Below are 72,089 nucleotides of genomic sequence, written 5' to 3' on the forward strand. Positions count from 1 at the left end.
TATTATTAAAAATTAATAGGCATGTAAGCATAATTACAATTTAAAATATTACAAATGTAAAAAAATATTACAAATGTTTTTACTATGCATTTATCATATTATAGTGTTATTGTTGCAATGAATAAAATGTTTCTTTTATTTATGATATTGTTCCCTTCAATTTGTTTTTGTCCTCCGTTTCATTGTAAAAAAAGTTGCTTACCTTAATATCATCCACAAAATTTTCTTTTTCTTTTCATGTTTTCCAAGCCAGTGTTCATTAGACTCCGAACCTCAGGTTCTCTGGTGTTTTAGGGTCTAATGTGGTTGTCCTATGATAATATGAACACCACATACGAATAGCAGCCAAGCAGCAAACATATTAGACTCTTGACAATTTTGAGTTTTTCCCACTTTTCTTTAAAAAAGAAGCAGGCTACCTTACTTCTGCTGAGCCATGGTTTTGATCTAGTCACATAGAACATGTGTGTTATTTATGTCACCAACTTACTTTTGCGTCAGGTCCAAGTTCAGAGACAAGGGATGGAAGGCTGCGATGGGCTGGGAGCTTGAAAAGACGTGTGGAGCTTTAGGCAGATAGGACATGCTTTACTGGCAGCCGCCGCCAGATGCAGGACGGTGGCGGTCACAGCAGCAGCAGCAGCAACCTGACAAAGTGCACCGGCGTTTTGTAGTAAAATCACACACAAAAAAGTGGCACCAAGCCATGATTACAAAAAGTGGGGGAACATTATCAGTTATATAAGGTGGACGCACATGCGTACCATCCCTGGCCTGTTTCCCTTAGTCATGCATGGCCAAATCTGATACACAGGACCTGTCCACACTGACTCCATCTTGTGCAGACTGTTGACCAAGTCTGGGGAGACCAGCTTCCCCACACTCTGGAACTCCACTTATTTTGGGGTTCTGCTGATGGATTTCTCCTTGGTGTCTCCCCACCTGTGGCCTTGCCTTCTGTTGCTGAGTGTCCTTGTATATCTCACATTCAAAGGCCCAGAGGAACAAAGAATCTATGTGGTCAGCAAGGGGAATGTTGTCCTGGTTAGGCAGGGCATTATCCAGCTGCTCCTTAGTACTTAGTGTAGATGGGATACATTTATAAAAAGGGGGCTGACTCTCATGGCTTGACTTAGAAAATTCCCTGAAAACTATTTACCCAGAAATCAGGAGACTGCATCTGCCCCTCATTAGATTATGAGTTCTCATGGACAAATATTGTTCCATGCTGTAAATTATTAGGCTTCTGTGGTCTGTTGTACTAAGTCTTTTTTGAAACCTTTCTCTCTCATCGTGGTGTCCAGTCAGTCAAATCCAGCTGAGTTTATCTCCCAAACACTATCCAATATGTTCACTCCTTTCTCTCCCAGCTTCTGCTTCTTTAGTCAGAGCCATAGCTACTTTTGCCGGGACCATTGATGTGGGCGGGCTCCTTGCTTCCAATCTCATACTCCTCTAGGGTCTTCATGCACAGCGGTGCAGTTTGTATGCTGCACACAGCTGGCTGGCCAAGGAGCTTAGCGGGCCTGAAGTATACCCTGCATTCCTGTGCCCTGGTGTGGACCTCTGTTTATCTGGAGAGAGTACCTTATAATTTGCATAAAGGTACTACACAACCCCGGCGTGGTAGACCTGAACTATTCTAGACAGTAGCCAGTAGCCACATGTGGCTATTTAAATTTTAATTAATTAAAATATGTAAAACTCAAAGTTCAGTTCCTCAGTCATACTAGCCACATTGCAAATGCATGTACTAGTGGCTACTGAATTGGACAGTGCAGATAAAGAAAATTTCCTCCATTGCAGGAAGTCTGTTAGAACTGGAGAGACTCTGCTTCTAAACCATTCACTGTACAATTTGCTAGTGTGAGCAATCTTTAATGAAAATCTAAACATGTCCCTCTCTTGCTAAAAAAGCCTTCAATGATTTCCACTTTTGTCAGCAGAGATCACTTAGCAGGTGGTGAATCAATTTTGTGAGTCACAATCAGTACTAAAAACAAAAGCACTTTAGTATTGTTTTGTGAAGTTTTTGTTTCAGCTATGTCTATATTTCCTTGTCTCTATATCCAGTTGTTCATCTCTCTATAATTCAATGTTTATATGATGTTCATGGAGAAAGTCTAATTGTGCATGGTGAGCAAAAACAGTTTAAAAAACATGGGCTTGGAGATATGAAGTCTCAACTCCTTAAGCAAACACGTAAGACCCTCTATGATGTGAACCCCTCCTTAACCGCTTTCTCACTCTCAACACTGTCTTGCCCTGTGTTCCACTAATTTAGAACTGCTTGTGATTTCACCTAAGTAAGACACCAAGCCTTTTTGTTTCTTTCATCTCTATGCATTTAAATCCTCTTGGACTGTTGATTCCACCGTGTTCTCTTTACCTTGGCAACTTCTACTCATCATGTAAGCCTCAGCTTAAGAAACAGGAATCCTGTCTTGTACGCTCCAGGGTGGGCTGCGTGCCCTTTCATAACATGCCAGCGGACTTTGGTTAACAAGTCTGTAATATTGTAATGATTTATTTACGTGTTCGTTGCCGGCACTATACTAAGTTCTTTCAGTGCAAGTTTATCTTAGTCATTTTTTCTTTTAGTCATTTTTTAATTTCAAAGAAGAGGCACACTACCTGGAACGTACTAGGCTCTCGTGCAATAAATATTTGTTCAAAGAATTAACAAGGTAAGGAAGAAAAAATCAATCAGGATGCGGACAACGTAAGTGCGACGCAGACTCCCACCATCAGAGGGCGCCGACGCACCTGGACCAGTGCGCAGGAGCACTAGGCGGGCGGGCGGACGGGCGCCGCAGCGGTAGCGGCGGCGGCGGCAGTCTTGGCTGTGGCCGGGGGAAGTGAATGGTTTTACCCAGAGGGCCTCGCGCCGCCTTTCTCTGCTGGTACCGGCGCTGCTCCCTGCTCCTCCTCCCTGGCCATGGCGTTTACGTTCGCGGCCTTCTGCTACATGCTGGCGCTGCTGCTTACTGCCGCACTCATCTTCTTCGCCATCTGGCACGTGAGTAGTCGGCGCCTGCGGGGGGGGGGGGAGAACCGAGGGAGGGCGAGGCGGCGGCGCAGCCTCTTATCGCCGGGCCCGCGGTCGGCGTGGCAACGGCCCCCCAAATCTGTGCGCCGGGGAGCGGGGCGGGGCGGGGTGGGGCAGGCTTCGCTGCCCGGGCTCTGCTTACCTGGGCTCTGCGCCCTCGCTCCCTAGGCCCGGGGCTGCCGGTCCTGGAAGAGGCGTCGGTGGTTTGATGGATGCGCCCGCCGGGTCCTGGCACAGGCCGCGCGCCGCTGCGCCTCCCTTGCTGGGGGGCGGGCCGCGGTCCTGCGGGGCCCCGCGGGACCCCGCTTCGCTGGTGCGGACCCTCGGCCGCCCCCGCCCTGCACCCCCGCATTCCCAGAGGGGCGTGCGCCTTACTTAGCGGAAATCAAACTTTTCCGAATTATTAAGCAGGCTGACTTTCTTTTCGGGTTTCCGCAGGAGTATGGCCCGAAGGAGAGTTGTAACCTACTTTAAATGAATTTCCAACTCTCCTTTCCAGTAGTTGTTGGGTGCTCTTTAAGTAGAATCATTGTTTCCTTGTGAACTTTGATGCAGACTGCATTGATTACTTTGTTGACCTTATCTCGGAACTTTTCCCCTAAATCATACTTTGACCGCCAGACTTTCTCAAGAGACAGTCTTCCCAGCCACCTCTGTATTCTGGGTAGCTTGATTTAATAGAAGTACAGGTAGTTTTAATTTGATTTTGAAAATGCTTAGAAACCTTAAGCTTCCCTAGGGGAGTTTTTTTCCTTTTTTTTTTTTTCTTTTCTTTTTACTGACATGCTGCAGGATAGAAGCCCATCCCTATGGCCCCGGGAAGGAACAAGTAAGTTCCCTGAGACATAGTGCTACAAAGGATTTTAAAGGAAACCTGTCCCTCCATTGCAAAATTAGAAACAGCCTTCTGGAAATGAGCATTCATTAAAAATTTATCTTCTATTTGCTTCGCCCCCTCCCCTTTATATTCTGGTATCCTCTGGACTGTTCTTAATTTGAATGATTGAGCATGTTCACTGTCATGTAAATTTTAAGTCAGGTTTATGCCCATAACAAGGATTTGTTCATGGAACATAAAGGGGCAGAGTCATTTAAATGGCAGCAGCGTCTTCTGCAAAAATAATCTGAAAAGTAGAGTTATTGCACAAATCCATTTCCTTTTGCTACAGAGTGCAATTATGTTTATAATTGTTAAAAAACTCAACTGTTTGTGTAGTGGGGAATGCTTATGTGGGCTGTTAAGTAACTGCTCCCTCAAAATGCTTGTCACTGGGAACCAGTAAATTGAAGGGCATTTTAGGCTCTTTGGTGAACAATAAATAAAGATAATTTGGGATGCATACCAGCTCCATCTTAGTAAGCCTCCGATGAAACTGAAATGTGTAGTTCCCTTCCATCTCTGGATGTGGATTTAAGTCACTTCCTGCCAGATGGTTGTTGCTTTTTGTTTTCTGAGTGATGAGGATTCTTAGAAGAGAGCTGTGGATGGCCTTTTTTACATTTTGAATCGGGTTGTGTTTGGCTTAAGGAAAACCTGAACTGCACTTTTTAAAAATGGGTAATTTAGCCCAGGCTGGTTAGCTCGGTTGGTTGGAGCGTCCTGAAGTGCAGAGGTTGCTGGTTCGATCCCCAGTCAGGGCACATACAGGAACAGATAGATGTTTCTGTCTCTCTCTCCTTCCCTCTCTCACTAAAATCAGTAAGTTAAAAAAAAATTTTTTTTAATGGGTAGTTTAGTCTTAGCTTTGAAATGAATCTGTGTCCAGGTGAAGTAGATCATTTTAAGTCCTATTTTAGAATGGAAAATAGATTGTACTCTACATATCAGTGGAGACCTTTTACCCTTAGGGATTTCTTAGTTCAGAGGAGTATGCATCCTTTGGGAACAAATTGAAAATTCTAAATAAATGTGTAGCTTTAATTTTTCTATGTACTATATAAGCTTTGGTTTATTTTCTTAACGTAGTTTAAGTATCTGTCAGAAGACTCATTTGGAAATTTCAAGTATAAATTTACAAAATCCTGTTTACATTAATCGTTGTATGGAGAATGTTTTTTATGCTGATGGTAATGTCTGTCAGTTCTGTCTTAAGTCATGTGATTGATGCTCTGTGGAGACCAGAGTTGAGAGCACAGATTTGTTTGAAAGCTAAAAATACAGAAGTCATTCCCTAAAGACCGACTTAGTCAGATTTGAAGGTATCCTGAATTGGAGTTTGGTATTTTTATGGATTTATTTGTTTTGTGCTTGCAGTTCTGTGAGAAATTCTGTGAACATCTTTGTCTTGATGCAGTCACAGGTGATTTGAAAACCACTAGTTTAAGAATCTTTTCAGCCTGACCAGGTGGCGGTGCAGTGGATAGAGTGTTGACCTGGGATGCTAAGGACCCAGTTTTGAAACCCCAAGGTCGTTGGCTTGAGCGCCGGCCCACCAGCTTGAGTGCAGGGTGGCTGGCTTCAATGTGGGGTCATAGACATGACCCCAAGGTCACTGGCTTGAACCCCAAGGTCGCTGGCTTGAGCAAGGAGGTCCACTGGCTTGACTGGAGCTCGCTGATAAAGGCACGTATGAGAAAGCAATCAATGAACAACTTAAGTACTGCAACAATGAATTGATGCTTCTCATCTCTCCCCCTTCCTGTCTGTCCATCCCTGCCTGTCCCCCCCTTCTCCCCTTCCTTGTCTCTCTCTCTCTCTTAAAAAAAAAAAAAGAATGGCCCTGGCCGGTTGGCTCAGTGGTGGAGTGTCGGCCTGGCGTGCAGGAGTCCGAGGTTCGATTCCCGGCCAGGGCACACAGGAGAAGCGCCCATTTGCTTCTCCACCCCTCCCCCTCTCCTTCCTCTCTGTCTCTTTCTTCCCCTCCCGCAGCCAAGGCTCCATTGGAGCAAAGATGGCCCGGGCACTGGGGATGGCTCCTTGGCCTCTGCCTCAGGCACTAGGATGGCTCTGGACGCAACAGAGCTGGTCAGAGCATCGCCCCCTGGTGGGCGTGCCGGGTGGATCCCGGTCGGGCGCATGCGGGAGTCTGTCTGACTGCCTCCCAGTTTCCAGCTTTGGAAAAATGCAAAAAAAAAAAAAAAGAATCTTTTCAGAAGAGTTTTGTATATAGCACTTACACAAAACCCAATCAGCAACCTACTCATTAAAAGATCCCTTGAAATCACCTGCAGAAAATGTTCAGTCAAAATAGGTTAGTTTTATTTTTTCAATTTTTTAAAATTTTATTTATTGATTTTAGAGAGAGGGGAGAGAGAAGGGGAGGAGCAGGAAGCATCAACCTGTAGTAGTTGCTTCTCTCCTCTGTGCCTTGACGGGCCAAGCCCAGGACCTCGAACTGCCCACCCACTGCTCCATGATAGGTCAGGCAAAAAACAAAAAAGGTTGGTTTTAGAATGCAAGTTTTGTGCTCTGCTATCAGATTGAATCTTGTTATAGGCAAGTACTTGTGTTTGTGATAATGGTCCCTGTCTCGAACTTTATTATTACTAAATGCCTTGGGGGTATGTCACAGCTACTGTCAGGTAATTGTCTAATAATGTCCCTAAATAATTAGAAATTAGTATCTTCTAATTGTACATTTAATTTTCAATGTTTATATATTGTATATTAGGGATCATTGGCAGAAGAAAATGACCTTTGCTTTGGGTGAGTGCCCTGAATGGGTAGCTCATTTGGTTAGAACGTCCTCCCCCTACGTCAAGGTTGCTGGTTCGATTCCCTGGTGATGCACACACAAGAGTCAACCAGTGAATAAATAAGTGGAACAACAAAGTTGATGGTTTTCTCTTCCTGTTTCTCTCTTCCTCTCTCTTTCTCTCTCTCTCTTGCTCCCCCCTTATTCTCTCTCTAAAAAGATTTAAATTAAAAAAAAAGGAAAGAAAGAAAATGCCCTTTGGTGCGTCATATATATATATATATATATATATATATATATATATATTTGTGTGTGTGGCATAGGGCTATCTCTCTCTTTTCTTTTTTTGCTCCTTACATGCAATAAATATTGATTGAACACTTAAGTATGTGTCAGGCACTATTTTAGGCTCTGGGGCATAGCAGTGAAAAATCTTTGCTTCATTAAGTTTACACTTTATTATTTAGTTATTTTCCTTTTATTCCTATTTTAGTTAGAATTTTCATTAGGTCAGGTTGATGAGTTTTGCAAAATTCTAGAAATTAAAGAAAAAACTATCTTTTTATGAAACTAAGAACTAAGCCAGCATATTAAAAATCTAGAAATATATGACTCCCATTGGTTACTGATAGTATTGAGTAACCCTGTCACACATACCAAGATGGTCTTCATAACCCTCAGAGGAAGGGCGGAGTTCTTCTGTCCTGAGGGGACCAGTGGCAGCAACTAAAATATCTCCTCCATAAATTTGGTGCCTTTTGCTTCTTATTTTGATGCCTGACTTAACATCACAAAGTGGTACATTTCCCATTTTGACTTTTTAGTACATTTTGATTTGAAGTTGTGTTTAGTGATCTTACATGTTTAAGCCCCATTTCTCCAGAGTCTGGACAAAGGCATTTTACCAGATGTTTTAGGTGGATGCAATGTTTGTTCACCTTATCACGTTTTCAGCTTTCACTAATCATACTCTTAGAAACTGGCCTTACCTGGGCCAACCCTTATTCAGTCTTTAGTTTAGTGACCAGATGAAATGACCTGCATGCAGTAGGAATGTGCATAGAACATGAAAGGTGGTCAGATTGATCACTTTTATAGTGGGCCTGAACAGGGTTCTGCTCCTGCTCCGAAGAATCCTCCCTCTGGGGCAGACACAGCGTCTGGGTGCAGAGCTGGTGCAGACGAGCCCTGGCGCTTGGTTGCAGGGGTACGGGCTGGCGAGGAGCACCCACCTGGCCTTTTGTGCTGTGCAGAAACTGCACTCCTGTATGTGGTGGTCCTGGCCATGAAGTTGAATAATCCCTAGTGTTTCTCTATTCTGAGACCATTTCTTTCATTTCCAGATTGAAATAGGACTTTGAAATGTATGTATTTGGGTACAAATGGGGACAAATTGAAGCATGTGAGAACATCTCTTGTGTTTCACTGAACACTGTGATAGCGGAGGAGCATGCAAAGATGATTAAAAACATTTCTCCCTGAGGGGCACAGTCTGGTGGGGGACACATCTGTGTGTACTGTCCTCCAGTGCAAGAAATCGCATCCTGGCAGCATTATAGAGCCCTGTGCTATGGGGAGATTAGACACAAAGGCACTTAGGTCTGTCAGAGAAGTCAGGGAAACCCATGGAGAGGAGTTGACATAGAAAGAAGGTTTTTGGGATAGAAATTTTGATACATAATTATGGGTGAGGCGAAGATCACTTCAAGTCTAACTTGAGAGGCAGAGAAAAAAATTGAAAAGTGAAGATACTTATCACAGTAGTATCAGATCATTTTAGTGGTGATTACTATACAAGCGTTTTCAGTTCTTTAAGTCTGATTCTAGTTTAGTAGTACATACTGAGTGTACTGTAAATGAGTACATGTAATGTTGGTACACTTTTGCTTTTGTTTTATTAACTTTATTCAATTATTGTTTGATGATGGGGCAGGTTTGTTGCTTTTTATTCAAGTGAGAGATCCTAATTGTTTTAATTTTCTTTTAGATTATAGCATTTGATGAGCTGAAGACTGATTACAAGAATCCTATAGACCAGTGTAATACCCTGAATCCTGTAAGTTATAATATCGGATTTTTCTTTAGATTTTAAAACTGTTTTTGCTTTTAACTTGAAATAATTTGAAAATGGCCAATATTCTCAGTAGCATGATATATTTGTACTTTTTGAAACAGGCACTTTTAAAAAATATTCTTTTTTTCTGTCCTGCTTGACTGTTCTGACTATTATTAATCTGCTGGTGATCTTGTCAGCTGTCATACTAACATTCTTCCAATCTGCTTTTTACATTTTCGGCCAGACAGTTGAAAAGGTCAAAAAGATTAAAAGAGTCAAAATTGCATTGAAGGTGTGTACTGCTTTTTTAGTTTAATATTTTAATGCTACATTCATTTCACGGGGAGGGTTAAGGCATTTGTATTTGTAAAATGTTCTGTTCAGTGTGCTCGTTCATACGCCTGTTAAGGTTTATGATTTCATGAAATTTCATACTTTATGCAAATGCTTGCTGGCCCAGTCAAGTAGGGAAAGCTGTTAAATGCTAATGCATTTTTTAAAAAAAAATGTTATAGCCATAGGCACTTCTATATTAAATTGTTGGGTGCAGTGTTGACAGTTGGTTAACATAAGATGACTTTAATACACTGTGGGATTATTCACCTGTTGTTACTGGGAGGGAGTGTTCAGTACCCTATCGTTTTATCTTTGGTTATGTCTATTCTATTCTGGAATTAATTCACTGTTTCAGCTGAGGTTTATTCAGAGCCTTTTCTTTAAGGTAGATAGCTCTTTTCTTAGGCTCTAGATTTTTTTTTTGTTTGTTTTGTTTTTACTTTTTCCGAAGCTGGAAACGGGGAGAGACAGTCAGACAGACTCCCGCATGTGCCCAACCGGGATCCACCCGGCACGCCCACCAGGGGCAATGCTCTGCCCACCAGGGGGCGATGCTCTGCCCCTCCGGGGCCTCGCTCTGCCACAACCAGAGCCACTCTAGCGCCTGGGGCAGAGGCCAAGGAGCCATCCCCAATGCCCGGGCCATCTTTGCTCCAATGGAGCCTTGGCTGTGGGAGGGGAAGAGAGAGACAGAGAGGAAGGAGGGGGTGGGGGTAGAGAAGCAAATGGGCACTTCTCCTATGTGCCCTGGCCGGGAATCGAACCCGGGTCCCCCGCACGCCAGGCCGACGCTCTACCGCTGAGCCAGCCGGCCAGGGCCTAGGCTCTAGAATTTTACAGTAAAGCTGACCTCTGGACTGTTGGTACCAGAATTTTGTAGATAACAATTTGTATAAATATCTATATAGTTATTTGTAATATGATATATATCCACTCTAAATTACACAGATCTGCCTTATACTATGTTCTGAACTCCGGTGGGTTTAATTATAATGTGACTCCATTGTGCTTGGGGTTCTCTATATATTTTTGACTTTGTTTACTTACCTCACTTAGAAAGATTCCCCTTTAGCCTGTATGTTTGATTTCACCTAGCTGGTTAGAAACTGAAAGGTTTTTGTTAGAAAGTAGTGGATATGTCTTCAAGAAATAGAATACAATAATTCATCTTTAAAAATTACTTCATGAAGATGAGAATTTGTGTAGACTTCAGTTGTGTAAAAACATACTTCAATAGCTTGCTAGAAGGATTTTATTTGGAAATGAGTATATAACACAATTTTTAACCAGTGTGCTGCAAGAATTTTTAAAACATGCAGTGTCTGGCCCTGACCAGTTGGCTCAGTGGTAGAGCATCAGCTTGGCGTGTGGATGTCCCAAGTTTGATTCCTGGTCAGGGCACACAGGGGAAGTGCCCATAGGTTTCTCCACCCCTTCCCCTCTGGCATTTCCCTCTCTTTCTCTTTCTCTCTTCCCCTTCTGCAGCCATGCCTCGATTGTTGCAAGCTGGCCCTGGGCGCTGAGGATGGCTCCTTGGCCTCTGCCTTAGGTGCTAAGCAAAAGCTCAGCAATAGGGCAACACATCAGATGGGCAGAGCATCACCCCTAGTGAGCTTGCCAGGTGGATCCCGGTTGGGACCCCAGTGGGAGTCTGTCTCTGCCTCCCCTCCTCTCACTGAATTAAAAAAAAAATGCAGTACCTATCTAGTCAGGGCATTAATCTCTTTTCTCTTAGATTGTCAAATTAAAAAAATGACAACAGCCAGCACAACAATAGCCATCCTGTGTGAATGAATCAAAACTGTATGTCTTTTATTTTTTTTGTCAGATCGACAAAAATATTTTTTGGTGTGCCACAGAATTAGTTTCTGTGTGCCCTGAGATGAAGAAGGTTGAACATTGCTGGTCTATAAAGTTAGTTTGCTACTTTTATCATTCTTTTAGGTAAATATGATTGATGGAATAGATTTCTAGTTTGTCTTTAAAGAACTGTTTCGGTATGACTTGATGTAGGTACATTTAAAATTATTAACTTACTAGCTTGTTTCTCTGTTCTTATGAAACAAAATATGAGATGACTGCCTTCCCTCTAGAAAGTATCTTAGTTTACTGTTGAAGCTAATGATGACACAGAATTTAGAAACAGATTTCACCTTTTGACAGCTGTTTGATAATATTCCGTCTTTTGGCTTTTCATTACTTCAAAAAAGCACACGATGAGGAGGAGAATAGCTGAAATCAGATGAGTGCTTTCCTGGGTCCCAGGCTCTGAGCTAAGCATCTCTACCTGGGTTTTGTCATCCAGTTCTCCTGACAGTCTTGAGATAGGTCTGCTGTTGTTTTCTTGATAGAGTAAACCTAGGCTTAGCAAGATTAGAGCGCTTAGCCCGAGGTCACACAGTGAAGCTACAGCTAGAATTTAACCCAGACAGCCTGATTTTACAGCTCAAGCTCTTCTTGTATTTTCCTAAAAACTATAAACTTAAGAGGGGATAATTTCATTTTAATCTATAATAGGTGATTTTTGGCTTTTCTTAATGGAAAGAAATTTTCACTTAGAAAAGACATGTGCTTGGGACATCCTAATGCTGCAGTAGGTTGGAAGGAAGTTTTATACAAGCACAAGTTGTGTTATGGATAGGGTGCTGATAATTGGCTTAATAGCAGTGCATCTGACAGTTTTCCCTATTAAAAATTTGTCTTGACAATTCTGCCAAAGTATGAGGGAAGACAAGAACCATTATTTTTAAAAATGTGAACCTTAACTAGAAAATACTATGATTTGCATGTTGAATTGCTATCACTTCAGTCATATTTGCATGAGGTGTATTTTTCTGGATACTAGTTTTGTGTAAACGTTGGTATAAATGTTGGTTTCTAAATGGAATAACTTTTGTGCCACGTATGGGAAAATTTCATCATTAAAGAATGATTGGAGAGGATTGGTTTTTATGAGAAGTACATAGTAAAAGTTTCTGGACTTTTTTTTTTTTAAGAAGGGGGACTGCAGCATTTGTTTCTTATTAGAACTGGTAGAGTTGCAGATTATATTCACTTACTAAAGTACAGGGGGTTCTTGGGTTACGATACAGTTTCGTTCCTACGATAGTGATGTAACCCGAATTTTGGTGTAAGTCAAAACACACCCTAGTCTAAGTCATGTACCTATCCTAACACAGTTGTAAAATCATAAGCTAGGACATAAAAACAACTAAACCACAGAAAATGGAAAAGCACATAAATATACTGTACTGTAGTAACAGAAAAAAATGACAAAAATGAGTGTAGAAAAGAATTTCTTACCTTTATTCCTGTGGTTGGCTTGCACACTGGAAGGGGCATTGCAAGGTGGGAGAGAGTGACCTATTGGGAGGAGGAAGCTGGAGAGACAGGAGAACCTGCAGAAGGTCCTGGAGATACTGGGTCAGGGGAATCAGGATTGCCTAAGGAACATGCAGGAGACGCTGGAGATGATTCTACCTATACTACAGGTGTTTCAGCTCGAGAAGCCGCTGATGTAGAGGGTACAGGATCTGTCGCAGGCCTCTCTACCGTAAAGAATTGTTCCAGGTTAGTTTGGAAGGTTGATAACCAATTCTCTTCCAAAATCTGCCTATAGCACTGCAAGGCATCCATAACAGCTCTGTAGACCTTACTGAATCTGTCATCGCTGGGGCCCTCAGCCTGAAATTTTGCCAACCCATGCTCTCCATAGAAAAATCTTCTGCCAGACCCTTGGTAGTAAATCTCTTGGGTTCTGGGGTCTCTCTGTGTCTTCCTCTTCACTCTGCTGCTTCTCCAGCTGAATGAGATCCTCAGCAGACAGCTCCTCTCCATGTGATGTCAGTAGCTCTTTTGTTTAGAAGCCATGATAAGGGCCAAAAAGTCACCAAACAAAGCAACACAAATGGAACTCTTGCGCTTTTAACAGTCCAAAAGGGCGCAGGTAAGCGTACTCGGGGACGCCAACTCCCTCACTCATATGCCACATTACTGCATATTCTTCCGCCGTGTGCAGCCAAACTAGTTTGCTCACATAGTCTATAAGTATGATGCCAATGGCATAAGCTGAAACACTCATGTCCCAGCTTTTTAAAGTTTTTATGGGAGTGAGCATCATGAACTTGAAACGTATGTCAAGACTGTCGTAACCCGAGGACACCCGTATATTATTTAAGATCAGCAGGGATCATCCTTTCAGAGTCATTCTGTCTCCATACCTCAGCCAGTAAGTGTAGGGCGAAAACTTGGATAATTTATATTGTAGGTATCAGTTGGCTTTTAGAAAGCCAATTTTAATTTTCTTTATTAAAAAGAAAATTCTATTATTTAAGTTAGGATTGTGAACAACAGCTGCAGTGGAACTGTTAATAAAATGTCCTTTTATATTGTTTGGTTCTAGTAGTAGTCATTGAGTTTTAAAGATTTCCTATGGGCATTTTCTTGTTTAGAGACGGTAGATTTTTAACTCTGATGTTAAATAAATGCCGGCTTTAAGATTTTTGCTATTTACAAGTTTATATTAAGTTTGTAGAAAATATCTGGTTGGTGGTGTGTGTTAGTTGATTTTATTGGGATATCATTTAAAATAGTATTTATCAAAAACTTCTCTCTGTACCTTTAATTGGAAAAGTAATTTGGGAGTATTAGAAAATGGGCTCGAGTATGGAATCTAATGATATTATTTCTTCAACTATGGTTTCCCATCAGGAATGATATGATAATGTTGAAGATTTATATAATTTTAATTTGGTATGATGCAGACATTTGAGAAACTAGCTTTGTAGCTGTGACTTATAGGAAGTCCTTTAGCTGCAAATTGCAGTGAAAGGTGTTGGTATTTTTATTTAACAATGCCATTAGGCTGAAATCCTTAGGATGAGAAAGATAAAGCGTTAACTGCTGGTCATTTTATAAAATGCATTTTGCTTGAATTAATTTTTTCCTCATTTAATACTTCCTGTTATCAAAAGGTTTATTTCGTCTTTGAGTTCTGAGCTTCTTTTGGTCTGCCCTGCCTGTAGCATTTCATTGAAAAGCAGGATTAAAGAAACCGGAAGGCCGTGTAAAAACGGAAGCTCAGGATTTGGGGAAATTGTGATTTTGTGGGTCAGAACTCAGTCTTTTCCCTCCTACATTGCAGAAAGCACCTCGTTTGCATTTGTGCATATTGGCGTTCTTTCCACCCTGACTGTGCTGAGATTATTGGCTGTTGGCTTTCCATTAAAAAATTTCTTTGTGGTAATGTGATGTGGTTTGTTAAATAATGTATATGTAATATTCTGGGTTTCTGTTAAAGGCTTTAATGCTATGTGTAAACTTCTAACAGGGAGTTTTGTTTTTGTGGATTTTTTTCATATCATGTTGCATGTGATCAAATACATCATTTTTGTATTTTTATCATTGTTGAATAGTGGAAAGAAAAAATATTACAGTGGGTTTGCAAACAACTGAACAGTCTGGGTGGTAACTTTGTATAATATAATCTACTGCTTTAAGAATTTGAGGTTTAAATATTAGGCTAAGAAAAAATGTTATTCTTTTAGTGCAAAGCTATATCTTTGATTTGTTTGTAATCCTGCTTTTGGTAAAAAGTTAAATATGGGAAACTCAGTACCATTTTTCATCTTTGATTTTAAGAAAACAGTAACTTTTCATTATGGAAATTGGGTTGCCACCCGCTTTCCAAATTAGCAATTGATCTACTGCCCAGGCATTTCGATAACTGGTTTGTGTTTTTCTTCCAGCTTGTACTGCCAGAGTACCTCATCCATGCTTTCTTCTGTGTCATGTTTCTTTGTGCAGCAGAGTGGCTCACACTTGGTCTCAATATGCCCCTCTTGGCATATCATATTTGGAGGTAATATTTAGATATACTTCTAATACTTTTCCTAATTTTAATTATACTATATATAATTAATATGGTTATCTTACATGTTAGTCACCTAAATGAAAAACTGAAAATTAGTTTGCATTTATTTTAAAAATTAAGTGGATGAGCAAATAACTGATTTCATACCTCTTAAGGAGCTTATTTTATTACTCTTTAAAGGTTTTTTTTTTAATGAGGTATAACTTACAATAGTGTGCCTAAGTCTGAAGCATAGAGCTCAATGAGTTTGTACATACATACACACCTGTGAAACCCACCCAGATTGAGACATACAACAGATCTCGCCCCCTGGAAGATTCCTCTGTGCCCCATTCCTGTCAGTCACCCCAGTACCTCCCAAAGAAAACCACTGACCTCTAAAAAGTTATTCGCCTGTCTTTGAACTTTATGTAAATCAGTGCCTATCCAACTTCTTTCTTTGTGTTTATGACTTAAATTTAGTTATTTATAAAAGATATTTGTATTTCATAACTTATAAAGTTTCTGTCTGATCTATAGAGTTAGATGTTTTAAGTAAATGTAAAAATCACATTGCCCTTGATTTTTAAGAAATATATACTGAACTAGTGTTTAGGAGTCAAAGGTAGCTGACTCTGAAATGGTTAAAAGTGTGCATATTTAGAAATAAAATGAGAAAGAAGGATAAAGCAAGTGTGGTAAGTGGGAACATTTGAATGTCTGGTGAAGTGTTCTTTTACCTTTTCTGTATGTCTAAACTTATGGTAAAATAAAAAGGTTAAAAGAAAAAAGTCTTATTTCCTTTTTGCAGTTATTCCTATTCTTGGTTTTCTGAAAAAGTGTAGAAAAAACCAGATCTGACTTGTTTAGCTGAGTACTGTTTGTTTAGGGGCTCTAGTTTTTAAATTAAGATGATGAAAGGAAAGAACTTCATCTCTGTCTTCCCTATGTGGACCACCTCTCGTAACAAATATTAGGCAAAAACCCTCCTTCCCACCCCAAGTTTGCTCCCTTTCTGAGTGGCTAATAGACTGTGTTTATTACAGGTATATGAGTAGACCAGTGATGAGTGGACCAGGACTTTATGACCCTACAACCATCATGAATGCAGATATTCTAGCATATTGTCAGAAAGAAGGATGGTGCAAATTAGCTTTTTATCTTCTAGCCTTTTTTTACTACCTATACGGGTAAGTTTAAAAAATAAAATGAAAACATGGTTTCACTTTGCTGCCTAAAGTTTGTAGGCATTATGCTTTTAATACCTTAGAATCCACTTGAAGAATAACTCAGCGCCTCGAATGGTGGTAACTGGTAGTGACTGCACACCAGCAAATTCACCACATGGAGTGTGACTATACTGGTACTTTCAAGGCAGCCAACTGGTGTGCTGTCAGCAGCAGATAGTTTAGTCAGGGATGTTGCTTCCTACGTTTTTGGACTCATTCAAGAGTGAAGAACAACCCTCATTCTCCATGGGAAAGTAATGACATTGGGAGGATATGGTTTGGTGAATTTGCCAAAAAAACCAAACCAAACCAAACACACATGCACACACACACACACACACAAAACCCAGTCTTGTGATTGTGTTTAATTTTTTTCTCTATCATTCTTCACAAACTGTGTATGCGCTGCCATTCATCTTCTGGTTTGCTTGATCTGAATGGGATGAATGAAAGATACAGTTCTATCTTAAAGGATAATGCAATTATCAATTTTTCTCCCTTTCTGCCATTATTAACTTGGGTCATTCCTCTAGGCCAGGGTTTCCAACCTTGGCATGGCTGACATTCTAGGCTGGATCAATCTTGGTTGTAGACCTGTGCATTGTAGGATAGTTAGCGATATCTGTGTCCTCCGCCCACTAGCCAGAAGCACCCCTTCCCCAGTCATTATAGTCAGCACTGTCTCCTGGGGGTACAACTGGCCCTGGTTGAGAAGCACTGCTCCAAGTGTAGTGTAGGAGAAATAAAATGGCTGCTTATTAAAACTGGAAAGGCATATTGCCACATGTGAGATTATAATTTTTTAAGTGATATATTTTCTCATCTTTTATTGATTTATATTCAACTAGCAGACTTTCCACCTGATTTTTAAAATATGAAGTAAATTAAATTAGCTGTATGAGAATAATTCTTATAATATTGGCTTCCATTACCTTTCCTGTTTGTTACTTGAAAAAGTGGTAAGTATTATATGGTAGGGTTATGTTCAGAGTTCTCTTTATGTCGTATAAATTTACATTGTTGAAAAGGATGTATGAAGGGCTAGACTGGAATTTAGGAAATGTTATGCTTTTGGAGGTTATAATCGTCAAAATGAGTGTCCTTCAGTGTATCTCCGGGTGTCACTCATATGAAACAGATAGTGAGTCGGTTCTGGACAGTAAAGGTCCACGTGCCATTCTGATTTCTTGTTCTCATTTTTAAGTTTCTGTAACGAAGGTATGGAGCAGTTCTGGCATATAGTAGGCATTTTAAACATTGTTGAAAGAAATGAGTGATTGGATAAGTGATAGAATTGGAGATGTACAGTGTGGGGAAATGTTCATCAGGAGATGGTGGCTCTAGGATATTCATTTCCATTTTAAATTGTCTATTGAGTTTGCTCACCTCCTTGGTTTGTATTTCTATTTGGAGATACATGGGTTTTTTTTCCTCATTGTTTAATTGTTCATTTTATTATAGACCAATGCACTGGTCTGATCATTCTTACCCTGTCACCCCAACTCTTACCCTTGGGATTATTATTTTTTTTTAAATTTTATTTATTTATTTATTTATTTTGTGACAGAGAGAGTCAGAGAGAGGGACAGGCAGGAAAAGAGAGAGATGAGAAGCATCAATTCTTCGTTGTGGCTTCTTAGTTCATTGATTGATTTCTCATATGTGCCTTGACCGGGGGGCTACAGTAGACTGAGTGACCCTTTGCTTGAGCCAGTGACCTTGGGCTCAAGCTGGTGAGCTTTGCTCAAACCAGATGAGCCTGCACTCAAGCTGGCGACCTTGGGGTCTCGAACCTGGGTCCTCCGTATCCCAGCCTGATGCTCTATCCACTGCGCCACCGCCCGGTCAGGCCTTGGGATTATTTATAGTCAGGAAAAGAGCAGAGAACTGATCAAACCCAGGTGAGGATTTTTTTTTAAGATTTTTTCTTTTTGTATTTTTCTGAAGTAGAAGCGGGGAGGCAGAGACAGACTCCTGCATGTGCCCAACCAAGATTCACCCGTCATGCCCATTAGGGGGCGATGCTCTGCCTAACTGGGGCTTTGCTCTGTTGCAGCTGGAGAGCCTGAGGCCAAGGCCATGGAGCCATCCTCAGCACCTGGGCTAACTTTTGCTCTCATGGAGCCTTGGCTGCTGGAGGGGAAGAGAGAGAGAGAGAAAGTAGGAAGGGTGGAGAAGCAGATGGGTGCTTCTCTTGTGTGCCCTAGCTGGGAATTGAACCCGGGACTTCCATACGCGAGGCCGACACTCGACTGCTGAGTTATCCAGCCAGGGCCTTGGAGATACATGATTTTGAAGCATGCTTTTCCCACATCACTCTTTCTGTAGAGTTGTCTTAGCAGTACTTAAGCCTAAATCAAATGGATATTGCTTTTTATTTCAGTTGTTTGTCCCTTTTTCTTATCCCTGCTGATGTTGCTTAGAACCTTTCTCTAATAGGAAAGATCCTAAATTGACCATTCCTATCTGTAAAATGGGCATAATAATAGTACTCACCTCCTAGGACTGCTCGGAGAATCCAAGGAGGTCATATATATAAAAGACATAACTGAGGGCCTGGCAGGAAGTGAGCTCTGGGAGATGCTTGCTCCCATTAATAAACCCCATCCCAAGCAGTGTGCTGTTTGGCATTTCACTAAGCCCTGATCCCCCATCAAGCTTTCAGCTGTGCCGTTCTACTTGCTTAAATTGGAAAGGAAATAGGGGACAACTACAACACATGCATCAAGCCAAGTGCCACCCTAGGCAACAGTCCATAAATGCAAATTAAAATCAATTGTGAACACAATTGTCATTGGGCTTTTTATTTTCTGTGATGATACAAATTTGTTTGCTATATAGAACAGACTCAACTTTTTGGAGCTCTTGGGTTTTATAATTAAGAATGTTTGAATTAACAGCCTTTTTCTTCTTTTCAGCATGATCTATGTTTTGGTGAGCTCTTAGAACAACACACAGAAGAACTGCTCCAGTTAAGTGCATGCAAAAAGCCACCAAATGAAGGGATTCTCTCCAGCAAGATCCTGTTTCCAAGAGTAGCCTATGGAATCTGATCAGTTACATTAAAAAATGACTTCTTATTTTTTAAATGTTTCCACATTTTTTGCTTGTGGAAAGACTGTTTTCATATGTTATACTCGGATAAAGAATTTAAGTGGGATTGAGTATAAATTAATATAAAATGATTACCTCTGGTGTTGACAGATTTGAACTTGCACTCCTTAGGGAACAGCCATAATCCCTTGAATGATTGCATTAATTATTATCTTTAGTCCATTGGAAGCTTTTATTTATAGGAACTTGTAGGGCTCATTTTGGTTTTATTGAAATGCCATCTAATTACAGATTAGCTGTAGATATCAGGTGCTTCTGATGAACTGAAAATATATATCTGATCAGTGGGAAACTTCATGGGTTTCCTCATCTATCATGTAAATGATTATATATGGATACATTAAAAAAATAAGTGGGACTTTTCCCCTTTGACTTGAATATTATCCTTGTATATTGCATGAGTGAGAGATTTACCATATTTCCATCAGAGCAATATACTTGCTTTAATTCTTAAGCATAAAGGATATGATATAAAAACATGCTGAATTATGAAGAATGCATTTAAAGCTATTTTAAATGTGTTTTAATTTGTAAGACTTATTAAGAAATTGGTTATTATACTTACTGTTCTAATCTGGTGGTAAAGGTAGTCTTAAGAATTTGCAAGTACTTTAGATTTACAAAACAGAATGAAAGAACGTTGTATAACTGTCCTGCTGTTCCTTTAGTGTAATACAATAAAACTCTGAAATTAAGACTTATTTTCAGTGCATTGTTTTAAAAATTACAAGTAGTGATTTCATAAATTTGCTTAATCCACAATAAAGACATATCACTGTCAGTTTTTAAAAAATAGAGTTTATTACATTGTGGGGTTTTGTTTTTTAATATCACGCCTGGATCTAAAAAGCAATATTTTTAAATACTAAGCACATTACTCTTTGTTGTTGCTTGTCAATATTCATAACCATTGATGACACTTCATCATTTTTCTTACCAATTTAAAAAGTTACTGTGGCACTTAAAAATGTTCTAATTTTTAGGTTTTTAGGTAAAATGACTTTATTTTGGCTGCTGCTTGTAAGGCAGGCAGATTATGGTTTGCATGTTTTCATAAGCATATTTGTGCTTTATTTGGGTGAGGAAGTTAAGGCAATTAAAAATAGTGTGATTCAGAAGTTTCTTAAAGTATCAAAGAATGAAATACCAGTAAATAGGAAGTAGACATAATGGTCAAGGAAATTTATGGATATCTTTGTAGAAGTCTTACTGTAAGAACGACTCACATTTAAGAATTAGATGCTGTTTTATTCTCTCTTAGAGAAGAAATGCTTCCTCACATTTTGGAGAGTAGTTGTTAATGTTTTGGGGTTGGGTAAGGGAGGTATGTCGAAGAAGAGGATGTTGAAGCAGGAGAGTGAGGGGCCATTTCATGAGAGAAGCTTTAAAGACCTTGTATTTTATAGTCTGGTAAATAGCCTGACCTGACTGTGGGCCAGTTCATGAAGTAAATTATTTATTGAGCACTTGCTAGGCGCTGAAGACTCATTCTCTGAAGATGAGGAGTCACTCAGTTTCTGACCCACCTCACTGTATCAGTTCCCACTTCCGAGTTTTCTCTCTCGTTCACAACTCCTTTTGATTATGAGAGACCTGGCCACGTCTTCTCTATCCACCAGATAGGTCTGCGGCTTTCATATTCTTGTGAAGGTATTTTTACAACCTAAGTTTTAACAAACATCCTTTTAATAATTTATTCCAGAATATTCTTCAGGATTAATGCAAGGTCTACTGGTTGTAATTCGTGGAAGCAACATGCTCATACTTCAGAAATTAGATATGAAATCCTTAGCTGATTCTTCAAAGATGACTGATAGTGAGGGTCTCCCATCTTGGTAGTAGGTTGTTAGTTTCTAAGCATGTAAGTGATTAGAACATTAAGCATTTGGATGGTCTCATATATACTCATCTTTACCTTTTTTATTGTTTATGAAATTAAATCCCTTATGAGAGAAATCAGAAACAAAATACTTTGATTTGACAATATCCCATTAACTCTTACTTGCTCTGAATTTATCCTCCTCCCTCTTAATCTATAGTATTCTTGGATGGCCATAGCCTTTACTTATATTATTCCTGCAGGTCCAGCTGAGGCATAGTTAGCCTGGCTTGTAATCCTTTCTACTTTATATTAAACTGCCCGCTCTGCAGACAGCTGTTTATTTAGATACTTTTCCCCCCTTGTTACAATCACTTTTGATACTGTGTGCTTTATCTTTAAGAGGTTTCCAGCTCTCAGAAACCATTAGTGTAACATACGGTGGTTTATATTTATACTAACAGCTCTTTGTTGCTATGGGTATTATAGATTCTCCTGGGTTAGAAATCTTATATAACAAATGTAGTCTACTTAGCAGCTTTTCTGTTGAGTCATAATATTATATCATGGCACTATGTCCTGCTAGTATTAAGGCATGGAGGTAGAAACTTATTTAAATGCCAGTATCTGAATTTTATTAATGACGGCTGCAGATTTTCATACTGCTTAACTGACTTCGCCACCCTCTATCCCAGGTAGAGGAGAGCTGGCTCTAGGGCTATAGACGAACTGCTAATTTGTTTGAAATTTGAATTATTTCCCATGAGAAGGGGGGATGATAGGAAATGACCAGACAGTCCACTCTGGGCATGTGTCAGGTATTACTAAAGCATCTGAGAAATGTTATGAATTATACCATGAACTGTCAGACCTACTACCAGTCAGGTCCAGATTCCGATACTGGTCTTTCACAAAGCAACGAAGTACATTGGAGATTACATGGTGTCTGTCTCTTTTAAAGTCTCTTCAGTATTTATCATCTTGAGGACGACTCATGCTAATAGCTCTCGTTAAGAGCTCTTCTCTACTTCTCAAATCAGTGTTTTTTGAAAATGTCATTTGCATAGAAAGGAAATAGATATAGATATACTTTGAAACTAGCAAAATACTTTGATCCATTTTTCTTCTGGTTATATGTTTATGATCAGTGTTTATGAACTGTCATTGCCATGGTGCAAATAATGACTTCTGTGTGTCCATTAAACCCTGCAGGGGGCTAGGCTTTCACCTTAGTGGTGGCTGCACTATAGCATTGTGATATATTGAGCCTATTCTAGAAATGATCTGTATTTTAAAAGTACACATCTAAGCTCTCATTTATATAATTTGATACCCACAAATGTGCATCTCTGATCAGTTGTACAGTATAATTGTAAACCAGAAATTCTGATTGCAAAAAATATTTTAAAACATTTGTTTCAAAGCAGAAAGATAAAAACATTGACACTGTGTCTTGCCTTGTTTAGAAAAATACTCATATCATTTTGAGAAACTAATGTCTCAAATAATGTAATCTCTTTTGCTCAAACCCATCCTTGATCTGCAGTCAGACCAGCAGCTCTTGAGTCTTCTGTACTTGTGTTATAGCTCAGAAGATGATTCTGAACAAATGGGTCCCTGGTACTGATCAACAGCTCAGGAGATGGTTCTGAACTAATTAATACTCCAGCATGACGCCAAGAGAAAAAAAACGTTCTGTTTCTGGATATGTTGAATAGCTTCCTTAGAACAGTTTTACTAAATCTGTGATGTTTGAAAGGTGTAAACAGTTCTGCTGCTTGTTCTGTTTGGTTTGGGAAAATAGTATTAACCATATAAGGTGATGTATCTGTGGGATCAGAGTGAAGGTTTTATCCTACATTGATTTTATTAGTACACATTGTGCAAATGAAGAGGCAGTGACTATCCTGACATGGGAAAAATGAATAATTTTATTGCACAATGCTTTTCTACATTTGCATTTCTTTGGTTACCATGTTTGTATTTTGAAGAAGAAAAATTTCTTGAATAATAGGTTGATGATGGGTAGACTTTAAAAGTGCTAAGAGAAACGTAGAATGTAGTTAGCCATTTGTGCTCATGGTTTGTTAAAGTCTAAGTTAACGATGGTGCTGTACAACTGTCCAAAGACAATGCCCTTAAGTAGTCCTGCCTTCCTAGAGCTTGCTTATTTTGCTTTTGTATATTTAATAAAAACCATCTCAAATGTCGCCTTGTGTAGTTCATGGATAATGGTTGTGTCCGTGTGTTAATTCAATTTCAGCAGCTAACTTTGGCTTGACCAGGACTCTAGATGTATCTCTGCCTCTGCTCTCCTATTGTTTTGAGCGCTGTCCCACAGCTTAGGCAGAGAAACTTTCCAATAATGTTAAATTGACATATTATTAAATGTAATAGGACAATTATTTTTGAGTAGTGCCATCCCATGTTTCTCTGTTATGGAATAATTGATGTTTTTCCTTATCTTTGGTATTGAAGTAGTTTAGTTCAGCATTTTAAATGTGGAAGTCTTAACCAGCTCTTGTAGCAGAAATTAAGACATGGATGCACTTTGAAAATTTGGTTGATTATAAAGGATTTGATTAATCCATGCCAGTATTTTCTCTCCGTTTTCTTAAGTGTTCATGAATAAGCTGTATGTTTATATTGGATGAAAACTAATGTAAGATTTGGCCATGTTAATTTCAGTGACTTCCTAAAGTTTAATAGAATATTTTGATTTTAAATTGCATTTGGTTGTAATACCAAAATCATAAGGAAGGTCAACCTATGATTGCAGTCTGTACTTAAAAAAAAATAACTTTCTTGCTATAACTTGGCATTTGTTATGTTAGATAAGAAATCCCTAGTTTAAACATTTAGATACTGATGGGATATATGATTTTCCCATCTTCCTTAGTAGATTTGTAAAATTTTAAGTTCCAGAAGCAGTGAATATATGAGTATTAAAGTATTGATTGTGTATTATGGTATATACTGGATCTTTGGTCTGAAGTTCCCAAACAGCACTAGTAATTGTTTTAACGTATTCCATAATAAACTTAAAGTAATTCAGCAGCTGCAAGAAGAATGTGAGAAGTATTTTTGGTGATTATGTGATTATTTAAAAACTAAGTTTCAATGTGGTTAAATTTACTTTGTCTTGTGTATAAGTGCCTATGACCATTGGTTCACATTTGTGATCACCAGTAGCCAAGAGAGCCATGGGGCCTAACTCATGACATTGAAACCACAAATGTCTATTCAAACAGGTGGTTTTGACACATTGTATAATCCTTGTCTGTAGTCCACGTGACTGCTTTTTGGTAGCTCAATGTTGAATCTAAAGACAAAAGGACATGTTCAGTAGCATTAGATAAGGTGAAAGTGAGAGTATCGGAGATTGTTAATCTGCAGATAAGTCCTTTGAACAATAAATGTGAAAGAGGAATTAAATTCATTCCATGTAGTTTCTAGAGTGGAATAAAATGTTCTAAAAAGAACAGCTATCTGAACCAAGACTTTGTTGTCTCTGAAAATGTCCAAGCAAATGCTAAACATCTGTTAGGGATGTCCCATAGTGCAAGGGAGGTGAGTAGATTAGGATCCCTCACAATTTTGTATGTCTATGAAGTAAAAAAAAAATGGGAGAGGTTTTGTGAGGAATAAAGGGTGAAAGTTATTTAAATAATTTTGGCTTGGGTACTTATACCAATTTTCACACTTAATACTATGCTACATGCCACCCAGTAGTTACAAATAGTTAAATGAAGTAAAGTCTGGTAAATAATAAAAATATGCAATCACTCTGGCCGGGTAGTTCAGTGGTAGAGCATGGGCCCAGCATGTGGAAGTCCTGGGTTCGATTCCTGCCCAGGGCACACAGAAGTGCCCATCTTTGTTTCCACCCTTCCTCCTCTCCTTCCTCTCTGTCTCTCTCTTCCCCTCCTGCAGCCAAGGCTCCATTGGAGCAAAGTTGGCTCGGGCGCTGGACGGCTCTGTAGCCTCCGCCTCAGGCACTAGAATGGCTCCAGTTGGAAGGGAGCAATGCCCCTTGGGCATGCTGGGTGGATCCCTGTCAGGTGCATGCGGGAGTCTGTCTGACTGCCTCCCTGCTTCTCACTTCAGAAAAATACAAAAAAAACAACAAAACAACACAAACAAAAAACATGCAATCAAATATTTTTTCCATAAGCCTTTTCAGCATTATCTCCAGGTAAATTGTGCCTGGAGTTCATTTCTAAAAAGGAAAACTATCGCAATTTTCTATCTCTTGTAAGAGATGGAGAGGCAGAATGCATCTGTCAATGAAAGCTTTCGGAGGGTTGCACATACGCATTTACATTTCACTTCAGGTTATGTTCAAGAATTCAAATATCAGACATGGCCATGCATATGCTTTTTGAAATTTCTTTTTTTCTTATTTTTTTTTCATCTAGATACAGATCTTGATAGTGAATCTCTTGATGACAGATGTGCAGCTAGTTTGTCCCGGAACTCATGAAGATAATTATATTGCTGAAAAAAGGAAAGATATATTGAAATACATTGTAGAAAACTACCTACCAGAGTAGTCACAATGCAGGTAGGAATCAGGAGTCAAACATTTGCTGGGAACAAGTCTCCATCCTTTGGGGTAAGCAAGCATTTATCTTTCAATAAAGCTGTGTAAAGTGTGAAAAACTATTGCTTTAAAATCTCTATCAGAAGGTAGCTTGAAACAGATGAATATTTTATAAATCTGTGAAAACTCTTTCCTTTTTTACCGGCAGGAGCAAATACGATTAGAACTAGTACATGAAGACACCCATTTTGCTCGTGTCTTTTCCCTTGGGGGGAGTAAGTGGGGAGGAGAAGGCACTTTTTGTAGCAATTAGCAGTGGTATATTCAAGAAAATCTACCTCAATTTATAGAAGCCCATTTTTTTTTCTTTTTGTGATGACATTAACCCATTTGGAATAATTTTCATAGTAGATAATACTACACATCATTAATCATAACAGATAAACAAAACTTTTAAAAAAGATTTGTTTGGAGTTTCAGTATATTCCTAGAGGATATTCTCACTGCCAATAATCTCATTTCATCCCATTACTGAGGAGCTGAAACTGCACAGTGCTAACCAGGAGAAGCCTGTTTGCCACAGAACGCTCAGGTGATAAACTGACGCCCATACTATGTGGACTTAATTCTCAACAAGATCAAGGATATAAAATGTGTGTATACGTGCATATATACACATACATTTGACTATGTATTTTGTTTCAAAGACTTGAGAACATCTTTAATGTGAAGTATCATTGGATATTAACATAATAAAGGGAGCTCTGTTTTCAGAATCTGCAGTGAAGTGGATCCTGTAGGGACTGTTTTGTGAATGGCCATATATGAGCACTGAGAAATCAGGCTGGGCCCTGGCCAGATGGCTCAATGGTAGAGCGTCGGCCTGGCGTGCGGGAGTCCCAGGTTTGATTCCCGGCCAGGGCACACAGGAGAAGCGCCCATCTGCTTCTCCACCTCTCCTCCTCTTCTTCCTCTCTGTCTCTCTCTTCCCCTCCCACAGCCAAAGCTGCATTGGAGCAAAGTTGGCCTGGGCGCTGAGGATGGCTCTATGGCCTCTGCCTCAGGCGCTAGAATGCCTCTGGTTGCAACAGAGCAATGCCCCAGATAGGCAGAGCATTGCCCCCTGATGGGCATGCCGGGTGGATCCCGGTCGGGCGCATGCAGGAGTCTGTCTGACTGCCACCCCGTTTCCAACTTCAGAAAACTACAAAAAAAAAAAAAAAAATCAGACTGCTTGGTGAATTTATCTGTTATAATAATTCACATTCATTACATTTGGTTAGACTTGCACCCTGGGAAGACAGACTGTCTAATACAGGGAGCTGCCTAAAGGCCAGGATTCCTTAGTGCCTGCTCCTGATTTAGCTTTATAGAGCTACAAATAAAGTGAAATCAGCAGAATCTTTACAGCAACAAGATTAATATAAACTATCCTTGGGCATTGCCACCAGTGTTTTGAGAGTGTTACGGAGAAGTCAGTGTACAAAATGTTACTTTGATTACCCACAGAGATAGATAATTAGTATTAGTCATTCATCTATATTGTTTTGGTGATATATATAATAGGACCTTCATTAGATCTCTTTGGACAAAACTCTACCCAAGAAACTACCAAGTTTTAGTAACCATCTCATTTTTCCAAGTGAGAGGATTCACTCTCAGACTGGGCAAAAACTGAACAGTTGTAGATACTGGAAGTATAAACCGGGAAGCTGAAATTCTTCATTATTTTGTTTGCAATACTGTGAACTTCTTTAGACATCCAGGTTATATTTAAATGTACATTAAAAAAAATTCAAGGTCCTGGCTGGTTGGCTCAGTGGTAGAGCATTGGCCCTGCATGTGGAAGTCCTGGGTTCGATTCCTGGCCAGGGCACACAAGAGAAGCACCCATCTATTCACCCTTCCCCTTCTCCTTTTTCTCTATCTCTGTCTCCTCCCTCCTGTAGCCAAGGCTCCACTGGAGCAGGGTTGGCATGGGCAATGAGGATGGCTCCATGGCCTCCACCTCAGGCACTAGAATGGTTCTAGTAGCAGAGCAATGGCCCAGATGAGCAGAGCATCACCCTCTGGTGGGCATGCCAGGTGGATCCTGGTCGGGTGCTCTGCCTCCCTGATTTTCACTTCAGAAAAATACAAAATTATATGTATATATATATATATATATGATATATATATATAATTCAAAATATACAGATGGCCTATAGGCATATGGAAAAAAAATTCAAAATATAAATAGGTGATATATGAATAATAGAATCTTTGGATTTTCATTGCCATTTTGATAATATAGGGGTTCAGAACCAGCCACCCTAAGATGTGTGTCAGTGGTACATGGATTATTTTGAGCTAAAGGCAACCAAGATCCTGTGATCTCAAGAGAAACTATGCCATCAACCCCCACCCTACCTCTCTACCCCCTACCCAACTATCTTGAGGGATCTGCATTAGGGGCCTTGCTCATAATCAGAGATTACTGGAGATAAGTGAATCTATATGGCAGGGCAAATAACTGACCACTGAACTCATGCTCTCCCTGCAATGACCTGAAGCCCAAGGTGCCTTCCCTCATCCCCAGCTCAGAATGTCATCTAGATCAGTGGTCCCCAACCTTTTTTGGGCCACGGACTGGTTTAATGTCAGAAAATATTTTCACAGACCGGCCTTTAGGGTGGGATAGATAAATGCACAAAATAAAATTATGCGACCGGCGTAAAAACTGTGGTATTTTTAAATATAATTGTCGAACTTATGAGATAAACGTCAAGAGTGAGTCTTAGACGGATGTAACAGAGGGAATCTGGTCAGTTTTTAAAAATAAAACATCATTCAAACTTAAATATAAATAAAACGGAAATAATGTAAGTTACTTATTCTTTCTCTGTGGACCGGTACCAGTCTGCGGCCCGGGGGTTGAGGACCACTGATCTAGATGTTATTTGCCATTTGTCTCTGAAGCTCTCATGCATATGGGGTCTCTGACTCATGTGTGTCATTCCCGTGTGCATGAAACTAAATTTGATTTTCTCCTGTCAATCTGTCTCATGTTGATTTGATTATTCCATCGCCAAAGAGAACCACAGGAGGAATGGGGAAATGTTTCCTTTCCCCACAATGATGAATTGCACTGTTTGTAATGTTCAGACTGGCACAGACACAGTCCACCTCCTCACCTTTATGGTCTGTATTGCTCCAGATCCCCTTAGGTCTCTCAGGCTGTCTATGGCTTGCTGTGGTGACACCGTGTCAGACAGATAGAGCAGGAGACAGGCGGCTACTAAAGAACATGACAGAAAAATAGTGCATTATTAAATAATTAACGATAGGGTAGAATATATTTAATTAGACTTAAGTTGGTAAGGTGACTAGGTTTAGTGAAATTGTTTGAAATAAAAGACTTGGGCCTTAGTATGTGTTTTTGATAGACAGTTATATTACGATTTTAAATGGCTAGTAGAATTAAAGTTTAACACTAGCTTCATATTTTTACATAGCTTTACTGAGTTATAATTCATATACCATATAAACACAGAACTTAAGGTACACAAGTCAGCAGATTTCAGAGTATTCACAGATCTGTGCAGCCATCACCAGTCAGTTGTAGGACATTCATCAACTCAGAAAGAAACCCTATACCCTTTTGTTACCCCCTACCACCCCATCACCCCTGCCCTGAGCAACCAGTAATCTACTTTCTGTCTCTATAGATTTGCTTATTCTAGACATTTTATATACCTGAAATCATATGTGGTCTTTTGTGACTAGCGCTGCTCACTTAGTATAATGTGTTCAAGATTCATACATATTGTGGCATGGATCAATCAGTACTTCATTCCCCTTTTTGAATGAATATTTCATTGTATAGATGTATATTTTGTTTATTTTTCAGTTGATGGACATGTAGGTTGTTTCCATTTTTTGGCTGTTATGAATAATGCTGCTATAAACAAACATTCATGTGTATGCTTTGTGTGGACATGTTTTTATTTCTTGTGGGTATATACCTAGGGGTGGAATTGTGAGGTTATACGGTAACTGTTTAACTGTTTGAGGAAGTACTACTGCTAGACTGTTTTCCAAAGCAGCTGCACCATCTTATATTCCCACCAGCAGTGTAAGACTGTTCCAATTCCTCCACATCTTAGCAACTGCTTATTTTCCATGGATGATAGCTATGCTAATGGGTGTTAAGTAGTATTTCATTGTGGCTTTATTTTGCATTCTTTGATGACTAGTGAGGCTGAACATCTTTTCATGTACTTAATGGTCATTTGAATATTTTGTTTGGATAAATATCTATTCAGGTCCTTTTCTCATTTTTAAAATTGGATTGTTTTTATTACTGAGTTATAAGAGGTCTTTATATATTCTAGGTAAGTCCCTTTTCAGATACATGGTTTGCAAATATTTTCCCCGTTTTATGGGTTGTCTTTTGATTTTAATAGTGATTTTTGAAATCAAAACTTTTTAATTTCCATACTCTCCAACATAAAAGGATTGTTACTCCATTGTGACATTTCATTAACTGTTGTTTTCCCTAACACATTTTAAAAAACTTTAAAGTTAACATATGGTAATTAACTTTGGTTTTCATACTTATGTAACGGCTGGGTATTATTTAGAAGTTATTGTTGGTATCACAACACCTGCCTAGGGATAACATTAGAAAACAAAACACAAGAATGCAGGTGCTATGACTTGTAAATTATGATTCGCTGGATCCTCCAAAACAATGCTGAAAACACCTCCCACTCCCACCACAGCATTCTAGGGAACACCAAATTTAGGACCTTAAATAAACTGACAGTCTTAGACTTATACTGTGTTTTGTTTCATTTTCATAAAGTAAGCATATGGCCCAGAAACAGGAGTTTGTGTACTTTGAAGTTAAAAAAAACTCAACTGAATAATGAAAATATATTTCTTACCGAGACAAGATCTCCCAATTCCTCCATAACAGCTGAAAGGGAAGCACAATTTTGAAATTGGTATTTTTCATTCCATCCCAACAAATATAACTAAATCTTTCTGTCTGCCATCTATTTTCTTTTCTTTTCTTTTTTTTTGCATGAGAGAGTGGGGGTGAGGGGTGGGGAGAGAAAGGGGCAGACAGGGACAGATGGACAGGGAGATGAGAAGCACTAAGCATTTTAGTTGTTTGTTGATTGCTTCTCATAAGTACCTTGGTCAGGGGCTCCAGCTGAGCCAGTGACCCCTTGCTCAATCCAGTGACCTTGGGCTTCAAACCAGTGACCTTTGGGCTCAAGCCAGCGACCATGGGGTCATGTCTATGATCCCATGCTCAAGCCAGTGAACCCACACTCAAGCTGGTGAGCCTGTGCTCAAGCTGGCGATTTCGGGGTTTTGAACCTGGATCCTCAGCGTCCCAGGCTGACATTCTATCCAATGCACCACCATCTGGTCAGGCTTTGCCATTTATTTTTAACTCTAATTCCTAGCACAGTGCCTTGCACACCAAGACTAATAAGTATTTCTGAATTAACGAAGAGCAAAGTGCTTATTTATTTGTTAGATATTCTGAATATCTGGAAGGGTCAAGATAGGCAAGGCCTTTTCAGTGACCTCTTTAAACTCCAGGATCTACATCTGAGAAGTGGAACTTGTTACTTAATAGAAATCAGACTATTTTACCTTCTGCCACTTGGATTCTCTTCCTCTGTCTGAATAAAGCCTTAGTGGTTACAGGACAAGTGCTGCCCATATAATAACTCTTCATTTATCTAAAAAGAGTACTGAGGTAGAGAATCATAGAGGTTTAGAGCATGGCTCTGAAGCCCCACTGTCTGAGCTGAATCCTAGATCTGTCAGGTATAATGTGCATGAGCCAAAGCAAGTTACTTAGCTTCTCTGGGCCTCAGCCTATAAAATAGTGACAGCAGCAGTACCTACATCATAGGACTGAATGAGGTAACATCAGTCAAGGTCTTAGGACAGCTTGGCACAGAGTAAGAAATAAATCAATGTTAGCATTGTGAAGATATTAGCAATTCTGCATAGCTGAACTTTCCAGAAAAATGATTAACCTTGAAAGCAACAAAACCATTCATTTTCATTATTTTCAAAGACCCTAAAAAGTATATTACAGCTGTCAACGGAGGAGAAAAACTCAAATTTGGGGAGGGAGGTGCTCAAAATCCATCACCTTTCATGTCTTTATCCTGTCTTAGACAAGCAGTTGCTCTTCTTGAAAAGATTCCAATAAAATATATTAAAGCAAAAAAAAAAAAAAAGGATATTACGATATTACACATTTCCTAACTTTCTTGGAGGTTGTGCTGAACCTAATTCTGATGACTTGTCTTGAACATCGATTACTGTAGTGTTTCATAGAAGCTTTAGATACAGGTCTTGTGATATAAGGTGAGCCAGAGGACCAGAGAGCTCGTGAACTTGCTTTCTACTCTGTCCCAGGTGCAGGCCTGTTTCAGAGATGAGGATCTACTGTAGAAAGGTAGGGAGAGATAAAACACTGCAGTGGCTTTCGGCAAGATTAATAATACTTTACACCTCTTGCTACCCTTATCTCTCCTCTGTGTGACTGATTCCTTCTCATCCTTCAAAATTGAGCTCAAATTTTATTCCCGAAATGCCTTGTGCCCCAACAGCAACCATCACTGTCCTGTGTGCTTCCTCACACACCTTGTGCAAGTTTTACTGCACTTACACGGAGGCACTGCTAGCTGTGGGGTCCTTGTGGGTGGCGGTTGTGCTTCACACTATGTCTTCTGTATTCAGTTTGGGACACAGTAGGTGCTATGGGTTGAATTGTGTTCCTAAAAAGATATGTTTAAACCCTAATCTCTAGTACTGTCAATGTGACCTTATTTGGAAATAGGGTCTTTACAGATGTAATCAAGGTAAGATGAGGTCATTAAGGTGGGCCTTAATCTAATTTGACAGGTGTCCTTATAAGAGGAAATACCATATGAAGACACAACCACACAGGGAGAATCACATCACGAGAGAAACAGAGACTGGAGTGATGGGGCCACAAGCTAAGGAATGCCAAGGCTGACAGCCACTTCCAGAAACCAGGGAGAGGCAGGGAAGGATTCTATCTGAGTCACAGAGGGAGTATGGCCATTGGTTTTGATGTCAGGCTTTTAGGGAGAGATTAAATTTCTGTTTGAAGCTGTCCAGTCTGTGGCACTTTGTTACAACAGCTCTAGGGAATGGTATATCACGGTAGGCAAGTAGTGGTCACTGACCGTGAAGGACTTAAATGTCCAGGGAGAACCAATGAGCCAGCACGGGAAGACACACTTTTCTGAGGGATGAACTCGAGCGCTGTGAAGCAATGTGGGAGCTCAAAGATGACAGAATGCATAGAGACGTGTCTTTGTCCCAACAGTGGTTACTCTGGGACAATGAAAAATTCCAGTCATCAGATGCTTTAATTAATGGGAGCCTGAAGCATTTAACACACGCAAGGCTGCCAGCCATCTTTCCGTCCTGTCTGTATTCTGTTCAAACAGCGGAGCATTTGATTTGCTAGTAGCTATTAAGAGTGAAATCTGTTAAGCTTCCCTAATCTGAGCTGGTTTGACCTCTGGAAACTTTTCAGTAGAGACCACTTTCAAAGATTTATTTGAAAAATAAGATCTCACAATTGGTTTGAAAAATGGGTCCCAAAATTGAAATATATTTTTCATTAGCTCCATCTAATTATCTAATGCTATTTTATTTAGACTTAGAAAATTTAGCATAGACAACTATTTATTCCAAAATTTCTCTTTTTTAATTAGTAAAACAATTGGTAATTGCTTACAAGGAGAGGTTATGCTTTTCTCTAGAAAACTGAACTGTAGGATGGCGTCTAGTTTATTCCCTACTATGCAGGCTAGAGTTTTCTGCATGTCAGCATTGCATTTTGGCCAGAAACAGGTGTGTGTCCTCAAACCCTGCACTAGTTTGGTTTGCCTTCAGAACAGGAACTGAAGGCCCCTGAGCTCTAGGCCGAAGAAGAGAAGTTGGGCCTGACAAGGCAGTGGCACAGTGGATAGAGCATCAGACTGGGACACAGAGGACCCAGGTTTGAGACCCCGAGGTCACCGGCCTGAGAGCAGGCTCACCCGCTTGAGCACAGGGTCGCTGGCTTGAGTGTGAGATCATAGACAGACCCCATGGTCACTGACTTGAGCCCAAAGGTCACTGGCTTGAGCAAGAGGTCATTTGCACTGCTGTAGCTCCCCCACCCCCCCACCCCCCCGGTCAAGGCACATAGGAGGAAGCAATCAATGAACAATGAAGGTGCCACAACGAAGACTTGATGCTTCTCATATCTCTCCCTTCCTGCCTGTCTGTCCCTGTCTGTCCCTCTCTCTGTGTGTCTCTGTCTCTGTCACAAAAAAAAAAAAAAAAAAAGAAGAGAAGTTGGCTGGGCTTGTCCTTCCCCTAGGTGGCCTAAGATGACTTGGTTATTTGGTATAATCCGCATACTTTCTAGCTTAATGCAGTGACTTCAGGGATTTTAGCGCTTTTGAGGTATCAAAGTATTTAATATTCTATCTTGTTCCAGAAAGGATACAAAAAGTACAGTTAGCACAGAGAAGGGCTGGTTTGACCTCTGGGGCCGGCCCTCCTCTGCTCTGTTTCACTCCTAGCCAGCATCTGCTGTGCTTATCCATCGCCCGCTTCTCATCATCTCGCTGCTGCCGTCTACTCTGGCTGTCACCCTCTTCTTCCTTTCTCCACGCTGCTCTTTTCTTCTCACCTCATTTTTTTCCTTACCCTATTCTATTTTGTTGTAAACTTTCACATCAGCAGCTGTGTACAGCCACTGACAGAGTCCCTCTTTCATTCTGGTAGCAAATTCACATCAAGTATAATTTTCAAGTTATATTTTTAAGATTGCCATTGCTTAGACATTATTTCCTTGCGGCTAATTGTTTTTTAAATTGACCTTGCTGTTGGAAGCAACTGAAAAAGGCTGACCAGTAAGTAAGGTTAACACAAGAATAATGCACCATCTTTTTTGGGAGGGAGGCCCCAATAAAGGAACGAAAAAAAGGCCTGTAACGCTATTCTAAAAATTTCAAAGTCTACTTTTTTATTGTCCTTACTCTTTGTTATTACAGCAAATTTCTGAGTGCTTGCTCTGTCCCAAGTATTGTGCTAGTATTTTTCGTGTATTATTTCTTTTTAATTCTTGCAACAAAACAGAAGGTAGGTACTAACTGAATAAGGATGCAGTCATTTGCGATATCATTCTGACTGGGACATTTCTCATATAATGTGTGGAGAAACGGAGAACTTACTGTATTAAGGTTTTTCGGTTATTTCTAAGGCAGACTGCAAGTGTCTCCATTATTTCACAGCAGCTGGCTATGTCAGGAGTCCCTCCGTCTGGGATTGGGTGATGATGAGTGACAATTCCACACTGCTGGTAGAGGTTCAAAAGGTTTGGGACTCTATATTTTGACAGTTCCCCTCTGGTGCAGAAAACAAATATGTCTTGTATACCATAGTTCTTTAGTTCTTCTGCCAATAGACCAAGATACACAGACACACACGTATAAAACATTACACAGTTAAATACAGTCAAGAGGGAGAATGTGGAGTTATATTTCTTAAGCCAAACTAAGTAAATATCAAATGATAATCTATAAATTTGAAGTGCTGACTGATAATCTAAAACAATATTGATCTGTCTTCAAACTAGGGTAAAAATCAAGTCACTAAGCACAAAATAGAATTTAGAAGAATTTGAAATGAAAGGTGATTAAAATTAAACCTAACTTTATAATTCAAAATGTTTTTTACTGAATTATAAGATGAGTCAATTATATTGTTCTTGAAAAATTTTTTTTTTACAATAAACACTGCATGAATAAATTAAAAAACATGTAATATTTTAAAATGAACTCTTGCAAAGGGATTATAGCACATTCTTTTCTGTTTTCTTCTTACAAAACCAACCATGTTTGCTGCTTTCCTCAATCTGCTGTTTTGTTCTACCCTAAGCATTGTATATAACATCTCCAGCGTGGCGTGGTGCCCAAGGTCTATATTCTCCTGCATATTCATACGGTGCTACCCTGTCACGTGTTTAATCTATAGACTAGTTCTCTAGTAAATAACAAATTAACCTGATTAGAATTTTACAACTTAGCTACTTTCACTATAATAAATATGAACCAAGCAATAGTACCACAGGCCATTCCACACACTGGAACTTTCTGATGGCAATATTCACTACAGAGCACTTGGTTCATAATGAATAACTAATTCTGGCTGATCCAAGCGTCCTCTTCTTCCTGGCCTCCTAAATCCAAGGACATGAGCTATTTTAAGTACAAAGTGCCTTTGATCATAAACCTCTAGGATTTGTACTTGAAATGTGGCTAATCCAAATTAAGAGCTTTTCTAAGTATAAAATACATATCCAATTTCAAAGATAAAATACAAAAAACCTATCTCGTTAATAATTTGTTTTATAATCAAAACCTACTGAAATGATACTATTTAGGCTATATTAGGTTAAATAAAATATTAAACTAATTTCACCTGTTTTTACTTTTTTAATGTGACAACTAGAAAATGTGAAGTTACACATATGGCCTCTTTTGTGGCTCTTTTTCCATTGGACAGTGATGCTCTAGATCCCTGATGGTGAACCTTTTTATAAAAACCGCCCACTGGCCCTGGCCGGTTGGCTCAGAGATAAAGCGTCGGCCTGGCGTGCAGGAGTCTCGGGCTCGATTCCCGGCCAGGGCACACAGGAGAGGCGCCCATCTGCTTCTCCACCCCTCCCCCTCTCCTTCCTCTCTGTCTCTCTCTTCCCCTCCCACAGCAATGCTCTGCCCCTCTGGGGCATTGCTCTGTTGCAACCAGAGCTATTCTAGCACCTGAGGCAGAGGTCATGGAGCCATTCCAGCGCCTGGGCCAACTTTGCTCCCACTAGTGCCCAATCGCGGCACCATTTGGTTGCTCTGCTACCGCCCACCATGAGAGCTGGGACGCCCACTAGTGGGTGGGAGGGACCAGGTTGACCAGCACTGCAAAAGTGGGCGGTTTTTATAAAAAGGTTCACCATCACGGATCTAGATAATACTGTTGTTACATTTTTGTACTTCTAAAAGGATTTAACTTGTTTTTAATATATTCCGTCATTTTTAAGACTAAGTAATTTTGATTTGCCTCTTGTGTACATTGGATGATTTCAATTATACAGTTGTTTTCAAAGTTGCCTGGAAAGGACTCTGAGGAGGAACCACAGGAACTGCTATAAGGAGATTCTAGGTCTCCTGCACCAAACATTACCATCTAGTTTACATACTGGATTCCAATGGAAAACAAAAGGTTTGGAAAATATTGAAAAGCCCTTTTATAGAACATACTAAATAAAGAGGGCTTTCTAAAATGTATGGCATTTCTTCTTGACCCAGTGATTTACATTAAATGTTCTTCAAATGGAAATTTCCTATCATAGTAGGTGTCTCGAAATCAGAAAATCTTTACAAATACTGCAAGGGTCAACTAATCTATTAGCGTTCTTAAGTATTTTTTGGTAGGTAAGGAATAATTTAGAGAAAGTACATCAGTAAATTGATATTCTAAAACAACCAGAAAAAAATTTTAAGATTTCAAAACATCCCCTGACCAGGTGATGGTTCAGTGGATAGAGCATCGGACTGGGATGCGGAGGACCCAGGTTCGAGACCCTGAGGTCGCCAGCTTGAGCGCGGTTCATCTGGCTTGAGCAAAGCTCACTAGCTTGGACTCAAGGTCACTGGCTTGAGCAAGGGGTCACTCAGTCTGCTGTAGCCCCTGGGTCAAGGCACATATGAGAAAGCAATCAATGAACAACTAAGTTGCCACAATGGGTGGGGGGAGAGATTTCAAAACATCTACACTGGTCAGAATCAATTAAAATTACATTTTTATTTTGATGAATCATAAGGACATTGGCAGGACTAATAGCCTTGAGATACTCTAGGCAAACAGGAATAAAATAATTTAAAAATCCTAGTTTTGTAGTATCATGCAATATGTAAATTTCAAATTGGCGTAGATTATCAGGATACTATTTGTGGAATTCTTAGACTTGAGGCTATAGTGGTATGAACATCGTTGGGCATTGTCTATTTGGGATGGACAATTTTACTACTACCTCTGGGTTCCCAGCTCAGGTTTAATTTCTACTACCACAGTCAAGTCTGCATGTTCAAAATTTTGGGCAGGCCCTGGCCGGTTGGCTCAGTGGTAGAGCATCAGCCTGGCGTGCAGGAGTCCCAGGTTCCATTTCCAGCCAGGGCACACAGGAGAAACGCCCATCTGCTTCTCCACCCCTCTCCCTCTCCTTCCTCTCTGTCTCTCTCTTCCCCTCCCACAGCCAAGGCTCCATTGGAGCAAAGTTGGCCCGGGGGCTGAGGATGGCTCTATGGCCTCTGCCTCAGGCACTAGAATGGCTCTGGTTGCAACAGAGCAATGGCCCAGATGGTGGAGCATCGTCCCCTGGTGGGCATGCTGGGTGGATCCCGGTCAGGCACATGTAGGAGTCTGTCTGACTGCCTCCCCGTTTCCAACTTCAGGAAAAAAAAATTTTTTTGGGCAGTGCAATGTCAGTTTTCTATCTACATAACTTCTCCCTCCAACTTAGACATTCTAAATCCAAATGCAATTCTGTGTATAGTATAATTATACCATTCAGTGAAAAGTAGCATCATGTTTTAGTGCATGATGAGTTTTCTGTGCCCTTCACAAATACCTCTTTACATATTAGAATAAGTCTGTGGTTTGAAATTTGATTAAATATCAAACATCTATTTGGTATATTGAGAAGAGATTACAGCTTATTCTTTTTGACAAAGATTTTCAGTGTTTTTTTTTGGGGGGGGGGTGTATGTTTTCGAAGTTAGAAGCGGGGCGGCAGTCAGACTCCTGCATGTGCCCCACTGGAATCCACCCAGCATGCCCACCAGGGGGCGATGCTCTGACCATCTGGGGTGTTGCTCTGTTGCATCCAGAGCCATTCTAGCACCTGAGGCAGAGACCATGGAGCCATCCTCAGCACCTGGGCCAACTTTGCTCCAATGGAGCCTTGGCTGTGGGAAGGGAAGAGAGAGACAGAGAGGAAGGAGAGGGGGAAGGGTGAAGAAGCAGATGGGCGCTTTTCCTGTGTGCCCTGATTGGGAATTGAGCCCTGGACTTCCACATGCCAGGCCAACGCTCTACCACTGAGCCAACTGGCCAGGGAGTGTTATTTTTTTGAAAAAAAAATTAATATGAATGTTTTGTATTACACCTACCTGTATCTTTTTGGATATTTCTTCTAATATCTTTAAATTTACAGCCTATAAGTAGGAATAAGACAAGTGAAAAGTCAGTTTTTGGTCATATATGACAAGTATATTTTAACACAATATAGCTACTTTTGAAAGTCATTTCACATTAAGTCATTATCTGTTACAATTCCATTTTGAATGTAAAGTTCAACTTCTTATATTGGAATATAATCCGGGGATTTAGAGTCTAGTTGAAGGAACACTTAATGCAAGGATTATTTATTCTGTGTCCTTTTTATAACAAGCACTAGGCTCTAGTCCTCAGTCTCACATTGTACCCCAGTGTTTACATTTTAGTGAGAGGTATATCAGAAATATAGAACTGTGAATGTGGATCTGGAAGGGATGAAGAGTTGGTCTATGTCCCCTTATCTATAGCCCATAAGGGCTCCCAAAAGTGATTCTCCTATTACTCAGTACAGAGAATAATGTGTTAGCAGACAAACAAACAAGCAAACAAAAACCTAAAAACCAAAAAGCCTTTAAATATATCCATAAGAAGCCAATGTAGTGTTACCTACCTGGAAGAGCACAAAGACCAAGAAACTGAGAGCAATTCACTCGTGACAGGGATAGCCTGAAAGAATAAAACTTTATCAAGTTCAGTTTTTAAAAAAGTTATATGAAAATTCAATTTAACAAGCATGTTTGCTTGCCACTGCACAATGGTGTCTTAAAGGTTTATAGTAGTCACAAAACAAAAATTCATAGTTAAATATTAATGTGTTGATCACAGAAAGGCCTAAAAAGACTGAATGTCTTGAAAGACCCTTAATTATTTGCTTTGTTATAATTTAAGTCCTGAAAAGTGGCAAGTTTACTTAAATTATGCCTGCCCTGGCTGGTTGGTAGAGCATCAGTCTGGTGTATGGATGACCTGGGTTTGTTAACCAATCAGAGCACACATGAAAAGTGACCATCTGCTTCTCTTCCCCTCCCTCTCCCCCTTCTCTCTCTCTTCCCCTCTCCCAGTCAAGTGGCTCAATTGGTTTGAATATCGGCCCTAGGCACTGAGGATAGCTCAGTTGGTCCAAGCATTGGCCTCAGGTGCTAAAAATTGCTTGGTTGATTTGAGCATTGGCCCCAGACGGGGGTTGCTGAGTGGATCCTGGTTGGGGCACATGCAGGAGTCTGTCTATTTCCTCTCTCCTCACTTAAAACAAAAATGATAATAATGTTTAGACTGCCTACAGCGAGTATAAAGTGTACTTAAATTACCCTGTGGTTTATTACCTGAGATATTTTGTCTTGGTAACCATAGGAAATAAGCTAGAAAATGACAGTCTGACATTTTCATCCCCAGCGTTCATTCTATATTACTAGCTTAAGATTTTTTTTGTGGGACCTCTTTAAACAGATTTAATTTAATATAATAAATATAATAAAAAGTCACAGACCACCTATTCTTTGTTGTAATGGATTTTGGTTAAAATGAAACAATTTCAAGAAACCATATTCTCAATTTGCAGTATTCAGAGACACAGGGGGCAAGGCTTACCTTATTTTGCAAGACAGAAGATGAGTTGAGAAGAAAACAAGGGGAAACATATAAATACCACCTGGCATTGAAAATTAGATGAATTTCTGAGTTTAAAAGAGGGTTTAGAAGGGCAATTAGCTGGCAGAACAAACACACATTTTTTTCTCATGCTGAAGTAGGGAATGTCTTTCTTAAAAAAACAAGAGAGAGAGAGACAGATTCCAAGATGGCAATGGAGTAGGCAGACATACAAACTGCAAACTCCTGGGACCAAACTGCATTACAAATTAATTTAAGAATAATCATCATGAAAAACCAACTTTGAACTAAAATAACAGGACTCAAAAACCAAGGAGCACAGAAGAAACCACACCGAGCCTGGTAGGAAGTGTGAGGATGCGGTGGAGGCTCCCCCACTCCCAGGAGCCAGGGGCGGCTGAGGATCCAGAGGGATTCTCATTGCAGGGAGAGAGACCCTGAAAGGCACAGGTTCTCAGTCCCAGGACCGACCCCAGCCTAGAAACCCAGAAACTGGGAGAGACAGCCTGTCAACATTGAGTGGGGAGAAGAGCAGGATTTCTGATTGTGGGAAACGGCTGGCAAAGAAGTTGCAGCCTTAAAGGGCCAGTGCAGAAAATCTCGCTCACAGCCACTTGCCTTGGGCTACGGGGGTGAGGAGGGCTGAGAGGACTGATCTTGCATGAGGAGAGTGAGGAGATCAAGGCATGGGAGGGCGGGCACAAACAGTGACAGAGAGAAGAATACCTGTGCTGAGTCATTCTCCAATACTGAGGTGGCCATAGCTAGGAGGAGAGTCACTCCCTCCATCTAGCACAAGCCTAGCATAAAGCCAGTTGACCCACCTCCAAAAAGCTCTCCAGCTCCAATCAGCACGAAAGGCCATTCAGAAAGGAAGAAGTAAAGGGGAGGGGCAGTGACTCAGGTTTCCGGGGAGACCTGAGCTACACCTCCCCCTTCTGATACCAAGAATGCTCCCCACCCTGGAGAGGAACTAGGCAGACCACACCTTCTGGTTCTCAGAGGTCACACCCACCGCATTCCTGGATAGAGTTTCAATTGGGGCCAAATAGCAAGATAGGCCCACTACCCCCCACCCCTGTCCTAAACACAAAAGTTCTCTGCTGGGCTCAGCAAAGAAACAGCAGGGAAATTAAGACTTTTAAGCAGTTCAACTTGTTAAGAAGAATTACTATCCGAGCAACCAGCAGAGGCTGAGGGATAAAGCTCTGGAAGAGGGGCCACACTTCATAAACCAACCTCAGCTGCACAACCCCAACAAGCTTGTAAAATGCACACAAAAAATGGGAAGACAGAGAAATGTAATCCATATGAATCAACAAGAGAAATCCCCAGAAAAAGAACTGAATGAGAGGGAAATAACTAAATTACCAGATGCAGAGTTTAAAATAATGATTGTTAGGATGCTTAAGGACCTCAGAGCTACAATGGATGGACTTAATAAGCACCTAAATAAAGAAATTGCAAGCATCAAAAAGGACACTGAAATCATAAAAAAGAATCAATCAGAAATGACAATTACAATATCAGAAATGAAGGCTACACTAGAATGAATCAACAGCAGGCTGGATGAAGCAGAGTACTGAATCAGCGAATTAGAGGACAAGATATATAAAAACACAGAAACAGAGCAGCAAAAAGAAAAGAGGTTCAAAAAGTCTGAGGAAACTATAAGAGAACTCTGTGACAATATGAAGAGAAAGAACATCCGCATCACAGGAGTTCCTGAAGGAGAAGAGAAAGAATGAGGGATATAGAACCTGTTTGAAGAAATAATAGCTGAAAACTTTCCTAAATTGATGAAGGAAAAAATCACACAAGTTCAAGAAGCACAGAGAGTCCTGGTAAAGAGAAACCCAATGAGGCCTACATCAAGACACATCATAATTAAAATACCAAAGTTAAGAGATAAAGAAAAAATACTAAAAGCAGCAAGAGAAGCCTGACCAGGCGGTGGCGCAGTGGATAGAGCATTGGACTGGGATGCGGAGGACCCAGGTTCAAGACCCAGAGGTTGCCAGCTTGAGCACGGGCTCATCTGGCTTTGAGCAAAAAGCTCATCAGCTTGGACCCAAGGTCGCTGGCTCGAGCAAGGGGTTACTCGGTCTGCTGAAGGCCTGCAGTCAAGGCACATATGAGAAAGCAATCAATGAACAACTAAGGTGTCGCAACGAAAAACTGATGCTTCTCATCTCTCTCCGTTCCTGCCTGTTTGTGCCTATCTATCCCTCTCTCTGACTCTCTCTCTCTGTTCCTGAAAAAAAAAAAAGCAGCCAGAGGAGTCAATTACCTACAGAGGAGTCCCCATAAGGATGACATCCAACTTTTCAACAGAAACACTTGAGGCCAGAAGGGAATGACAAGAAATATTCAAAGTAATGCAAAACAACAGCCTACAACCAAGACTTCTTTATCCAGCAAGATTATTGTTTAAAATTGAAGGAGAAATTAAAAGCTTCCCAGACAAAAAAAAAAAACAACTCAAGGAATTCATTACAACCAAACTAGTACTGTAGGAAATGTTAAGGGGTTTGCTGTAAAAAGAGCAAAGGAAAAAAGAAATTAAAAAAAGAGGATTATAGATTTAAAGAATAAAATGACAATGAACAACTACATATCAGTAATAACCTTAAATATAAATGGATTAAATGCTCCAATCAAAAGACATAGGGTAGTTGCATGGATAAGAAAACAGGACCCGTACATATGCTGTCTACAAGAGACCCACCTCAGAACAAAAGATACACATAGAATGAGAGTACAGGGATGGAGAAAAATATTTCACGCAAATGGAAAGGAAAAAAAAGCTGGGGTAGCAATACTAATATCTGACAAAATAAGCTTTAAAACAAAGGCTATAGTAAGAGAGAAAGAAAGTCACTACATAATGATAAAAGGAGCATTACAACAGGAAGATATAACTATTATAAATATATATGTACCTAATATAGGAGCACCTAAATATATAAAGCAGATTTTGATGGACAAAAAGGATGAGATCAACAGCAATACTATAATAGTAGGGGATTTTAATACCCCACTAACATCAATGGCTAGAACCTCCAGACAGAAAATTAAAAAAGAAACAGCAGCCTTAAATGACACACTAGATCAACTGGATTTAACAGATATCTTCAGAACATTTCACCCCAAAGCAGCAGAATATACATTCTTTTCAAATGCTCATGGTATATTCTCTAGGATAGACCACATGTTAGGACACAAAACAAGTCAATAAATTTAAGAAGATTGAAATCATATCAAGCACCTTCTCTGATCACAACAACATGAAACTAGAAATCAACTACAATAGAAAAACTGAAAAACATTCAAACACTTGGAGGCTAAATAGCATGCTATTAAATAATGAATGGGTTAACAATGAGATCAAGGAAGAAGTCAAAAACTTCCTTGAAACAAATGAAAATGAACATACAACAACTCAAAATTTATGGGATGCAGCAAAAGAAATACTGAGAGGGAATCTGATAGCATTACAGGCATACTTTAAGAAGCTAGAAAAGGCTCAAATTAACAACTTAACCCTGCACCTAAAAGAACTAGAAAAAGAACAGCAAGTAAAGCCCAGAGGAGGTAGAAGGAAGGAAATAATAAAGATCAGAGCAGAAATAAATGACATAGAGGCAAAACAAGGAAACAACAACAACAAAAACAATACAGAAGATCAATGAAACCAAGAGCTGGTTCTTTGAAAAGGTAAACAAAATTGATGAACCTTTAACCAGACTCACCAAGAAAAAAGAGAGGGCTCAAATAAATAAATTAGAAATGAGAGTGGAGAAGTAACAACAGATAGAGCAGAAATTCAAAGGATTGTAAGAAAATACTACGAAGAACTGTATGCTCCCAAATGGGACAACCTAGATGAAATGGATAAATTCCTTGAAAAATATAATCATTCAAAAATCAATCTGGAAGAATCAGAAAACCTAAACAAATCGATTACAACAAAAGAGATTGAAACAGTTATCAAAAAACTCCCAACGAACCAAAGTCCTGGGCCTGACGGCTTCACAGGCAAATTTTACCAACTATTCAAAGAATTAACTCCTATCCTTCTCAAACTATTTCATAAAATTCCAGAGGAGGGAAAACTTCCAAACTCCTTTTATGAGGCGAATGTAATCCTCATTCCAAAACCAGGCAAAGACAATTCAAAGAAAGAAAACTATAGGCCAATTTCCCTGATGAATTTAGATGCTAAAATTCTCAACAAAATATTAGCAAATTGGATCCAGCAATACATGAAAAAATCATACATCATGATCAAGTGAGGTTTATTCTGGGGAGGCAAGGCTGGTACAATATTTGCAAATCAATCATTGGGATTCATTACATAAACAAAAGGATAAAAACCACATGATAATATTAATAGATGCAGAAAAAGCATTTGATAACATCCAGCACCCATTTATGATCAAAACACTCAGCAAAGTGGGAATACAAGGAACATACCTCAACATGATAAAGTCCATGTATGACAAACTCACAGCCAACATCATAATCAATGGGCAAAAATTAAAAGCAATTCCCTTAAGAACAGGAACAAAACAGGGGTACCCCCTTTCACCACTCTTACTCAATATAATTCTGGAAGTCCTGGCTACAGCAATCAGACAAGAAAAAATAAAAGGCATCCAAATTGGAAAAGAAGAAGTAAAACTTTCATTATTTGCTGATGACTTGATACTGTACATAGAAAACCCTAAAGTCTCAATCAAAAAACTACTGGAACTGATAAATGAATTCAGCAAGGTGGCAGGATATAAAATCAATATTCAGAAATCAGTGGCATTTATATACACCACCAATGAACTGTCTGAAAGAGAAATTAAGGAAACAATCCCCTTCACTATTGCAACCAAAAAATAAAGTACCTAGGAGTAAATTTAACTAAGGAGGTTAAAGACCTATACTTGGAAATTATAAAACATGGATAAAAGAAATTAAGGAAGATACAAACAAGTGGAAGCATATACCGTGTTCATGGATAGGAAGAATAAACATTATTAAAATGTCTATATTACACAAAGAAATCTATAAATTCAATGCAATTCCATTAAAATACCAATATCATACTTCAAAGATATAAAGCAAATATTCCAAAAATTTATATGGAATCAAAAAGAACACAAATAGCCTCAGCAATCTTGAAAAAGAAGAATAAAATGGAGGTATCACACTTCCTGATATCAAGTTACACTACAAGGCCATTCTACTCAAAACAGCTTGCTACTGGCATAAACACAGGCATACAGATTAATGGAACAGAACAGAGAACCCAGAAATAAACCCATACCTTTATGGACAATTGATATTTGACAAAGGAGGTAAGAGCATACAATGGAGTAAAGACAGTCTCTTTAACAAATGGTGCTGGGAAAACTGGACAGCTATCTGCAAAGAAATGAAACTAGACCACCAGCTTACACCATTCACAAAAATAAATTCAAAATGGATAAAAGACTTGAAAGTAAGGCATGAAACCATGATCATCTTGGAAGAAAACATAGACAGTAAGCTCTCTGACATCTCTTGCAGAAATATATTTGCTGATTTAACTCCACGGGCAAGTGAAATAAAGGAGAGGATGAACAAATGGGACTATATTAAACTAAAAAGCTTTTGCACAGCAAAAGACAACATGAACAAAATAAAAAGATAACCCACATAATGGAAGAACATATTTGCCAACACGTCCGATAAGGGGTTAGTAACCAAAATCTATAAAGAACTTGTAAAACTCAGCACCAGGAAAGTAAACAATCCAATGAAAAAATGGGCAAAAGAACTGAATAGACTCTTCTTCAAAGAGGACAATACCGATGGCCAATATTAAAAAACGTTCAACATCACTAATCATTAGAGAAATGCAAATTAAAACCACAATGAGATACCACCTCACACTAGTAAGAAAGGCGCTCATTAACAAAACGACACATAACAAGTGCTGACGAGGGTGTGGAGAAAAGTGAACCCTCCTGCACTGCTGGTGGCAATGCAGACTGGTGCAATCACTGTGGAAAACAGTATGGAGATTCCTCAAAAAATTAAAAATCAAACTGCTTTTTGACCCAGCTATCCCACTTCTAGGAATATATTCCAAGAAAAACAAATAACTGATTCAAAAGAAGAAATGCACCCCCATGTTTATTGCAGCATTGTTTACAATAGCCAAGATCTGGAAACAGCCCAAGTGTCCATCTGTAGACGAGTGGTTAAAAAGCAGTGGTACATATACACAATGGAATACTACACAGCTGTGAAAAAGAAGGAACTCTTACCCTTTGCAACATGGATGGACCTGGAGTCTATTATGCTAAGTGAAATAGCCAGGCAGAGAAAGAAAAATATCATATGACCTCACTCATATGAGGAATCCAATGAACAATGTGAACTGAGGAGTGGAAGAAGGGTAGAGAAGGGGTCAAAGAGGCCAGAGGGAAAGCGGTCAGAGGGAAAGGGGACGAGAGGAGGGGATCAAAGAAAGAAAAGACATTAGTGAAAGTATATACACATAACACAAAGAGATAGAGGGCAGGAGAGTAAATCATGGAGGGAAGAGGGGAAGGCGGTGGAGGGAGGGGGCAAAGGGGGTATCAAGGAGAACACAGGGGGAGGGAGATATATTCGGGGGAACACTTGTGACTATGTAAACACAACAAATTAAAATCAATAAAACTAAACAAAACAAAAAAATAACAAGAGAGGGCCCTGGCCGGTTGGCTCAGTGGTAGAGCGTCGGCCTGGCGTGCAGAAGTCCCGGGTTCAATTCCCAGCCAGGGCACACAGGAGAAGCGCCCATCTGCTTCTCCACCCCTCCCCCTCTCCTTCCTCTCTGTCTCTCTCTTCCCCTCCCACAGTGAGGCTCCATTGGAGCAAAGATGGCCCGGGCGCTGGGGATGGCTCCTTGGCCTCTGCCCCAGGTGCTAGAGTGGCTCTGGTCGCGACAGAGCGACCCCCGGAGGGGCAGAGTATCACCCCCTGGTGGGCAGAGCGTCGCCCCCTGGTGGGCATGCCGGGTGGATCCCGGTCGGGCACATGCGGGAGTCTGTCTGACTGTCTATCCCCGTTTCCAGCTTCAGAAAAATACAAAAGAAAAAAAAAATAACAGAGATTATTACATTTACAAGCAAGCAAGAAAGCATTTGTTTGCTGCTTGTAGAGAATCTCGTATGAAAATAAATGCCAAGATTTGGAAGTTGATTTTATATATATAGAAACATCTGTATTTGTTATTGTACCTGTGGTAATGTGGCTTTAGTCTTAAATGGTGGTCTAAAGACAGAGGCATTTACTGTGGCAAGTAGTTCTAGGATTTAACTAAATGATAAACGATTAAATATCTCACCCTGTTTGGCAACTATTCTTTTCTTATAAAAGAATAAGTAGGTTTGGGTACTGTATTTTCCCATGTATAAGACACTCCCATGTATAAGATGCACCTTAATTTTGGGGCCTGGAATATGAAAAAAAAAGTATTACATAAAGTTATTGAACTCAAGTTTTATTCATCTACAAGTGCAAAAAAAGCACGAAAAAATGGGAACTGCAAATAAAAAAATCTACAACCACTGTATAAAATGCACCCAGTTTTTAGACCCCGAATTTTTCAAAAAAAGGTGCATCTTATACATGGGGAATACAGGTAAGTCGGAGATCATTCCAATCTGATCTCAACTCCTTACTTACTTGTTTCTACTGTGGTTTTCTGAATATATAAAGGACCCCACCTCCTACTCACAAAAAAGACTAATTCTATCATGGATAGTAAATAAAACATGAAGATAAACAAGAGAATCATTAAATATTTTCAATATGTGGACTGCAAAGATTATGATGTGCACATCCAATATTTTAGATTATCATTGATCAGAAGCGTTAACATACCATGATATCTGAATCGGAGTCTGTTCATCTTCAATAGGCTCTTCATCTGATGAGTCAAACTCACTTGTTTGCAATGAACTAGGCTTCAAAAGAAATCAGTTATGTTAAATAACTATAAGTAAAAATATTTACATACAGTCTTTGCTTAATACACACTGAATGCATATTTGCAATTAATTCTACCTAGAATACCAGAAACATCAGCAATACCAGTAACAAATTGTTGCTATTTACCATCCTATTAATAATTTTAATTATAACATTTTGTAGTAGAGACTTGGATTGGGAATCAAGAAACCTGGCTTCTAGTGTTGGTTCTGCCACTTACTGTTTAAGTGATGTCAGTTTATTCTGGATCTCAGTTTTTCACTCTAAAGTGAGATTTATTCATTCATTCACAAACATTTCTTGGACACCTTCATTTGCTAAGTTCTGGAGAGCAAAGATCCATAAAATAAATAGCCTACCTTCAGAATAGTTGGAGATAAAGATGTGTGCACAGATTACAGAAGAAAATTTTCAGTGCTAAAGTGGAAGCATAATCTATACATTTTAGAACAGAAAAGGGAATGACTAGCAAGTTGGGAAAGCTTCACAGAGGAGATGAATGGGGTAGGTTTTGAGGGATGAGCAGAAGGTTTTAGGCAGATAGGGAAGTTAAGGCTATTACAGCAAAAGGAGAAAGGGCTTGTGTGTATATTTGGAAACAGAGCAGAGGAGATGAAGGTAGACATGCATTTCTACTTATCCCATTTATCAAAAAATAACCTTCATACAGCCTAGTAGTTTGGGGTAGGTGGAATTGCCTGCCCCCAATTTTGTGAGTTATTTATTGGACTTGAGAGATTGAGGTGGATTTGTGTGTTGACTTAAGGAGTTGGAACTCAATTCTGAAGGCATCATTTCTACATGCAAGACTGTTAAAGTTTTATAGGACCAATAAAAACACAGCTTTCTTTTATACTTTAGTTGGAAACAATGGAGAGATAAGACACAGGAAAGGCAATCAATATGTTAGTTTTATCACTGAGTGTCATACAGTTTAAAGCAGTGGTCTAATGGGCTTGTCAATTCTTCACTCCAGGACTGAATTTATCCACCCAGTCATAGGCAGCCATTGACAACCCAGGCTCCTAAGTGGCAGAGAGCATTCCAGAGAAGGGAAGAAAGGGTTGAGCTACCTGTGTGCAGCTCCTCCCAAACTTGAGGATTAGATCACTCACTTTTCCTCTTCTGGGGACAAGTGGAGAAAGAGGCCAGGAGGGAAGGGCAGCTGATGTCCTTCCACATGGTAACATGGGGATTAATAAGCACAACCTCGGCCCTGGCTGGTTGGCTCAGTGGTAGAGCGTTGGCCTGGCATGCAGGAGTCCCAGGTTCAATTCCAGCCAGGGCACACAGGAGAAGTGCCCATCTGCTTCTCCACCCCTCCCCCTCTCCTTACTCTCTGTTTCTCTCTTCCTCTCCTGCAGCCAGGGCTCCATTGGAGCAAAGTGGCCAGGGCGCTGAGGATGGCTCTATGGCCTCTGCCTCAGGCGCTAGAATGGCTCTGGTTGCAACAGAGCAACGCCCCAGATGGGCAGAGCATAGCCCTCTGGTGGGTGTGCTGGGTGGATCCCGGTGGGGCGCATGCAGGAGTCTGTCTGCCTGCTTCCCGGTTTCCAACTTCAGAAAAATACAAAAAAAAAAAAAAAAGCAAAGAAAAAGCACAACCTCCTAATGCTATTCTAGAATAGTCTCTTTATAAGATCACATTACAAAGCCAAATTAGGCTATGGATTTGAGTTGCTTTGGATCCATCAGTATTATTTTCAACTCAACTAAAATGCAAGTCCTTCAATAAGTAGTCAACCTTGGTGGTAGGTGATGTGGGTCAGGTGGGACTTCAGCTTCTTGCACCTGTTTTTTTATTTCTCTTTAAAGCAGTTTTGAGGATTCAAGATTTTTAATTTGTGTGGCCCACTCACTGAGGCTCTCCCAGACAGGTTTACAAATCCTAACACAGTTGGACGTTTCCACTTCCCAACACCTAGAGATTCTGAACCTCAGGAAAAGGCACGCAGTGCAAGGTGGCCCCGGGGGATGGTGACAGTGGTGACAACATCCACAAGAGGGGGTTGGCAATCGTCTTTCATGAAATTTTCCTAGTCCACGGTGAGGACTGCTCCCCAGGGGGCACAGAGCAGCCCGGTACATCCTTTGGGGTTGGGGTATCCGGCAGAGTGATGACACTGCGACGCTTAAGCCCACTAAGCTTCAGTTTCCTCGGTAAACCAGGGCTCAGGCTGCTCTGGCACGGCTGTCGCGAGGCTTAGGAGACTCCGCAGGCGACAGCACACAGCCCACAACAGGCGCACAGCGAATGTCCATCTTCCCAACGTCTGCCACTGACCCTGCTCGTCCGCAGCCATCGCTCTCGCGGGTACCGGGTAGCGCCATTTCTCCTACCCAGGACCGTTACTGCTCGAGACATTCTGAACCAGACACGGGCTGTCCCCGGGCCCAAGAACTGGAGAGCAGAATAAAACTGAGATCCAGAAGAAACTGACATCGCTTATACAGTAAGTGGAAAAGCCAATACCAGGATCCAGGACCGCTCCCGTCCCTGCCGCTTTGCTCGTCCAAGCCTCAGCCCAACTCACCGGTTTCATCGCGGGCCGCCCCACGTCGCGACCGGCCACCGGCTCCCTCTGGCTGCACCAGCGTCTCAGCCGAGCCCGCCCCTCCGCTCAGCTCATTGGTATATCCATTGGTGAGGTGTGGCGCGGCATCTCCTAGAAACCAATCACACCCTGGTCCTGCTTCTTTCCCCGCCCCCGGGTGTCCTCGCTCGGCCTCTAACCGCTCATTGGTTTCTAGGTAGCCTTTGAAAGACGCGCGGGAGGAGGGTCTTGTTGAACTTTGATTGGCTGGCTGGGAGAGTGCCCTCCCGCCAGTTAGAAGGATGGAGGGGGGCGGGGAACAGGACCGCGCGGAAGCGTTCAAAGGCAACCACAACACTTTTGCAATGATGGGAAGCTGAGTTTATTTTTGGCGTGATCAAAGTGTTATCAGGGTGGGGAATTTTGTTTTCTTTTTAAAAATATTGTTTTAAGGTCATGCTAAAGTTTGGGGGCACTGCCCTAGAGCTTCTTCCTATGAAAACATACCACATCCCTTAGACTTTATAATTATGGTCATATCTGGTCATGTAGATACAATGGAGATGGCAAAAAGATTTAGACTATAAAGATACCTTGTGTGTTTGCTATTTTATGTTCTTTATTCCAGAATCTAGACAGGTTAGGGTGTATATCACCTTCCTGTTCACTAACTGTGAATGAAGTAATACTGTATGAAGAGAAGAGAAGACGTCCCCAGATGGTTCCAAGCATCAGTTTTACATAATCAGCTATAATCTTTCAAAATGTGTTTGATTACTCTCTCCTCCATTCTCCAGTGCCCATTTTGCGGGCCATGGGGAAAAAAGTCACCTGGAGCAATATTACCTGCAGATCTCAAAAATAAGAAGTTTCAGCTCCCTGACTGACTCACATTGTGAAAATCAGTGGGCATAGAGCTGTTAGGAAGAATTCCTTAGCAAAGAAGATAGCACAGTTTGACTTAGAGACTGCATTAATCAGGGTTAGGATACATAAAGAGATTTATTTCCACAAATTGGCCTACACAATTGTAGAGGTGAGTCTAAAATCTAGTGAGGGAGGTTGGGGGGTGGGGGGTGGGTAGAGGAGCTGGAGACCCCGGAAAGAGTTTTGGTTGTCATTTAAAGGCAGTCAGTCTGTTGTAGAACCAGGACTAGTTGATGCAAAATGTCCTCTTACCTTTTTGTTCTATTCAGGCCTTCAGCTGATTAGATGAGGCCCACCGAAGTTATAGAGGGGAGTCAGCTCTATTCAAAGTCCATCAATTTAAATATTAATCCCATCCAAACACACCCTCACAGAAACACCCAGAGTAATGTTTGACAAAATACCTGCGCACCATAGCCCAACCAAGTAGACACATAAAATTAGCCATAACAGACATATTGAACTTGATTCATCCACTCATTCAATAAATATTTATTGAGTGCCATCTGTGTTCTGGGTACTATTCCAAGTGCTTGCAATATAGAAGTGACCTAAACACAGTCCCTGCCTTTATGGGATTCTCATGGTATTGAGGGAGATAGTCGGGGAGATAGCACCGATATGTACTGTGAAGAAAAATTAAAACAAGTGGAGCCTGATGAGGATGCTATTCTAGACTAGTGATTTTCAACCTTTGTTTTTCACGCACTCATAAACTAATTACTAAAGAAAAAGGGGCCCTGACCTCTTCTCCCTTAGTAACTAATTTATTTGTGCCATGAGATGAAAATGGTTGTTATTTAGTCAGGGGCACTGACCTTAGTAATTAGAAGTCGAGGATGGCTTCTTTGAGGAGTCATTTGAGTAACATCCAAATGAAGAGAGTGAACCATTTGAATATTTAGGGGGAGAGCTTTCCATCTGTCTGAGGAGTGAAGGAGTACAAAGGCCCTGAGGTGGAAACATATTAGGTGTGTTCAAGAAATGTAATTCACATCTCTATATGGCACAGGGCAATGAGTGCTCTCTGGGTGGGCTACAGGATGTGAATACTCCCATACTTCCTAACTCCCGCCTTCTCTCCACTTCTCCCAGTGTTGTTTCTACAGATTCTTTAGTCTTCAGCACCAGGTGTCCCTGCCATGTCCTCAGAACATACTGCACCCCCTGACTCAGAATTAAATCCCAGCCCTTTGTAGTGTTGTGTCACCTCTGGCCTCAGCTGTATGTGAACACAGTCTCAATCTGTTCTAGCTCCTGTTGATTATGCAGAGCGGAGAGGAAGAGTGGGCTCAGGTCCCATATTAGGAAGGGGGTACAAGACTGGGTAAACTGGAATGTATCAACTTCTGTTTGTTCTCTCCAACAGGATGTGTCCAGGCTTTCTCTTTCTCTACCCAAAGACAAACACATCTCACCTCTCGGATGTAGGATGTTTTTGTTTTGTTTTGGTGTAGCCCAGGGGTTGGCAAACTTTGGCCCATGGGCCAAATCCCATAGGCCTGTTTTTGTAAGTTTTACTGAAATACAATGATATTCATTTGTTTGTGTGTGGCACTTCTGTAACGGTAGAGTTGGGTAGTTGCAACAGGGACTGCATGATCTGCAAAGCCTAAAATATTTACTGTCTGGTCCTTTACAGAAAACGTTTGCCCACCTCTGGTAGGTAGTCTCTGAGAGAAATGTATATTTCTTGTAATAACATGACTTTAAACCTTCTTACAAAGAGTCCTGGCTTTATTATGCTCAAACGTCCTTCTCTGCTTGGCTTGGTCCCTTCATTATTGAGGGTCCCACATAAACTAACAAGGCCCCTTGCTGAGCCATCTGTTTAAATGGCATCATAGTAAATTTCTGGTTTTTTTCTAATCCCCAAGATTCTTCCCTTGGATGGGGAGAGGGAGTGGTAGTTTAAGTTCAGCTTGCCACACCTATAGTCTTTGTTAATTTTTGGTGTGACTCATGGCTGTTAACAGAAAGGTATGTGGTCAAAATACTGTGGAAGGTTTATCCCAACTACCAGATGAAAAAGTGTTAACACATGTTCATAGACAGAAGAGTGTTTGAAAAGATACTCAAAGAGAAATGAAATATGAGTACCATTAGTAATCGCCCTTGGATGTATGTTTTACAACAGATCTATATTAAAATATTTCAATATTAATACTAATGGATTTGGCATATGAGTTAAGGTGAGAACTCTGGAATCTTAAGTACAACTTGGAGAGAACATTCTTCTTCACTCTTGATAGAATCAAGCTCAAGAATTTCTCTTGGCCCTGGCTGGTTGGCTCAGCGGTAGAGCGTTGGCCTGGCGTGCAGGGGACCCGGGTTCGATTCCTGGCCAGGGCACATAGGAGAAGCGCCCATTTGCTTATGCCCTCTTCCCCCTCCTTCCTCTCTGTCTCTCTCTTCCCCTCCCGCAGCCAAGGCTCCATTGGAGCAAAGATGCCCGGGCGCTGGGGATGGCTCCTTGGCCTCTGCCCCAGGCGCTAGAGTGGCTGTGGTCGCCGCAGAGCGACACCCCGGAGGGGCAGAGCATCGCCCCTGGTGGGCGTGCCGGGTGGATCCCGGTTGGGCGCATGTGGGAGTCTGTCTGACTGTCTCTCCCCGTTTCCAGCTTCAGAAAAATACAAAAACAACAACAACAACAAAAACAAACAAACAAACAAACAAAAAAGAATTTCTCTTGTGATGACCATTAGATACTGTATGTGACATTGGCTACAGACATGTGTTATTTCTCCATTGTTTATCTCTTTGGTGAATTTCCCCGTTGCCATTTCATGTGGTCTTGTTGGGCATGTGACTGGGACTGACCCATACATGTTTCCTATTCTTCTGGTCACAGTTATTAGTCCAGGGAATGTACGTGGCCCAAACTGGACCATACTTCCTGGTCTTGTGTGCTTTGGTTGCTCCTTTTTTTTTTTTTTAATCTATTTTTTAATTTGAATTTGAAAGAATTTCAAACTTACAGAAACACTGTAGGAATTGTACAAAGAACTTCCATTATCCTTCCCTTGATGACTGTGCACCAATTGTCAGTTGTCCTTTATCATCCTTTCTCTTTGATAATAGAAGTTGTTCTTATTTCCTTTTTTAGCTTCCTAAGATTTCCGTTTTACCCCAGAATGATGCTAGTTCTAATTTGCCCTGGATTATCAGAGTAGATTGTAAATTTTATTTAAAATATTATTTAACATTTTTAAATCGCACTGCATTTTATAATTGGAATAGACTGTATTTTCTACAACAGTTTCACTCATGCCACATGCTCTTCTGCAGTGGGACTTTGTCATGCTTCATCATGAGGTCAAGTGTAATGCTCCTCTTGAATAGGGGCTGGCCTTAGGGACTAACTTAATGAGCAGAATGTAGTAGAAGTGACAAATGATAAGCTTGATAAGATTTCATACCCATGTAACCGGAACCCAGATCAAGAAATAGAGCACTATCAGCCCCCAGAAGCCTCCTTTATGTCCCCATCCGCTATCCCTCACAAGGTTACCTATGTTTTGACTTCTGACAATATTGCTTAATTTTGCTTGGTGAGAAATTGTAAATTAATGAAATCTTTTGTGTGTGGCTTTTTTTGCTCAGCTTTATGTTTGTGAGATTCATTCATGTTGTTGTGTGTGGTTGTACTTGTTCATTTTTTAAAAAGATTTTATTTATTGATTTTAATGGGAGGGGCAAGAAGTATCAATTCATCATTGCTTCACTTTTGTTGTTCATTGATTTCTTGTCATACGTGCCTTAACCGGGCAAGCCCAGGGTTTCAAACTGATGACCTTAGCATTCCATGCGATGCTTTATCCATAGCACCACCATAGGCCAGGCTGTACTTATTCATTTTCATACAGTATTTTACTGCTTGAATATACTAGAATTTATTTATCCAATCTGCTGTTGATAGACATTGGGTAGTTTCCAGTGTTGGGCTATTATGAATAGTGCTGCTATAAACATTCTTGTCTGTGTCTCTTGGTAAATATATATACACATTGTTGTTGGGTATATACTAGGAGTAGAAGTGCATATGTATATCTTTAGTTGATACCGCCAGTTTTCCAAAGAAATTATATGAATTCATACTCCCACTGGCTCTGTGTTAGAATTCTAGCTCAACATCTCTGCTGCCATTTGGTATTGCCTGTCTTTTTTATCTTGGCCGTTTGTTGAGTGAGTCTTCATTTCAAAACAGCATCTAATTTCAAATTGTTAAAGAACTGACACTCACCAGTTGGATATCAGAAAGAATTAGTAGGTGGCATTCTTTAAGAGGTAGCAAAAGGTTATAATTTTTAAAATTTTAGAAAATGTTTATTTTATAAGTGCAAATATCATTGGATGTATATATTTTGGAGGTTTATGCCTACTTTAGACCATAAAACTACTGATATGAACTGAATGGCCCCAAGTTAAGAAGGTTCCTAAACTTAGATAACATCAATGAGTACCTGACACTTTGATGGAAGTAATACTTAAGTTCACCAGGCATCATTATCAGCTTGGGGCTAAAATTAAAGTAAAAATAACCGTCCTTTATGAAATAACATTCTCTGGTCCTTCCTCTGTCCACTGTCCAAAACTGCAGTCGCTCTTTATTCTTTACACTAGGTCCCTGGTTGGCAAACTGCGGCTCGCGAGCCATATGAGGCTCTTTGACCCCTTGAGTGTGGCTCTTCCACAAAATACCACATGCAGGCACTACCTCGATAAGGAATGCACCTACCTATACAGTTTAAGTTTAAAAACTTCGGTTCTCAAAAGAAATTTCAGGCCCTGGCCGGTTGGCTCAGCGGTAGAGAGTCGGCCTGGCGTGCGGGGGACCTGGGTTCGATTCCCGGCCAGGGCACATAGGAGAAGCACCCATTTGCTTCTCCACCCCCCCCTCCTTCCTCTCTGTCTCTCTCTTCCCCTCCCGCAGCCAAGGCTCCATTGGAGCAAAGATGGCCCGGCGCTGGGGATGGCTCCTTGGCCTCTGCCCCAGGCGCCTAGAGTAGCTCTGGTTGCGGCAGAGGGATGCCCCAGCGGGGCAGAGCATCGCCCCCTGGTGGGCAGAGCATCGCCCCTGGTGGGCGTGCCGGGTGGATCCCGGTCGGGCGCATGCGGGAGTCTGTCTGACTGTCTCTCCCCGTTTCCAGCTTCAGAAAAATACAAAAAGAAAAAAGAAATTTCAATTGTTGTACTGTTGATATTTGGCTCTGTTGACTAATGAGTTTGCCGACCACTGCTCTAGATCATTGGATCCTTACAGGTGACCTACTGTGTGCTCTGAGGTACAGGAGCAAGGCAACACTGTCTTTGGCTCTCCAGCCCTCAGTTGCTGAGATAATATTTCCAATCACGGCCCAAGGCTGGGACAACAGCCACACTGACACCCACTGCAGGTGCTGTGGCTACCCACTGATGTGCCACCCACTGCCTGCCGTGCCAACTGTACCTTCTCTGTTGCCGCTGCACAATTGCTGTCACATGATTTTGCTAACCCTTGTATCTTTAATATCCCATGAAAATTTTAATGAAACATCTCTGTTTAGTTTCACTGGCTTTTTCAAACCCTCAAAACTGGGTCATAGGTTGTTGGGTGCCTTCAACCCTAGGCAGAATCATCCCTCCCCTCTGGCCCTGTCTTGATGTCATTGAACCCAATTTTTTGTATTTTGACTTCTTCCGAAAGCGTGAGTTACTTCTCAGAAGTCCCCTGGCCTTACCTGTAAACAACCTTAGCAAGATTATCTCACGTTCTGCCAGCTGTGCCCAGGTGTGTCTGACTCCTGCGCGCTTGGTCTCAAGCTAGGGTGACCGCATGTCCGGGCTGGCCTGGGCTAGTCCTGGTTTATGACTGTCGTCCTGGATAATTATTAACAGCTCTTTCTTCTACTCTCAAGTGTCCAGGTTTGGGTGGTAAATTGTATGGTCACCATCTCGCAAGTCATCCCTAGGAAACTTTTCCAGAGGTAAAACAGAATCAACAGCATGTCAGTCAAGAAAAAGCATGTGGAGAAGGATTTTGAGCTCTGAAGGCTGGTCGCTGCCCTTGCTTTTTCTTCAGCCGAAGGCTGGCAGCCACTCGGCTCCACCTGCAGGCTCTTCTCTGCTCTGGTCTTAGGTGGAAAGATCTGGAACAGATAGGTGATTTTGAAACTCAGTTGGAGGTTAATACTTGTGGTGGTGGGCCCCACCGGTGTGCCCTGTGCCCATTTGTTCTAATATGGCTTCTGCTGTTTTCTTGAGACAGTTTCTATTTTGTTCCTGTCTTAGTTCTGAATGGGGCCCTAATTATCTCTTGTCATTCCCCCATCTCTAGCTACCCTGGAACTGGACTCTGGCTCCTGACCTGCAGTCAAATGAGTCCTGCTGTCCACTGCCAGCTTTCTTCATGTGGTCTGTCCTACCCTGGTGCCTGCTGTGCTCACCCCTCTGCCCCCGCCCACAGTGCACTCCGCTCTCTGGAAGCCATTTTGTAACCTCTTGTCGCACTTGCATGTCGGTTCCCGCCAAAAAGGCGGGGTGCCCCATTAGATAGGGCAGGGGCACTGCAGTCAAATGACTTAGATTCAAAAAACCCTACGTCTGAGCTCAGATATGAATTCGTGATCTGGGGCTGGATCAATCTTTGGGAAAATCAGATTTCTGAAATTGAGGAATCAAGGCTCAACTTAAAAGAAGCTGGGGAAGAGAACCTGGCACAGCTGGCTTAAGTTTTCATCTTCATGTTTGGGGACAGTTTGGGCAGCTCCGGAAGCTGGGCTACTCACCTATCCCCACGCCACAAGCCCGGGCAGCTTCTTACTGGGGATGCAACTAGCTCCTTTTCCCCATCCCATCTCCCTGGTTTTGAGGAAACCAATTTGAGAAATTTATCAGGAATGGAGAAAGAATCTTCTATTCTTAACTCTCTGTCTTTCAATAATACTTATTTTGTTGTCAACTTAATCTAAAATAAGGTGAAAAAACATTATTTTGATCATTTCATACTGATGTGAATTCATAATAAGTTGGAAACATGTATGTTATAAGCATCCCTATTAATGATCTAAAACATAAAACAGAAATTGGCAAGGCTGACCAGATATTAGTTGTTCTTCCTGGAATGGGTGACGGCAGTGGAGAAAAGTAGGATTTCAGTAAACATCTCTGTCCCGTGCAGAAATTCCCAGCGCGGGACTCAGGTCTGATGAAATGAGTCAGGCTTACATTTATTACGGTATATTACAAGCATTTTTCAGGATTCAGAATGACTGGTGTCTCCGTGGATTTGGCCAGTTCCTGGCAATTATGCACTTGGCTGCTAGTGTAAACCAGTGTGCCGAATGCCTGGAACGATGGTCCATGTCTGAGTGGCTTTCAGTCTGGGAGGATGTTATTCAAACACCGTATTCCTTCCCAGGGTGGCCAAATCCTGGTAATAGTTCTGTCCCTTGAGTCTATTTATCCTGAAACTTGACCAGAAAGCATATGGCCACCTCCCTTGCTTCTGCAGCAAACACCTGGGGGACCTTGCATGGATTTCATAGTGTCTGTCTGCTGCTTAGACCAGAAGTAGTTTCGTGCCTAAGTACTTTAATCAGCAATCACATTCTGAACACAACATGTCAGATGGATTATCAGCAAACACTGATTCTTTCAGAGACTGCTAAATCTGGAGGCCGGGCCAAATCCCAAGCTGAGTTACGGCATTCTTTTTCTGAAATGTCCTTCCAGTTTTATTTGAATGAGTATTAACCAACCTGTCCTCAAGAGCTGATTCACACGTTTTCTTTATGCTTCTGCCCTTTAGTGAGAAGAGGCTGTTGTTTGGCACATTCTGTTTAGCAGTGGAAGGTGTGGAAATACCAAACACTTTATAGGAACATGACCAAGGACTGTCTCGATACACAGGGAGAGGACTTGAATGTGTGCTCTTGGAGGAAGAATTTTTGGTCTGTCTTGTTAATGAGTGTTAACAATATCTAGTAGACAACCATCTGGCTCAAAATAGCCACTCACTAAGTATTTGTTGAATGAAGAAATAAATAACTGAATGAATAATGATCAGCCCACCCTCTTCTGAACTACACAGTAAATATTTTGTCCATTCCTTATTCTCTTTTGTTTTCTCACTTTGTTTTTTATTCAGTTAGACAGAGGCAGTTAAAAGCAAAAGCATTTCTCCACTAAATGAGGCACATTAAAAGAAAACATGGCCGCCTTGACTGGGGCCTGGTGTGTACTCGTCAGTCTTTTCATTTATTCCTGACCACCTTCTCTACCCCTGCTTCTCTACCCTCCCTCCCCCTCTCTTTTTCTCTCTTTCCCTCACTCTTCTCCTCCTGCAACCATGGCTCAATTGGTTCAAGCTGGCCTCCAGCCTGAGGATGGCTCCATGGCTTCCCCTTCAGGTGCTTAAAAAGAAAAAGGAGGTTCAGTTGCTAAGCAACAGAGCAATAGCTCCAGACGGGCAGAGCATCACTGCCTTGTGGGCTTGCAGGGTGGATCCCCATTGGGGTGTATACAGGAATCTGTCTCTCTGCCTCTCCTCCTCTCATTAAAATAAAATAAAAATAAATAACAATAATAATAAAAAAGAAGTAGCACTCTTCCCTGGCTCAACCTTTGGCCTGGCCTTCCTCACAGAGAAAAATTTGTCCGCACCTCTAACATTGTGGGGCCATGACAATACTCACCTCTTTTCCTCTAGTTTGATCAAGGCATTCTACATAAGACGGACCCTTTCCCTTCTGTCACATCTTGCAGCATCATTTATTTCATCTCTTTTCTGCCTTCTTGCTATTGGCTTGTCATAGCCCATGGAAGAGCTCAAGTCTCACCAGTATTAAAACACACACACACACACACACACACACAAATAAACAGAACAATGAACCCAAAGTCTCCCAAATTAACCCCATACAGCCTAGTTTTTCAGTCGAAAGGTCTGTATTCAGAGATCCAACTTTTTCACTTTTTAAATATCCTATTATCCTTTGCAAAATAAACAAGAAAAAAAAGTGCTTTCAGAAGGAAAATCTGAAACCAGAAAATATGTCTCCTCTTTAAGACTAGAACTATGTATTTTTTTCTTCTTTGCTAGTTAGATTTCTTAGAATAGAGCATAAATCCCAAATCGAATTGCATTTTACCATGAAACTTTCTGTTGGCCAAATCTCTTGGCAACAAAAGAGAAAAATACAAGAACAATCCTTTATCATAAAACTTGTTTATAATCCAAGCGGAAATACACATTTGGGACCCTTATACTGGAGTTTGTTTTAAGGTCGGTGGACTGAAGGGGAAAATAAATGATGGTTCTTAAATTGAACCAGTTGATGTAAATGAACCAGCAGAATGTTTGCAAATCTTTTTTTCTTTTTCTTTTTCTTTCTTTTTTTTTTCATTTTTCTGAAGCTGGAAACAGGGAGAGACAGTCAGACAGACTCCTGCATGCACCCGACCGGGATCCACCTGGCACGCCCACCAGGGGCGATGCTCTGCCCACCAGGGGGCGATGCTCTGCCCATCCTGGGCGTCGCCATGTTGCGACCAGAGCCACTCTAGCGCCTGAGGCAGAGGCCACAGAGCCATCCCCAGCGCCCAGGCCATCTTTGCTCCAATGGAGCCTCGGCTGCGGGAGGGGAGGAGAGAGACAGAGAGGAAAGCGCGGCGGAGGGGTGGAGAAGCAAATGGGCGCTTCTCCTGTGTGCCCTGGCCGGAATCGAACCCGGGTCCTCCACACGCTAGGCCGACGCTCTACCACTGAGCCAACCAGCCAGGGCCGCAAATCTTTTTTTCTTAAGGTACTTGATTGGAAAAGGTAGAAAGAGGCCATGTAAACTCCTTATTAAAGGGAAAAATTCTAAATGCATTCTTTCTCCCATGGTAGAGTCCTTATAATTTCTGATATTTTTTTCCAGAATTCTAAAGACAACACACTGTCTTTTGTTTGAGTATTATCCTTCACAGCAACCATACTTGGAATTGCAGCCTGTTCTTCTGCATTCTTCTGATATGCTCTGTGAAGGTCACCTCCTGATGACATCCTCCTGTCACATTCAGTGAACACCTCTGTGGTCCTTGATTCTGATGACTGATGCCTTCTTGAAATCCCCTCTTCCCTCAGTTCTCCAGGAGTGGGCTCTCCCAACTCCTCTTCTGTGATTCTTCCTCTGACTGTCCTCAGGGTCCTTTCTTTGGCTCTCCTATAACTCCCCATTCTCTCCCTTGGTCATCTTAATGATCTCATGGCTTCACATTGCCAATGAGCTGGTGAGTTCCTCACCTTCATCTCTGGCCCTAATCTTTCTTCCAGGTTCCAGACCCACATACACAACTGCCTCTCGTTTTGATGGCCTCCAGCAAGTAACAGCATAGAGAAAGCTGAAATTATGACCCCTTTTTCAAACTTCCTTTTCTTCCATATCATTGCAGACCCCATCTGCGGTTATCCTCGCTCTTTCCGGCCCTCACTCCCTCTCTATTTAATTGGTGACTAAATATTGCCCTTTCAACTTTTTGGGGCCCTCTCTTCATCTCCAGAGCCATTGCCTCAAATCAGACCTAGTCAGTTTTCACTTGGAATATTGAAAGCATTTCTCACCCGTCTCCTTGCTTCCGTTTATACAGTTCTCTGGTGCATTCTCTTTGTGAATTGTTTGACAAGGCCGGTAGGATCATTTTAAGATGCAAATCTGTTCATATAATTTCTCTGTTGAAAACCCTTTACTAAGCCTCCCACTGTTGATGAAGTTCAAACGTTGAGCATAGATAGCATAAAATATTATTTGTTAATTGGCTATCCTACCTAATCTATGCATTTTAGCTTTCTTGGGGGGCCTACAGTGGAGACCAGAGGGGAATTTGGTTTTTTGTCTTTTTAAAATTTTTTATTTATTCATTTTTAGAGAGAGAGGAGGGGGATAGGAGCAGGAAGCATCAACTCCCATATATGCCTTGACCAGGCAAGCCTGGGGTTTTGAACTGGCAACCTCAGCATTCCAGGTCTATGTTAGTTATTCCAGGCCCAATTAAGCTTTTTTTTTTTTTTCATAAAAGCTGGATTTATAGATTAAACGTTCTGTTTATTAAATGTTGAAAATAAATTTAAAAATTAAAGACGGTAGTTCATTATGAAAGTGAAAAAGAAAAACAGACACATGATCTGTGGATCAAATGAAACACATCTGTCTAAGATTGTCCAAGGCTGATGCCTGCGTCTATAAGCTCTGCCTGAATTCTGCGTGGTAGCCACATGGAACTGCTCCCAGGCTCTGAGCGCGTGGGTGCCTGCTCACCTCTGCTCGTGCTGGCTCTCTCTGTTTGGAATGTTCTCCTTATACTCCTCCCACCTTCCCCCACTCTTTTCCCAAATAAATGGGAAGGCCCAGCTCTAATTTGTCCATGTATCCTCAGGGCCTGGCACAGTGATTGACATATATTTATATATATATAAAGTTTAAATTATTGTCTATTTTTTCAAATAAATATTTGTCGAATGAATAAAGTACACAGTCTTTATTTGCCAAAATATATACTTTCTAAAATTGATGCTCACTTTCATTTTTATAAAAAAATTGCCAAAATAGGCCCTGGTTGAATAGCTCAGTTGGTTAGAGCATCCTCCTGATACGCCAAGGTTGTGGGTTTGGTTCCCATCAGGGCTCATGAATGAATCAACCAATGAATGCATAAATAAGTTGAGCAACTAATCAATATTTCTCTTTCTCTCTCTTCCTCTCTCTAAAATCAATTTAAAAATTTAAAACTATTTATTAGAATTCGGGAATAATGTTTCAACCATAGTTTTCAACTATAAAATAATATTTGGGCATTTTAAAAATTAGTTATTGATTTGAGAGAGAGAGAGAGAGAGAGAAATATCGATTTGTTGTTCCACTTATTTATGCATTCATTGGTACCCTGATCGGAATTGAATCCACAACCTGGCATGTTGGGATGATGCTCTGACCAATTGAGCTATCTATCTGGCCAGGGCCTCATGGATATTGATGCCTTTTTTGGAAACTAGTTTCCAAAGATGGCCACCAATGAAGCATGCCACCCAGTATTTATGCTCTAGTGCGGTTCCTTCTCCTGGAATCTAGACTGGCCCTGTGATTTGCTTTTTGACCAGTAAATGAGGTGGAAGGAACACTGCATGTCTTCCAAGCCTGGGTCATAAAAGGTCTTCCCACTTCAGCCTGAGTTTCTTGGAATGCTTGCTCTTGGGCCACTGGGAACTCAGCTGCTGTGCCATGTGGAGCTCACGTCACATGAACAAGACACATGTAGGCCACTTATATAGCCCCCTGCGGAACCCCAGTCAATAGCTAGCATCAACTGCCAGCATATTGCAGCCTCAGACTGAAACCACAGCCTTCAGACTGAAACCACAGCCAACTGCAAAGCAACTGCCTGACACCAAGTGATGTCATCAGCTGAGACCATTCCACCCACAAAACCGAGAGACGATGATAAAATTATGTTTCATTACATTAACTTTAATGAATTACTTTTGTTATGAAGTGATGCATAGTCAGAATACCTTGGAAGTGAATATTATGCTTGAAACTGTTATGTAAATAATAATTTACACTGTCTTGCTATAACTGACCTTGGAGTTCTGTGCTACATTACTTCACAAATAACCTCCTTGACCTCACACTTCCATGGGAGTTTTTAAATGTGCAGTTTTCTTCATTTAAAGTATGTGCTACTGATACATTTTCATTTTTATAAAAAAATCTTAGTTAAGTTCTGTAACAGGTTCATACATCAAATCCTTACACAGTAAATAACATGATGATGAAAAATTCCACCCTATAATAGTCAGTGCATTTTTCCTTTTATTGAAATGAAATTATTGAAAATATTTTTATGGTCTTTTTTTTAATGTAGGAAATTAAATTTAATGGGGTGACATTGATCAGTAAGAGCACATGGGTTTCAAGTGAACGTCTCTATAGCATTCGAACTGTTGATTGTGTTGTGTGCCCATCACCCAAAGTCAAATCATTTTCCATCACTGTATATCTGTCCCTCTTTGCTGCCCTCCCCCCACCTCCTCCTGGTAACCACTTCACTTTTATCTATGTCCATGAGTCTCATTATTATATCTATGGTCCTTTCTATTTAGCCGTTATTCTTTAGTAATAATCTAAGCCAGGTTTTTGTTTTTGTTTTTTTTAATTAAGTGAGAGGTGGGGAGGCAGGGAAGCAGAGAGACAGACTCTTACATGCAACCCGACCAGGATCCACCCAGCAAGCCCTCTATCAAGCGATGCTCTCTGCCCATCTGGGGCTGCTGCTCTATTGCTTGGAAACTGAGCTATTTTAGCATCTGAGATATGGCCATAAACCCATCCTCAGTGCTTGGCCCAAATTGTTCAAACCACTTGAGCCATGGCTGCAGAAAGGGAAGGGAGAGAGATAGAGATGGGGTGGAGGGAGGGAGGGGCGGAGAAGCAGACGGTCACTTCTCCTGTGGGCCCTGACTGGGAATTGAACCCAGGACTTCCACACGCTAGGCCAACGCTCTACCACTGAGCCAACTGGCCAAGGCACCAGGTTTTTGTCAATAACATTTATTTAGCTTCGTTATGTTGGCTAGTTCTTTTTCATTGATTTTAAAATTAAGCTGTAATTTACATACGGTACAATTCACCCTTTTTAGTGCACAGTCCTGCACATCTGACAAACGTAGACAGTTGTGTAACACCCCACACTTAAGGTGCAGAACAGTTCCACCACCGCCCCCAGAGATCCCCGTGTCCCTTTTAGTCAAGCCTCCTCCTTGACCACTGATTTTTTTAAAAAAATTATTTTTAATGTTTATTTTATTGATTTTAGAGAGAGAGAGGAAAGGAGAGAGAGAGACAGATAGAGACGACAGGAACATTAATCTGTTTCTGTATGTGCCCTGATCGGGAATCGAACTGACAACTTCTGTGATTTAGCATGATGCTTTAGCCAACCACGCTACCTGGTCAGGGCTTGACCACTGATTTTTTAAAAGATGATTTATTGAAGTGAAATTCACATAACTTAAAATTAACCATTTTAAAGTGAATAGTTCTGTGGTATTTAGTACATTCACAATGTTGTTTAACTACCACCTCTGTCTACTTCTAAAACATTTCCATTATTTCAAAGCAAAACTAGTTACAATTTTCTCCCCCGTACTCTCCCCGACCCCTCCCCAGCAACGACCAGTCTACCAGTCTGTATTCTGTTTCTGTGGATTTTCCCATTCTGGATATTTCATCTGAATGGAGTCATACAGTAAATATGTGACCTTTTCGTGTCTGGTTTCTTTTACTTAGCATGATGTTTTGGGGGTTCACCCCCTTCTGTAGCATCTATCAGGGCTCCATTCCTGTCTATGGCCGAACAATATTCCATTTCATGGATATGAGCTGTTTCTTTGTCTGAATAGTTTTGCCTTGGCAAGAATGTCATACAAATGAAATCATATAATCTGTAGTCTTTTGAGTCCAATGAGATGTTTCTACCTTTGTTTTAAGAGTGAATGGAGTGCCTTCAACTATCCTTATCACTGTTAATCTTTCTTCTTAATGGTTCTGTGGGGCATAATATTTTGGAGTCAGAAATTGTGTGTACCCTCCTCTCTTATGTTTCCTATGCCTCCTTTATGCCTTGAGTCCCTGCCCAGAGCCTGGGCACATGACACTAGACATTATTTTTTTTTTATTTTAATTTTTTGTATTTTTCTGAAGCTGGAAACGGGGAGAGACAGTCAGACAGACTCCCGCATGCGCCTGACCGGGATCCACCCGGCACACCCACCAGGGGGCAACGCTCTGCCCACCAGGGGGCGATGCTCTGCCCCTCCGGGGCGTTGCTCTGTTGCGACCAGAGCCACTCTAGCACCTGGGGCAGAGGCCAAGGAGCCACCCCCAGCGCCCGGGCCATCTTTGCTCCAATGGAGCCTCAGCTGCGGGAGGGGAAGAGAGAGACAGAGAGGAAGGAGAGGGGGAGGAGTGGAGAAGCAGATGGGCGCTTCTCCTGTGTGCCCTGGCTGGGAATCGAACCCGGGACTTCTGCACGTCAGGCTGACGCTCTACCATAGACATTATTGCTTTAGAGAAAGATTGGTGGTATGAAATTGGAGAACACGTGTCTGACCCTTCACTTTAAATTCGAAAGCCATTTTATGGGTATAAGTAAGATTTGTGAAGAATACTTAAGGAATCATGTTGGTTTTTTTCCCCATGAGCTGCAAAAGAGAGAAACTGTGGACAAAAGAGGTGGATAGAGGCAGAAGTATGTGTGAGTTGCTGCTGCGTTCCTGGAGGAAGCAGCAGCCTCCTCGCCCACCGCCTTCCTGGGGAGCATGTGTTGGGGAGGGCAGCGAGCAAGACATTCAGATCTCTGAGGGAGAGTGAGGACAGAGGGGGTTGGTGATTATGTTCAGGGTGAGGTCTGAGATAGCACGGCAGATGCTGGCGAGAGGTCCCTGAAAAAGTGTAGGTAAGGCAGCAGTATGTGTCAGCACAGAGAGGCCTCCACAGCTGCCTGTTTTCCTGGCTGAGCGAGCCTCTGGAGAGCATAACTGGTTTTGCATCGTTCGGGAAGGGCTTAGAAGTTAGCCAAGGGCCAGAGAAAGAGCAAGGGAGCCAAAAGGTCTCTTGGTAGGGAAACCATCCGTGGTGAGAATATGTGCTGAGTGGCCAGGGACCAGATGGGAATCCAGCCCCTTCAGCAAATGCTGGCCTGGAAGGTCACTCATCAGAGCCCAAGACCAAACAGGGCGGAGCTATTCAGCAGAAGCCAGTGTCAGGGAGATGATAGCAACAGGGGATGAGATGTCTTCTCCTGGTGTCATGATGCTGTTGCATGAGCCCCTGCAGCTTGAAAAACACCCAGCGAAAAGGAGGGGGAGGGAAAACTCCAGAACAGTTTTGAAACTTGAAATGGGCCCTGGCTGGTTGGTTCAGTGGTAGAGCCTTGCTCTAGTGTGTGGATGCCCCAGGTTCTATTCCCGGTCAGGGCACACAAAGAAGCGACCATCTGTTTCTCTTCCTACCCCCTTCTCTCTCTCTCTCTCTCTCTCTCTCTCTCTCTCTTTCTCTTTCTCTTCTTCTTCTTCTCCTGCAACCATGGCCTAATTGGTTTGAGCACATCAGCCCCAGATGAGGGGTTGCCAGGTGGTGGATTCTGGTCGGGGTGCATGCAGGAGTCTGTCTCTCTCTATCTGCTCTCCTCTCACTTTGAAAAAAAGAAGAAGTTAATAAAAAATGGAAATAGCTAAATGTAACTGGAATTAGGTAGGAGTGTAATTTCTGCCGGCAGGTAGAATTGGAGCTTGAGATAGAGAGCATAAATAATAGTCTTACTGGCCTTTTCATCCAGCAAAGAGAGGGAGCAAGCCTAGTACCTCCTTATAGGGTTATCGTGAGGGTTAAATGAATGAATTGTGTGCACAGCATTTGGGATGGTGTTTGGCACCAAGCAAACACTTACTAAATATTAACTCTCATTATCTGCAAACTACATGCATACATATCGCAAGCAAACAAACTGAAAAACGGGAAGCGATAGGAAAATAAAGGCATTGCTTGAAAATCTTATCTGCTGGGGTTCTGTGCTATCGTATGGGTGAACCAGGAAATCTCAGTTCCTGCACTTTGGAGCTTTCCATTTAAGACACAGTCAAACTTCTGACAGTCTATACTGCTGTTGCTAGAGCTGAATTATCAATAACTGCTGACTGCATGCCAAGAGAATTCAAATGACAACAACAAGGCTGGTTGGGTATTTGGGGCATGGTTTTTATAATCTCTGCGTCTGCAGCGGGTGGGGAGTGGGAGGGTAGTCACTTAGATCTTGCCCTCAAGATCTAGTGGCATTTTGTGTCTTTATGGGCTTAGCTTTATCAATTTACCCAGTGTTCTATTTCTTTCTCTATATGTATTCCATGTAAAAATAGTTTCTGTTCAACTCTTTAGTACTTTCCAAAGCTGTGCTGGTCAGTTGGATAAGAGCATATCATTATAAGTGTGTTGCTTAGAATTAGTAGCCAAAATAGACCATGTGATGTAGTTTTCCTTGTGACTTCCTTGCTCATCCTTACTTTACCCATCCTACCATTTTTTAGGATCGTTAACCGTATTATTTTTTTTGTCCTTCACCATTCTGTACATATGGTCAGTGTCTATTGATGTCTATTATAATCCTGTACTGTTGGCTTTCAGCCTGTTATTGTTGGACTGTTTTTCAGAGAACTGGCCGCCTTCCCAATTGCCGGCGGCTGCCCTTCTCCTGAATCATCCCAGTCTTCTGGTCTCCACCATGTTCCGGCAGTCCCGCTCCTCTTATTTGCACTCATTACGCAGCAGTTCCAAACTTAGTCCTGTGGAAGGAGCCGGGTGTCTGGACTAGTGCTAAAGCCAAGTAATAAACACATAAATTCCATTTTTTTACACCAATTTTTTTTCATTTTTCAATTATAGTTTACTCTTAATATTATTTTATATTAGTTTCAGGTGCAGAGCATAGTGGTGAGACAACCATATACTCTACAAAGTGTTCTCCCTGATATGTCAAGCACCCCCTGGCACCATGCATAGTTATTACAGTATTATTGACTATATTCCCTATGCTTTACTCTACATCCTTGTGACTATTTTGTGACTACCAGTTTGTAGTTCTCCCCCCTTCCCTTCCCCTTCTCTCTCTCTCTCTCTCTCTCTTTCTCTTTTTCTCTCTCTTCCCTTCCTGCATCCATGGCTTGAATGGTTAGAGCAAGTTGACTCCAGGTGCTGAGGATGGCTCCTTGGCCTCTCTTTGGTAATAAAATAGCTTGGTTGCCTGAACAACAGAGCAGTGGCCCCAGATGGGCAGAGCATTGCCCCATAGGGGGCTTGCCAGTTGGGTCTAGGGCACATGTGGGAGTTTGTCTGTCTGCTTCCCTGCCTCTCACTTAATAAAATAAGTAAATAAAAAACCAAATTTTAAGCATAAATTTTTGGAAGAAAAAAACAATCCTCCCCCCCCATTAAAACAGAGAGAAGCTCTAAAGGTACTATCCAAAATCAATGAAGCACCATTTTAATGAATAAGGGTCTAAAACAAGCCTAGGGGGACCCCAAGCCTAGTGATTTCCTGGAGAAGACTTGATATTAGAGAAAAAGATGTTTTCTCAATGTATTGTGGATTTTATAAAAGGACTTTACATGGAATATATCCATATATACTCCTATGTCCACTGCAGTGTTATTTACAAAAGCCAAGATATGAAAGCAACCCAAATGCCCATCAATAGACGAGTGGCTGAAAGAAGCAGTGGTACATATATGCAATGAAATATTACTTGGCCACAAAAAAGAATGAAATTTTACCACTTACAACAGCATGGATGGACCTAGAGGGTATAATATAGTACTAAGTGAAATAAGTCAGACAAAGAAAGACCAATACTATATGATTTGACTTATATGTGGAATCTAAAGACCAAAATAAATGAACAAACAAAATAAAAACAGGCTTTCAGATACAGAGCTCAGACTGCTGGTTGCCAGAGGGGAAGGCAGTTGGAGGCTGGGTGCAAAAGGTGAAGGGATGAAGGAGAAACAGACCGTCGCTTCTCCTGTGTGCCCTGACAGGGAAACGGCTTTTTATATATAAAAAACATATTAACATCCATTGATGACTAAATCACTGTTGGGAAGCACTTGGAAAGCTCTTTATTCTGGAGAGCTCTGGGTGGAAACACATCCCACCGTGTGCATCAGTACCCGGCCCCACCTCCTCCGTCCTCGAGGGAGACGAATGACGGGTAATAAACCACGCCCCGGGACTCCAGCAGGCCCTTCCAGCTCAGACACAAGTAGAGCAAGGGCACAAGGGAAGCGTGCCAAAGGCCACGGCAGGTTGCTCTAAGGGAAAAGAGAACCAGGAATTTATTTTTAAGCAATCTATCAACCAGCCTCTCCATGACAGTCACTTTTTCTCCCCCTCCCCCAGCTTTATTGAGATATAATTGCACCTTTCCTTTTCAGCTGCTTCTGAACCGCTCACCGACCGCTGCAGCTGAAGTGGTGACTGCAAGCGGTACCACTTCGGAAGAAAGTGTCAGTGAGAACCAATGAGGAGACATGAATGTGCTTTCTTAGTGCTTTCCTCACTGCTCCCCAAATTGTTTTCATTTAGGCAGGGGAGCCAGCGTGAGCAGGGTCCCTCCCGCGGCCAGAGGGGCGTGGAGCTCCGCGCCGCTGGAATGCCTGAGCGGGGAACACGGCGCTGTGCAGCCCCCGGCTGAGGGGAAGCCCTGAGCAGCTTGCTGAGTTATTACTCCATCCTCAGCCCAAGCAGCAGGAAGTGAGATGATGAGTGAGTGAAAGAGCCCATGGACTCCAATGTGGGCCGAGGGAACCAAAACAAACACGGAGAGGACAGGCCAATATTTAAATCCGTTTAAAGGATGGAGCGCGCAGGAATGTTTGACCATATTTTGTCTAGTGAACAGATTTCAGTTTTTAGTGGCTGTGTTAGTGGAAAGCAGGGTTGCAGGATGGAATCTGTGTTTCTACCACCACCCGCCCACACCTCTTGTGACTCTCAGGGACATTTCTCCTTTCTTGGTACTTAAGGGGGCCTTGGAAGTTTTACAGTGAGATGGACTCTGAACTTGAAGGCTGTATTTGATGGTCCCCTTTGTCCATCCTTCCCAAAGAAACTTTGCCTGAGAATATTGGGAGTGAAGAGTAGACCACGCAGGAAGCAATAAATGCATTTTACAAATGATGACTTCCCATTTCCCAGGCTGCCCAGCTCTGGTTGAACAACCTCAATGTCGTGGACAAGCAGCCTTTTCTTACCCCCTCTCCAGCTGTTGCATAGATGCCTCTCTCTGCATAATTACTTTTAATCCTTCTCTTGGATATTTTTGTTTCTTTACCAACTCATACCAGATTTTTATGTTTCTATTCATCTCCTTACTTTTCCACTCACACATCCATTGCATTTTCAAACATAGCCACGCCCTTGTTCAACTGGTGGTTTCCAGGGACCTTCTTCCTCCGGCCAGGGGAAGCCAGTCCCTTACCTGGACGCTTTACTGTTTTATGGCAAGTACCCTTCATTGCCTTGATACCAAGTATTTTTGAACACGGGATGATCATTCAAAGATGGGTTCTAGTCTCGCAA

General features: G+C 41.2%; 2 protein-coding genes across 2 annotated transcripts; one reads left to right on the top strand and one right to left on the bottom strand.

The window, feature by feature from the left end:
• Positions 1 to 2,783: 2,783 nt before the first annotated feature.
• Positions 2,784 to 22,474, top strand: CNIH1 (cornichon family member 1). Its single transcript, XM_066277698.1, has 5 exons — positions 2,784 to 3,019; positions 8,672 to 8,740; positions 14,824 to 14,936; positions 15,974 to 16,117; positions 19,075 to 22,474. The coding sequence occupies exons 1-5, from the start codon at positions 2,939 to 2,941 to the stop codon at positions 19,100 to 19,102; spliced, it is 435 nt and encodes a 144-aa protein (XP_066133795.1). The 5' UTR covers positions 2,784 to 2,938; the 3' UTR covers positions 19,103 to 22,474.
• Positions 22,475 to 24,354: 1,880 nt separating this feature from the next.
• CDKN3 (cyclin dependent kinase inhibitor 3) lies at positions 24,355 to 51,107 on the bottom strand. The gene is made up of 8 exons (XM_066277696.1): positions 51,012 to 51,107; positions 48,370 to 48,452; positions 39,461 to 39,516; positions 38,904 to 38,948; positions 34,911 to 35,133; positions 30,561 to 30,592; positions 28,806 to 28,909; positions 24,355 to 25,586 (listed from the first exon to the last, which is right to left on the bottom strand). The coding sequence occupies exons 1-8, from the start codon at positions 51,018 to 51,020 to the stop codon at positions 25,500 to 25,502; spliced, it is 639 nt and encodes a 212-aa protein (XP_066133793.1). The 5' UTR covers positions 51,021 to 51,107; the 3' UTR covers positions 24,355 to 25,499.
• Between the last annotated feature and the right edge of the window lie 20,982 nt (positions 51,108 to 72,089).

Source organism: Saccopteryx bilineata, chromosome 4, assembly GCF_036850765.1.
Source record: "Saccopteryx bilineata isolate mSacBil1 chromosome 4, mSacBil1_pri_phased_curated, whole genome shotgun sequence".
Taxonomy (NCBI): domain Eukaryota; kingdom Metazoa; phylum Chordata; class Mammalia; order Chiroptera; family Emballonuridae; genus Saccopteryx; species Saccopteryx bilineata.

What these genes read in the sequence shown, in the direction of transcription:
- CDKN3 (XM_066277696.1), bottom strand. An exon ending in AACCGAAAAACCTTAATACA is followed by an intron (nt 30,593 to 34,910) that starts GTAAGTTCTCCG and finishes CTTCCCTTTCAG; the next exon opens with CTGTTATGGAGGAATTGGGA. An exon ending in AATTGGGAGATCTTGTCTCG is followed by an intron (nt 28,910 to 30,560) that starts GTAAGAAATATA and finishes CATGTTCTTTAG; the next exon opens with TAGCCGCCTGTCTCCTGCTC.
- CNIH1 (XM_066277698.1), top strand. Translation starts at nt 2,939, where the DNA reads ATGGCGTTTACGTTCGCGGCCTTCTGCTACATGCTGGCGCTGCTGCTT. An exon ending in TCTTCTTCGCCATCTGGCAC is followed by an intron (nt 3,020 to 8,671) that starts GTGAGTAGTCGG and finishes ATTTTCTTTTAG; the next exon opens with ATTATAGCATTTGATGAGCT. An exon ending in AGTGTAATACCCTGAATCCT is followed by an intron (nt 8,741 to 14,823) that starts GTAAGTTATAAT and finishes TTTTTCTTCCAG; the next exon opens with CTTGTACTGCCAGAGTACCT.